Source organism: Rhinoderma darwinii, chromosome 10 (assembly GCF_050947455.1).
Source record: "Rhinoderma darwinii isolate aRhiDar2 chromosome 10, aRhiDar2.hap1, whole genome shotgun sequence".
Lineage (NCBI taxonomy): Eukaryota > Metazoa > Chordata > Amphibia > Anura > Rhinodermatidae > Rhinoderma > Rhinoderma darwinii.
The window spans coordinates 31,173,066-31,245,154 of NC_134696.1; the positions used below are offsets into that span (position 1 = coordinate 31,173,066).

The 72,089-nt window shown below is 43.0% G+C and overlaps 2 protein-coding genes across 3 annotated transcripts; one reads left to right on the forward strand and one right to left on the reverse strand.

Moving 5' to 3' along the window:
- The first annotated feature begins 7,596 nt into the window (after positions 1–7,596).
- LOC142661944 (solute carrier family 2, facilitated glucose transporter member 5-like) lies at positions 7,597–23,495 on the forward strand. Of its 2 annotated transcripts, XM_075839688.1 has the most exons (12): positions 7,597–7,697; positions 8,504–8,602; positions 11,476–11,636; positions 14,146–14,270; positions 15,977–16,129; positions 16,383–16,508; positions 17,774–17,961; positions 19,890–20,000; positions 20,185–20,286; positions 20,477–20,552; positions 22,487–22,614; positions 22,735–23,495. In XM_075839688.1, exons 1-12 carry the CDS (start codon positions 7,644–7,646, stop codon positions 22,972–22,974), a joined length of 1,563 nt encoding a protein of 520 aa, XP_075695803.1. In that variant the 5' UTR covers positions 7,597–7,643; the 3' UTR covers positions 22,975–23,495. The 2 variants fall into 2 exon arrangements, with proteins under 2 accessions (XP_075695803.1, XP_075695804.1); XM_075839689.1 differs by lacking the exon at positions 20,185–20,286.
- A 1,098-nt stretch (positions 23,496–24,593) lies between these two features.
- Positions 24,594–46,805, reverse strand: CA6 (carbonic anhydrase 6). The gene is made up of 9 exons (XM_075839687.1): positions 46,634–46,805; positions 46,241–46,423; positions 41,259–41,407; positions 41,082–41,177; positions 40,031–40,097; positions 37,548–37,705; positions 31,724–31,847; positions 27,977–28,078; positions 24,594–25,412 (listed from the first exon to the last, which is right to left on the reverse strand). Exons 1-9 carry the CDS (start codon positions 46,722–46,724, stop codon positions 24,799–24,801), a joined length of 1,584 nt encoding a protein of 527 aa, XP_075695802.1. The 5' UTR covers positions 46,725–46,805; the 3' UTR covers positions 24,594–24,798.
- Between the last annotated feature and the right edge of the window lie 25,284 nt (positions 46,806–72,089).

Consider the following 72,089-nt stretch of genomic DNA (forward strand, 5'->3'; position numbering starts at 1 on the left):
AGCATTTTGACCCCACAAGTTTTTTATAGAATTTAGTGTGCACCGGAAACAACCCAGTAACTATACGTCCTCGTGTGGGAAGTAACCTCCCGCGACGACGTATAGTTACTGACTCATGCGGATAGGGGTTAATGCCCCCTGAATATCGTTATCTACATTTTAATTTTTTAATTTACCATTAGTCTCTTTTATTTACATTGAGAGGTTTGTTTACCTCTGTGTGTTTGTTGTCTTGCTTTTCCGGTCATACAGTTGCACCGGCAGCAGGGACTCATCACACCTACTACACCCATCTATAAACACTCTCCGTTGCCATTTTACTGCTCTCATTGGATCAGTGAGAGCTAACGATAAACCTGCAACATATCAGTGCTGTACCAAACAACACTCTCTTATATAATGGTAAAAAAGAACCTCATTTGACCCCAGAGCCGGAGTCCCAGAGCAGAGCGCTAGTATAGGCTAATATAGGCTCTGCTCCGGGACTCTGTGGAATCCCCTGACTTGACTTGCCATATATGGACAGTGTGTGGAATCCCCTGATATCACTGTCCATATATGGGCAGTGTTGTCAGGGTCTTCCCCAGAGCCGGAGTCCCAGAGCAGAGCGCTAGTATAGGCTAATATAGGCTCTGCTCCGGGACTCTGTGGAATCCCCTGACATGACTTGCCATATATGGACAGTGTGTGGAATCCCCTGACATCACTGTCCATATATGGGCAGTGTTGTCAGGGTCTTCCCCAGAGCGGAGTCCCGGGCAGTGCGCTAGTATAGGCTCTGCTCCGGGACTCTGTGGAATCCCCTGCCATCACTGTCCATATATGGGCAGTGTTGTCGGGGTCTTCCCCAGAGCGGAGTCCCGGGCAGTGCGCTAGTATAGGCTTTGCTCCGGGACTCTGTGGAATCCCCTGCCATCACTGTCCATATATGGACAGTATGTGGAATCCTCTGACATCACTGTCCATATATGGGCAGTGTTGTCAGGGTCTTCCCCAGAGCTGAGTGGGCCTGCTAGTGTAGAAACGACGCATGCTCAGAAACTTGTAGTGTTTATATCCCCTAGCAGCAGCCCGGAAACTATCAGAAGAAAGGGAGTATCTGGTCCACCACTTCCCTCAGTGTACAGTGACGTCAGGAATGACGTACCCGTACATTGAGCCAGCCGGAAAACGGAACACAGATCATGGACGGGCTAGTGCCGGAAGTAAGGATTTTGCTACTGGAGACGAATCACGTGACCAGCGCAGGAATCGGGTGTTAGAAGATGAAATCAAAACATAAGTATATTACAAATTACATTATTTTTATATGTGCAGTGAAATAGAAATTAGTTAATTGCTTCCGGAAAACCCCTTTAATGGAAAGTACATCACAAGTAAATCAAATTGAATAACAAATCAATTAGAAAATACATGAAACGTAAATCGGGAGGATTTATATGTTCATCTCATTAGTAAATTAAAAAGAAATCACACATAGGTGGCGCATAGGTGGCCCTTTGGGAAAGGGGGAGCTGCCCAGGGTCACCAGGAGGGTTAGAACCCACATTGTACAGAAGTGATTCCTGCACTCAACTCGGATCACACAAGCTGTGAGCTAGCTGCGCGGCAGCTTTAAAAGGATGCATTTTTCACCTTTTTTAAAAACGGGTAATCGGACCTTCAACAAGAAAAACCTCAGATGACATTGGGACATGACAGTATCGTGGCGTGGGGGTAGCTTTTAAGGCTGGAGATCCTGGAGATAGAATTCACATGGTCCTCACACCTCTAATTTATTTGCAGAGATCTTTACCAGTGCGCTACCTCTGCTTTCAACTGTTGGCAGCAAATTCTGCTGGAAGTGACGTTTACATTTGGTCTTATGACGACAGCTCAAAGCTCAGAGATCAGCCTAAGCTGGCGGTCTGGTGATTAAGCAGTGTCTGCTGGGTGGACCCTGGTTCAAATCCTGAAGTGTGGCCTTGTCTGAGAGGATACTTCGCTAGGTGGTGTAGTGGGGAGGAGGTTGCTGCATAAGAAAGTTACTTATGCGGCTGAACCAGTTCTCTTTTACAGAACATTATTGCAGATTTCAGCAATATACTTATCACTCAATCAAGTATCACGTTCCGTCACCCCGTAGGTGTTGCTCTATGGGGAAGGGGGAAAGCTGAATGTTGAGCACATAAGCTGTGAGCTCGCTGCTCCACCGGAACACATTTTCACCTCATAAACCATTTTCACCTCGCTGTGTGCTGTGACTGGGGGGCTTAGGGCCAGGGCCGGTTTTAGACAGAGTGTGTTGGCTGCTGGGATTTGTGTGCCAGGGCTGCTTTTTTGTCTCAGTCCGAGCCTGCTGGGTACTATCACATGCGTGAGGCAGTAGGAGGTTGTATGCCCCTCATATGTAGTTCACTAAGGAACGGCATGATTGCCCAAGTGCACAGTCGGCCCCTGTTCTAAATCAGTGACTTCTCATGACGAAAACCCCTTCCATAGGCACTATTAGTGCCTATGGATGTCAAAGAGGGGGCTATGGATCTCCCAAATTACTTTGTAAACGCTGCTTACCAGATAAACTGGTGCTTCATTTAAATATCATTTGTTGTTTCGTATGAATGCTTTTAAAGTGTAAACAAAGGGACGGGCTTCTGTTTTAACCTATCTGTAATTGATTCCAATAGTCAAAGAACAGGGGGGGGGAGTATAAAACTAGGGTTCAAGTGGCAAATATTTATATAAGACCAGGTAAGTTCGTTTTCGGAGACATTTTTTATAAATAAATAAATAAAAATAACAGTCTAAAGTATTCTCAGAGGACACACGCTTCCACAGCCTATATGTAATAGACAATCCACAGTCCCGATTATCTATTACATACAGGCTGTGGAAGTGTGTGTCCTGGAGAATACTTTGGACTGTTTCTTTAGCACCGTTTGAGTGGTAAAGTCTATATGTTTTGTATATTTTTCGGGTGTTAAAGGGAATGTGTTGCCAGAAAAACATGTTTTTTTTTAAAAAATTAAACATTTAGTGTGTGGGTGATTAAACATTGTTCAAATTTTTTTTATTTTTTTCACGAGTCAGGAAATAGTCAGGAAATATTATAAATTAATTCTAATTTATAATACTACCCATTTTTGGTCACTAGATGGAGCTATTCCCAAAATTGCAGCATTGCAACATTGGGTTAAAAGCCCTCGCTCTAGTGAGCTCTCAGCATCCCCCCCTCCTTTATCCTGGCTAGTGCCGGGATAAACGAGGGGTTTGAACGGTGTAACCTCCTACACTGTGTGTCGCCATTTTTTGAGCTAACACACAGTGTAGTAGGTTTACATACAGTAGTAAACACACACAAACACGAACATACATTGAAATCTCTTACCTGCTCCTGCCGCCGCGGCTCCCTCCGGCCCGTCCGCTCCGTCTGCTGCCGCTGGTCCAAGTGCACAAATCCGGAAGCCGCGACCGGAAGTAGTAATATTACTGTCCGGCCGCGACTTCCGGTCCACAGGAAAATGGCGCCGGAAGGCGCCAATTTCGAATTGGACTGTGTGGGAGCGGCGCATGCGCAGTTCCCACACAGACGCCGTACACTGAAGTCAATGGGACGGGAGCCGTTCGCAGTCCCTATGGGACTGTGGCTGCCGTATTCCATGTCTGTATGTGTCGTTAATCGACACAGACAGAAATGGAACAAAAAATGGCAGCCCCCATAGGGAAGAAAAAGTGTAAAAATAAGAAAAAGTAAAACACAAACACACAAATAAATATAAACGTTTTTAATAAAGCACTAACATCTTGAACATATGAAAAATTTTTTGAGTGATGACACTGTTCCTTTAAGTATTTCACCCTTTCTTTGTACCTGCTCCAGTCTAAAACAAATAGAGTGAAAGAGCCAAGAAGTTCTAATATATATATATTAAAGCAAAATAATGGAATCACATTTCCACATCATAGAGGTAGACCATGTGGCTGCTCTGGTGTCCTTGGAGACAGGAGACCGAGCCCTGGATGGTCCCATCCCCTTTGTTACTGGGTGGCAAGAATCAGTGCACAGCTCTTCTCTCCAGAAGATCTGCTCTGTTAGCACGCAAGGGGGTAAGGAATTGCCCCAAGGATCATGGAAAGTGCGGGGAGAGGGAAACAAACACCAGATCCTATTATTCTGGGATGCAAAACCCGGCTTAATAATGTCGGGTCATATTGATTTTTGCTATGGGGCCCTTTCTCTTCTATGTACGCCATTGACACCCATGTAGAAATAACCATGGTATCTGGTACACAAAATTAGGATATGCAGCCTTGTCATGGAAACCATGTGTGGATTAATATTACTGTCTATCCCAATGTCCACATATAAACTTACATATTTGAAACTATTGAAGCCAGGTAGCATGGAAATATTGATCTAAATGGTGATTTCAATCCATAAAATGTCTCCACTACAACACTGCACCCGAAAAAAAATCAGAGTTGGGCATTCAGTTATGAGAATTTCTCAGTAGTGCAGCCTTAGGCTTTGGGCCTGTAACTTCAAGGAATCCTATTAGAGTAGGGTAGAGCCTTTAGGCTGGGTTCACACAGAGTTTTTTGGAGGCGGAAATTTTTTTGGGAAGTTTGAGCCAGATTTTCCTTTCCCTGCACACCAATTTTCGCGGCATTTTTCGCCCGTGGCCATTGAGCGCCGCGGGCATAAAACTCTGCGAAATACGCTTTCTCTGCCTCCCATTGATGTCAATAGGAGGTCAGGGGTGTAAATGCCCGAAGATAGGGCATGTCACTCGCGGGAAAACTGTCACGTAGTGTTCACTAGAGGGCGCACGCGTGCTGGTTCCCGGCCTCAGAACACCTTGAACTATAAAAAGGGTCCTGCCCTTTCGATCCTTGCCTGAGCGTTGTTTGTAATTCCCATGTTAGTCTTGCAAACGATCCCTTAGTGTTACCCTGTCCCCAGTGTTCCCGTGCCCTGCCACCTTTATCCTGTGCTGTGTTATTGCTCCAGAGACTGTTTATTGATTGGATTTGTGTCCTGCTGCTCCTGCTGACGTGTGGCACAACCTGCTGCACCTGCTGTTATCCGCCACATCTGGCACTACCTGCTGCACCTACTGTCATCCGCCACGTCTGGCGCAACCTGCTGCACCTGCTGTCATCTGTCACGTCTGGCGCAACGTGCCACATCCAACTCCATCTGTGCTAAAGCCCCTGCCAATTGTCTGGACTATCTCAGGTACTTTCATGCTACATACTTCTTGTATAGACTTGTGCATTGACTGTGACTTGGCCAGCTGCCTCTCCGCTACGGCGGAACGGCCTAGTGGGTCCACATACCCCTAGATGGTGACAGATTAGTTGATGAAAGTTTTACATAACAGTCATAAGTGTAAATGTTGTAAGGATCTTATCAGAGCTGAACATATTCAAGATTGTAATCATAAATTCAACATGTGCCAAACTCAGATTAAATAACACTGCCATTGAGAAAAAGTAATACAGTCACTTTTGCGGTTATAGTGTGAAGATCATGGGCATGCAACTTACTTTCTATACAGTTGTAGCAGTGTGGCTACAAAAGGCCGGATTTGGGCCCAGAATGTTATAATCAAAAGGAAAGTTACAAGAAAAAGTGTCCTTTCTCCTTATTTATTAGGCAAGAAACCTGGAAAAAGGTCTGGGTTGCTGGAGTGGAAGAGAATAGTAAAAGTTCCACTTCGTCGTCAGCACAGTCCAGGGTTTGGGCTGCCTTAGGAGTCTAATTAGCATTAGTATGTCTCTGGTTATCTGGTTATTTAAGGGCAGGTAATGTCTCACTTTATCACTAAGGCTAGACAATATGTGCCAACCAATACTGGTAACGTAAAAACCAGCGTAGATAGTGCCATACTCTGTGCCCCTTGTAGATGGTGCTCCACACTGCCCCCAGTAGATATTGCCACGTACTGCTCCCTGTAGATATTGCCACGCACCGCTCCCTGTAGATATTGCCACACACTGCTCCCTGTAGATGTTGTTACGCACTGCTCCCTTTAGATATTGCCACGCACTGCTCACTGTAGATATTGCCACACACTGCTCCCTGTAGCTGATGTCACACACTTCTCCCTGTAGATATTGCCACACACTGCTCTCTGTAGATGATGCTCCACACTGCCCCCAGTAGATATTGCCACACACTGCTCCCTGTAGATATTGCCACACACTGCTTCCTGTGGATAGTTCCACATGGCCCCCTGTAGATAGTGCCACAGTGCCCTCTGACGATAATACCACAATGTCCTCTGTAGATAATACCACAATGCCCTCTGTAGATAATACCACAATGCCCTCTGTAGATAGTGCCACACCTCCCTGTAGATAATGCCACACACAACTCCTGTAGATGATGCCACATAGCCCTGTAGATGATGCCACACAGACCCCCCTGTAGATGATGCCACACAGACCCCCTGTAGATGATGCCACACAGACACCCTGTTTATGATTCCACACCCCCCTGTAGATGATGCCACACACCCCATGTAGATGATGCCACACAGACTCCCTGTAGATGATGCCACACTGAACCCCTGTAGATGATGCTACACAGACCCCCTGTAGATGATCCCACACACAGCCCCCCTGTAGATAGTGCCACACACAGCCCCCTGTAGATGATCCCACACACAGCCCCCCTGTAGATAGTGCCACACACAGCCCCCTGTAGATAGTGCCACATACTCCCCCTGTATATAGAGCCAAATACTTCCCCTGTAGATAGTGCTACACACTTCCCCTGTAGATAGTGCCACATACTCCCCCTGTATATAGTGCTACATACTCTCCCTGTAGATAGTGCCACATACTCCCACTGTAGATAGCCTCAACCCCCCCCCTCTATAAGCGGAATTCCCGGCGAGGCGTCGGCAATGCCTTGGCCGGGGATTCCGCTGCAGGAGGAGCCCCTGACTTCATTGTCCTTATAAGGACAGTGACGCAGTGACGTCATCAGTGGCTCCTCTATGAGCGGAATCCCCGGCCTGGTGTCGGCAATGCTCTGATGCCGCTGTCGGAGGTGCCCCTGACGTCACAGCCCTTATATGAACAGCGAAGTCATGGGCTACTCTTGGAGCGCCAGAATCCACTCCGAGAGGAGAGAATGGCAGAGTAGGAAACGGATAGTTTTCTGCTCTGCCATAGTATTCAATTGTATCTGCGTTCTGAGGAAGCAGATACAATTGAATGTAGCAGTTGCCGGGACAAGTCCCGGGACAGTAATTTGCCGAGACTGTCTCTGTAAATTCGTGACAGTCCCGGCAAATTCGGGACAGTTGGCAAGTATGAATTTGATGTGCCAGCAGTTGTACTTCAACAAGATTGTTCTTGTAGCGCTTCCGCTAATTAAGGAGTAATAGGTAATTGCACCTTACACTTTAATCTGTTAAAAGACACAAATGACCCTAAATATAACAATATAAAATATTATTACACCGCAGGATCTATTTATATTGTAGCTGTTACTGTTTACTATAGTGAGTTTTGGCAGCATCCCCAGTGAGAAAAAAAAGCCTATAAAACAGATTTGATAACATGACCAAAGGTTCAGAACAAAGTCTCTTTCCATTTCTACAGTATTGGACCGAGGAGTGCAAGGCAAGTGTTCAGGGGCAGCAGCACTGATGGCAGAGGAATCAGAATATGAGGATTCTGTGGAGCCCGTGGAGAGGAAAGGGGTAAGTGATGATACATAATATTATTCAGACGAACGTTATATACGTCCGTGCAACGCGCGTGATTTTCACGCGCGTCGCACGGACCTATATTAGTCTATGGGGCCGTGCAGACAGTTGCGTGATTTTTACGCACCGTGAGTCCGCTGCGAAAAAGTCACGACATGTCCGTTCTTTGTGCATATTTCGCGCATCACGCACCCATTGCAGTCGCACCACACGGAAGCCCTTCCATGGGACGAGCGTGATTCGCGCAACAGCTGTCAAACTTTTCTGTTTACAATCATCCAAACGGAGTGTCATAATGATGGCGGCTGCGCGAAAATCATGCAGCCGCGCATCATACGGGGCTGACACACGGAGCTGTTAAGTGCCTTTTGCGCACGCAAAACGCCGCGTTTTTTGCGTGCGAAAAACGCACACACTCGTGTGAATCCGGCCTAAGATTGTGTTTAGGAGATTGTCTCAATATGACACCTCCTATTTAGATTGAAGCCGGCCCAGCGATCAGCTGTTCTCGCCAAGGGAAGCTGCGGCTGGCCATACAGGGTAAAATCTAGTATTACATGATGGACATTCAAATAAATGGCCGACCATGTAATACATAGACAGGTTGGGTCCACGAGAGCTTCTCCCTGTTAGCGGATGTGCTACCTGACTAATACAGAGAAGTCTTTGGCGGGGTGCACCCCTCTATGACATCCCAGTAATAACCCCTTTAAATGGGCCAGTAGTTTTTTTAAGTTTATGTTTGATCAGTGACTACTCTCTATATTATTGTAACATTCTGCTTTCTATTTGGTTGACAGAAGCTGACATCAACACTTCTTCTTGTGACCCTGGTGTCCACCATTGGATCCTCTTTCCAGTATGGATATAATGTGGCTTCAGTAAACTCTCCTGCTCCTGTGAGTGCCATCGATGTCTTTATCTGGAATACTCTTTAAATATAGCAGCATAACTATAGCTGGTGCATAAATAGGCCCTGTTCGCATGGTGTGTTTTTGACGCGCATTTTGGTATGTTTTACACGCCGAAATACACGTTAAAAAGGGCTTGATTTAAGCTTCCCATTGCCATCAATGGGAAAGCGTGCCGTTATTGCATACAACGCACTTTATTTAAGCGAACGTATTTTAAGTATGTATCGTGTAAAAAAAAAAGCATCATGTAAATTCTTGCCACTTAAAAAAGCGCCGAAAACGCTCCAAATGATCCCATAAATTCAATGGGAGTACTAATTACGCTCCAAAAAACATGCAAAAAGTGAACACAAAAAGCATCAAAAGGTTGTGTTTTTTTTAAAAAAGCGCTTCACAAAAACGCTAGCATATTTGATAAGTTTACACATTGGGTTTTTTTCGGCGCCATGTAGACATGCCGAGTAGGTAATCTCATTCATAAATATAAGTAAAACGTACGCAGAAGAAACAATAGGGCTTATAGCAAAGCTCAGAATGGACACCGCTAAGAGGTCTGCCAAAAGTACTAAGTCTTTATTACACTCAATGTCCACTATTCTATTTTAAGCTCCAAAATTCTGTGCCGAACAATTTCAGAATTTGCAGTTAGGTCCAGAATTATTTGGACAGTCACACAAGTTTAGGCATTTTAGCTGTTTACCAAAACATATTGAATATACAGTTATATAATCAATATGGGCTTAAAGTGCAGACTCTCAGCTTTAATTTGAGGGTATTCACATCCTAATTTGAGGAGGGGTGTAGCTGCCTCTTTTTCAAAGGACCAAAGGTAATTGGACAATTATCTCAAAAGCTATTTAATGGGCTGCATGGGCTATTCCCTTGTTAATCCATCATCAATTAAGCAGGTAAAAGGTCTGGAGTTGACTCCAGGTGTGGCATTTGCATTTGGAAGCTGTTGATGTACCCACAACATGAAGTCAAAGGAGCTCTCAATGCAAGTGAAACAGACCATCGTTAGGCTGAAAAAAATTAAGAACTCCATCAGAGAGAGAGCACAAATGTTAGGAGTGGCCAAATCAACAGTTTGGTACATTCTTGAAAAAAAAAAAAAGAGCGCACTGGTGATCTCGTGAACCACAAAAAGGCCTGGACGTCCACAGAAGACAACAGTGGTGGATGATCGCAGAATCCTTTCCATGGTGAAGAAAAACCCCTTCACAACATCTACCCAAATGAAGAACACTCTCCTGGAAGTAGGTGTATCAGTATGTAAGTCTACCATAAAGAGAAGACTTCATGAGAGCAAATACAGAGGGTTCACCACAAGGTGCAAACCATTAATCAGCCTCAAAAATAGAAAGGCCAGATTAGACTTTGCCAAACAACATGTAAAGAAGCCGCCCAGTTCTGGAACAGCATGAAACTAAGATCAACCTGTACCAGAATGATGGGAGGAAGAAAGTATGGAGAAGGCTTGGAACGGCTCAGGATCCAAAGCACACCACATCCTCTGTAAAACATGGTGGGGGCAGGGTGATGGCATGGTGGAGGCAGTGTGATGGCATGGGCATGCATTGCTGCCAAGGGCACTGGGTGACTAGTGTTTATTGATGATGTGACTGAAGACAGAAGCAGCTGGATGAATTCTGAAGTGTTCAGGGATTTACTTTATGCTCAGATTCAACCAAATGCCGTAAGGTTGATTGGACGTCGCTTCACAGTACGGAGGGACAATGACCCAAAACATACTGCGAGAGCAACCCAGGAGTTTTTAAGGCAAAGAAGTAGAATATTCTGCAATGGCCAAGTCAATCCCCAGATCTCAACCCGATGGAGCTGCATTTCACTTGCTTAAGACAAAACAAATGAAGACGGCGGCAGTAAAGGCCGGGCAAACATCACAAAGGAGGAAACCCAGCGTGTGGTGATGTCCACGGGTTCCAGACTTCAGGCCGTCATTGCCTGCAAAGGATTCTCTACAAAGTATTTAAAAAAAAACATTTTATTTGTGGTAATGTTAATTTGTTCAATTACTTTTGAGCCCCTGAAATGAGGCGGCTGTGCAGAAAAATGGTGGCAATTCCTAAATGTTTCACAGGAAATTTTTGTTCAACCCCTTGAATTAAACCTGAAAGTCTAGACTTTCATTTCAAAGCCAATGTGGTGGCGTGCAGAGCCCAAATCATGAAGATTGTGTCACTGTCCAAATAATTCCTGGACCGAACTGTATTTGTATTTCTGACTTGATAAATTATATCAATCTTACTCCCTGCAGCCACCACTAGGGGGAGCTAAAAGCATGTGGATTTATACAGCAAGTTTCAAACTCAATGGGAGCAGTATAAATCTGTATGCATTGCACTCCCCCCTGATCTGCCTCTTTGGTGGGTCTCTACTGGCATCAGGAGCTTATTAGAGCTTAGAATATCAGCGGTTATATGGCATCCCCTCTACAGTATATAGAATGGATATTATTTTGGGGAATAAAATACACCCACCGTCCTCTTTATTTATCTGTTAAAATTCTCTGATCTTGCATGCAATGCTCTCAATACCATTCTCAATCAGCATAGAAACTGTAAATAGTCCAAACAAATTGTCAAATCTCCCTGTGGTACAGAACGTCTCGGTAACTCTCCATCAAGTTATGTAATTATCAGAAAGCTCATCGCAACAGGCCAAATATTGAACCACGTGGATATAATATTGTATATCTGACATTTACAAGTTGACCTACTGTCTGTATGTCCCCGGTGTTATATAAACTGCAGAGCATGAGCACCCTCTAGTGGATATTTTGAAAATAATCTTTTATGTGTATGTATCACAACTTTTCTATTTTTTCCTTTTCTTAGTTTATGCAAAACTTCTATAATCAAACTTACCTCGAACGTTATGATTCCCCACTCAGTAAAGACTTAGACACTATACTGTGGTCTCTTACTGTCTCTTTATATCCACTGGGTGGATTCTTTGGATCTTTATTGGTGGGGCCTTTGGTCACCAAGATTGGCAGGTAAGCGGATAATGAATGCAATAAGTAACCTGTTGAGAAAATTTGCATTGAACATCAGGTCATTTTTGGTCCACCCAACTTTTAGAGATGGTCAAGAGGGACAGTTATATGTGGCATGCTGTGTATACAATTACAATCAAATACCACACTGCCACTATAACATTGTCAGGCACAGTGTCCCATAATAGAGCCAGCCACAATACACCTGTAACAGTGACAGAGTATGGGAAAGCTGGGTGACACCCCCTGAGGGATTTATATATATATATACAGTGGAGGAAATAAGTATTTGATCCCTTGCTGATTTTGTAAGTTTGCCCACTGTCAAAGTCATGAACAGTCTAGAATTTTTAGGCTAGGTTAATTTTACCAGTGAGAGATAGATTATATATAAAAAAAAAAGAAAAGAAAATCACATTGTCAAAATTATATATATTTATTTGCATTGTGCACAGAGAAATAAGTATTTGATCCCCTACCAACCATTAAGAGTTCAGCCTCCTCCAGACCAGTTACACGCTCCAAATCAACTTGGTGCCTGCATTAAAGACAGCTGTCTTACATGGTCACCTGTATAAAAGACTCCTGTCCACAGACTCAATTAATCAGTCTGACTCTAACCTCTACAACATGGGCAAGATCAAAGAGCTTTCTAATGATGTCAGGGACAAGATCATAGACCTGCACAAGGCTGGAATGGGCTACAAAACCATAAGTAAGACGCTGGGTGAGAAGGAGACAACTGTTGGTGCAATAGTAAGAAAATGGAAGACATACAAAATGACTGTCAATCGACATCGATCTGGGGCTCCATGCAAAATCTCACCTCGTGGGGTATCCTTGATCCTGAGGAAGGTGAGAGCTCAGCTGAAAACTACACGGGGGAACTTGTTAATGATCTCAAGGCAGCTGGGACCACAGTCACCAAGAAAACCATTGGTAACACATTACGCCGTAATGGATTAAAATCCTGCAGTGCCCGCAAGGTCCCCCTGCTCAAGAAGGCACATGTACAGGCCCGTCTAAAGTTTGCAAATGAACATCTGGATGATTCTGAGAGTGATTGGGAGAAGGTGCTGTGGTCAGATGAGACTAAAATTGAGCTCTTTGGCATTAACTTAACTCGCCGTGTTTGGAGGAAGAGAAATGCTGCCTATGACCCAAAGAACACCGTCCCCACTGTCAAGCATGGAGGTGGAAACATTATGTTTTGGTGGTGTTTCTCTGCTAAGGGCACAGGACTACTTCACCGCATCAATGGGAGAATGGATGAAGCCATGTACCGTCAAATCCTGAGTGACAACCTCCTTCCCTCCACCAGGACATTAAAAATGGCTCGTGGCTGGGTCTTCCAGCACGACAATGACCCGAAACATACAGCCAAGGCAACAAAGGAGTGGCTCAAAAAGAAGCACATTAAGGTCATGGAGTGGCCTAGCCAGTCTCCAGACCTTAATCCCATCGAAAACTTATGGAGGGAGCTGAAGATCCGAGTTGCCAAGCGACAGCCTCCAAATCTTAATGATTTACAGATGATCTGCAAAGAGGAGTGGGCCAAAATTCCATCTAACATGTGTGCAAACCTCATCATCAACTACAAAAAACGTCTGACTGCTGTGCTTGCCAACAAGGGTTTTGCCACCAAGTATTAAGTCTTGTTTGCCAAAGGGATCAAATACTTATTTCTCTGTGCACAATGCAAATAAATATATATAATTTTGACAAAGTGTTTTTTGTTTTTTTTTATATATAATCTATCTCTCACTGGTAAAATTAACCTACCCTAAAAATTCTAGACTGTTCATGTCTTTGACAGTGGGCAAACTTACAAAATCAGCAAGGGATCAAATACTTATTTCCTTCACTGTATATATATATATATATATATATATATATATATATGTATGTGTGTGTATATATATATATATATACATATATATATATATATATATATATATATATATATATATATATAAATAAATAAAAGTTGTTACCTAGCTTTCAATGGAATTCTTTATAAATTGAGAGAATAAGGCTTATATTTACCTTATATTTTCTTAATAGAAAGACGATTTTAATGCTTTGTGGTGAGTCATACGTGACATATTAATGCTTCTGACTATTCTAAAATTAGATAACTTAAATGGATTGTCTGAGATTAGAGAAAAAAGGGTCTGTTTTTTTCCCCCAAAAACAGTGCCACTTTTGTCTATGGGCTGTGCCTGGTATTGCAGCTCAGCTCTATTCTATGGCTAAGCTGCAATTTGAATCTGTATACAAAATATTAGATATCAGGGCAACCATAGGATCAGTTAGATGAGGACAACAACTTAATTAGTTAATTGTCAGACCCCAATAGTAGTAACTCATTAAAGAATGGGAATACTTTTTATGTATGTTTAAAATAACACATGTGTGTGTTCATACATGAGGAACCATGGATCTGCCATGTCTAAAGTTGGGATCTTTAATGTAGATATCTCATGAATATATTGTCTGTCTTCTTCAGAAAAGGCACTCTACTTGTGAACAACATCTTTTCCATTGTCCCAGCTATTTTAATGGGAACCAGTGTCCTGGCCAAGTCCTTTGAAGTCATCATTGCCAGCCGGTTGGTAATTGGCATCTGTGCTGGTAAGAAATTGATGACAAATAAAGATATAAGACTGTACTGTGGTAATTCGGTTGTCTTAACATGACAATCCCTTTCATCGGGGGAAGCTCCACCTGGTCACACATTTCAGGGAAATGTAGCATTACATGGCTGCCAATCATATGAATGGGCGTCTATGTAGTACATGAACGGGCTGAGTCAGCCGGCTCTCTGATCTGGCTAATAGAGGGGGTCCTGAGCAGGGAACCCCCCTTGTATGATGTCCACATGGCCTTATAGGTCATATGGACAACGGTTGTCCTAAGTATGAGATCATCTGTGCTGAACCTACATTTACTGTATTTAAGGGAATTGCACAAACAATAATTCCATAATATATGCCTATATGTTAAAAGGGTTGCCAGGCATGGGGCGGTTTTTCATACTGATGATCGTTGGGGGCCCGACACCCAGACCCCGTGCCGATCAGCTGTTCCAGCTGCCTCCGTGCGCCAGAAGCTAGACAGGGTTGGTGCCGGAAGCAGATGGGTCCGACCACTACATGGCTGAGTTCACACGGGGCGGATACGCTGCGTAATAGCACGCAGCGTATCCGCCCTATGTGCCGCAGGGAGTTCCAGGCAAAAAAGCGCACCAAACTGTGGTGCATTTTTTCGCCCGGAATGACCGCTGCGGAAAACTGCAGCACTTAGCTGGCCTGGTAGCAGGCCTGCCTCCTGGGATGATATTTCATCCCAGTAGACCGCTGCAGCCTGTGATTGGCTGCAGCGGTGGTCACATGGGGTGAAGTGTGATCCCAGGAGGCTGGCCCTCTGACGTCATCCAGGCCGGCCTCCTGGGATGATGTTTCATCCCATGTGACCGCCGCTACCGCCTGTGATTGGCTGCAGCGGTCACATGGGATGAAACGTCATCCCAGGAGGCCGCGCTGGAGGGAGTAACTCAGACTTCTGGGTAAGTATGAGTTTTTGTTTATTTCTGAGTTGGGTTTTTTGCGGCAGGATCGCTGCGAACCAGCCACAAAAAAACGCAACAACTGCTATTTGTTGCGGGATTTACCTCCCCATTGAATTCAATAGGGAAATCCCGCAACAAATAAGCAGCGTTTACGCAAATACAATTGACATGCTGCGGAATGAAATTCCGCACCACAGGTCAACTTCTGAGTGTTTTTTCTGCTCAGTATTTACGCAGCATGTGGATGAGATTTGTTTTATCTCAACCACTTTGCTGCTACTGTATTTGCTGTGGATTTGCTGCAACGAATTTCATTGCGGAAAAAACGCAGTATTTACGCAACGTGTGAAATTACCCTATAAGTGAATAGGAGCAGAGCTGCAGCACGACCACTATACAGTGTACAGAGCCTTCTTCTTCCACCACAGACCACTGCATAACATCCGGTGCTTGGAGGCAGCTGGGACAGCTGATCAGTGCAGGGTCCGGGTGTTGGACCCCTACGATCATATACTGATTACCTATTCTGTGGATAGGTCATCAGCATGAAAAACCGCCCCGTGCCCGGACAACCCCTTTAATTAATTTCTTTCCAAGTGGAATAGATCCAATAATAAGGAGAAGCCACAAAGAGTCTTACAAGTCGTCAGTTATTCCAGGTCCTACTAATATTTCTATATTTATATTTGTCCTTTTAAATACAGCTCTTCATATCTGTCCCTCATATCGCAATACGTTTATAAGATCTAAATTACTTCTTATTCCACAGGTCTATCCTCCAATGTTGTCCCAATGTACCTTGGAGAGATGTCCCCCAAAAATCTCAGAGGAGGTATTGGTGTGATGCCCCAACTGTTGATCACAATTGGTATTGTTATGGCACAGATCTTTGGAATCCGCATCATCCTTGGAAATCCAGATGGTGAGAACTGCTAGAATTAAGAAACTTTCACTGCTGTGTTTCACGTTGCTGGGACGTGTTACTCTATAAGGTCCTCCTGTAACATGGGGGATCGGATTTTAGAGGGTACTCCAGTTTTAATTTTTTCAAGACATAATCTGCTTTGGATGGTGATCCTGCTGCATTACCCCATTGTGCTTGACCTTCAGGTAACTGACTAATAACTGGACATTGTAATGTCATTCTTCATTACTCTTCTACTGTTCTGCGGCAGGTTGGCCCATACTGCTAGCACTGACGGGAATCCCTGCTGTGGTGCAACTGATTTTTCTGCCCTTCTTTCCTGAAAGCCCAAGATACACCTTGCTGCAGAAAGGAAAAGAGGAGAAGGCCAAGAAGGGTAAGTATTATTTAAAGCATACAGACATCCAAATTGCAGTGAGCAGTAACTTGGCGTCTGCCACTTGTATGATGAATATTTTTGGTAAATGTGGCACACATTGTTTGACCTTCGAGTCAGGCTCCCTTTTTCAGACATTTGCAAGAGTCAGAAGAAGTGGTCAGGTGTGGGGGTTGCTTCAGAAATATGTAGATCAGCTTGAATAGCAATTATTTCAATTCAATTATGCCAGTAAAATGGCACAATTGCATAAATATGCCACTTTAGGTGGTGTTATACAATAAAAAACAACTAAAAACTGTACAATATAGCAACATAACTGCCCTCTGCTGTCTGTAAGTGGTATTACAACACCTGCTTTTCCAACGGTCATTGTAGATTATAGCATGTTACAAATTGAGTTTTGGGCAACCCTATGATCCTGCCAATGGGTTTTAGGGGTTCCCCAAGAATAACAATGATATTGCCAAACGGGGAAGGTGGTGTCTGTGTCATCTTCACAATAGTGTCGCGTGTCCCCATGGAAGGCTTCTGTGTAAAATTCTCGGGAGAAGAACTGCGACACGCACCCTGACACTATGCACCAAGCTGAACAGGGTGCACACTTTGCAATAATCAAGTTGTTGTGACCAAATCTTTAAGAGCATAATCTGAGCGACATATTTTGTCCTGCTACTTCTACAACCAAAGATGCATGTCTTCTCTTTATACAGAATTGCTGTCTTTTGGTCACCTCGTCTCCCACAAAAAATGGAATAGAAAGTGATCAAAAAGTCGTATGTACCTCAAAATAGTATCAATAAAAACTACAGCTCACACTTAAAAAAAATAAGCCTGCAGACCGCTCAATCGACAGGAAAAATAATAATAATAGCTCGCTCAGCCCCTTGAGCCCACCCCATAATTCCCCTTAATGGCTGTCACGTACTAGTACGTGACATGTCGTTAAGGGGTTAAAGAAACACTCCGGCAAAACTGATACACTGTGTTATGATTAGTGCAGGACCTGAGGGGGCGGAGCATGACACAGGGATTCATAGAACACCAGTCATACACAATCCGTTAAAGTGTTTGTATAACTTTAAACAGAAAGCGAAAAAAGAAAATGGTTCCAAAATAAGGTCTGTAGTTTATTTAGGACACCACGCACTTTTTATAGTTTGAGATCCACTACTGTAAAGCAATAGTTGAGGGGTGAAAAGGTTTAGAAGACACTTCCATTCATCAGGGATCTTTAAAGCTGATGATTGTTTTCTTCCTCCAAGCACTGCAGCGTTTGAGAGGTTGGGATGATGTGGATGGCGAAATAAAGGAAATATACCAAGAAGACCAATCAGAGAAGGCAGAAGGACGCCTGTCAGTCGGGAACCTGTGCACTTTTCGTCCACTTCGCTGGCAGCTTATCTCCATTATTGTCATGAACATGGGACAACAGTTGTCAGGGATAAACGCGGTGAGCTGAAGTGCAATTATGTTTTAGCCTTTTATAGAATTCGGTATAACTAAGTAATGACTATTGCTACGCAGTCATTGCCTATTATTATTATTATTATTATTATTATTATTATATTATTATAATATTATTATTGGGATCAATCCAATACTATTAGTTTGTCCAGGCTACGAGCAATCCTGACAGGAAATCTGATATACTAAATAAGGAACAAACAAGGACAGAAATCCATCTTTTTCAGCTTCTATCAGTACAATATTGCAGAAAGTTTGGCTCTGTTGCCAAACTATAATAATAAGTTTATTATATAATTGTATTTATTTTATTTTATATTACATGTCAATGGAAATGTCATGTCTGTAAATAATATATGTATAAACATCACATTCTAATGTCAGAACTGCCGATTTTACAGAGATGAGTGCATAGTTGCCAACATTTGAATTTTATTTCCAGGGACACTTAGGGTGTGGTGTCTTTGATGGGTGTGTCTCATGGGGGCGTGTCTTGTCTGGTTGGTGTGGCGACTGGGACACACCCAATTTCTGTATAAAAAAAAATCAGTATAAAAAACAAAATTTCTGCACTAGTTTGGTTGACAACTACTATGGTGGCCGGTATGTCTCTGGTTATCTGGTTGTTTACAGTCAGGTGATGTCTCACTTTATCACTAAGGCTAGGCAATATGTGCCGACCACTACTGGTAGCATAGATAGTGCCACACTCAGTGCCCCTTGTATATTGTGCTCCACACTGCCCCTAGTAGATATTGCCACACACTGCTCCCTGTAGATATTGCCACACACTGCTTCCTGTAAATATTGCCACACACTGCTCCCTGTAGATGATTCCGCATGCGCCCCTGTAGATAGTTCCACATGCCCCCTGTAGATAGTGCCACACAGTCCCCCTGAGATGCCATACAGACCCTCTGTAGATGATGCCAAACACACCCCCTGTAGATTATGCCACACACCCCCTGTAGATGATGCCACACACCCCCTGTAGATGATGCCACACAGCCACCCTGTAGATGATGCCACACACAGCCCCCCTGTAGATGGTGCTGCCACACACCTCCCTGTAGATAGGGCCACATACTCCCTCTGTAGATAGTGCCACATACTCCCCTTGTAGATAATGCCACTCCCCCTGTAGAGAGAGCCATTGTGGCTCCCTATATGAGTGGAATCCCTGGCCAGGTGTTGGCAATGCTCTGGCCTGGGATTCTGCTGCAGGAGGTGCCCCTGACGTCACTGCCCTTATATGGACAGTGAAGTCATGGGCTCACTCTATGAGAGGAATCCCCGGCAAGGCGTCGGCAGCGCTTTGGCCGTGGATACCGGCACTCACTGTCCATATAAGGGCAGTGACGTCAGTGGCACCTCCTGCAGCGGAATCCCCGGCCAGGGTGTCGGCAATGCTTTGGCCAGGGATTTCGCTCCAGGAGGAGTGAATGGCAGAGCAGGAAGCGGATAGTTTCCTGCTCTGCCATAGTATTAAATTCTATTTGCATCCTGAGGTCGCAGATACAATTGAATGTAGCAGTTGCCGGGACAAGTCCCAAGACAGTAATTTGCCAGGACTGTCTCTGTAAATTTAGGATGGTCCCGGCAAATTCGGGACAGTTGGCAAGTACGTGAGTGGTTCTACATAGGTATCGCCAGGACCTGTTGGAGGAGATCCTGTCTCAGCCTGATCTCACAAGTTCACGCTGTGCTGTGAAACAAGCTGCACATGAATGAAGAGAAGTGTATGATGTGGATTGGTCAGCATCATACACTTTTCTTTACAACGCCCACGTGGTGAAAAGAAAAAAAACGCCCAGTTTGGGATTTAGAACAAATTAGCATAAAACTAAAAATGATCAACTGTTTTTATCTACATTAGTCCTTGTTTGAATGTGTATGGTCTTCCATCTTGTACAGGTCTATTACTATGCAGATACTATATACTCACAAGCTGGAGTTGAAGATGAAATAGTTCAGTATGTAACAGTGGCCACAGGATCTGTCAATGTTGTGATGACTTTGGCTGCGGTGAGTCCAATTCATTACTGGTCAGAGGCTAGCCCAAGACAAGGTCAAGTATTTGAGAATTAGCCATCCCTGCTATATAACATGCTCCATTCTTTTATTGCTATTGTTTTTCTCAATACATTTTAATAGTCATATACATACTAATATCCCATATATTTTTCAAGTTTTTCTCACCTTTCTTCAGATTTTTATTGTTGACTCTTGGGGGAGAAGATTACTACTGCTCCTAGGCTTTGGGATATGCTGCACTGCTTGTGTTGTTTTGACTATTGCACTTGTGTTTCAGGTAGGGAAGTTGTGTCTTTTTTTATGAGAATCCCTTTGATATTTGCAAAATTTAGATATCGCTTTGATTTAGTTGTATCTATAGGTTACAGATTTTTATTGGTTACTGTAAAGTGTGCCTTACGGCTTTGTCTATATCATCAAAATTGGCTGTATTTGTAATATGTAGACTAATATCTCTTTTTTTTCAGACCACCGTGTCCTGGATGCCTTACCTAAGCATTGCCTGTATCTTCATCTATGTTATAGGTCATGCCATAGGACCAAGTGAGTAGATGGAATTTTGATTGGAATCCATGAATACAGTTTAAGCATTAAAGTGATAAAAAAAACTAAGGTAACCCTTAAAAAATTATAAATACATTAGAATATACATGGTGGTCTAACACTTAATCTGGAGCATGAGGGTGATGGTTTGTCCATCTAGCCATTTTTTCAGACTGATACATGTTAGGTTATTACAAGTTTTTTCCAGTAGGTCTGCAAGACATACAGATGGTAAAGCCTTAGGTAGGTATCATTACTTCTTAATGATACCTACCAAAGGCTACCCCAAATTATAAATAGTTCTATGTTCAGAATGTGAAATTACTGGACCATTTTGTAATATCATGCTTCTTTGGCATTGATACTATTTTTGTTGGATTATAAAGAATTCTATTCCCAGTGCCTTATAGGCTGCAGGACGCCGAAACAAATGAATGTGGCTGTTGCTAGCAACGGGGCCCCCTCCAGTGCTAGTGACTCCACCGGGGACGAGGGGACCCGTGCTGCCCGGCCAATAAATGTTATGGGGCGGACGGCCACGGGGCCCCTGGGAGCCTTGGGCCCCAGGCGGCCGCCGAACCACCCTAACAATGATCCGCCACTGGGTCACGAGATTCTCTTCTACTAACCAATGAGTGAGCAGAGAATCTTGTGAAGGCGCACACAGACTGATCTGTCCGGCTGGGTATGATGAGATATGTAGGCGATGAGGTCACGTGTTAACAGCGGCGGCACCATGATACTTGATCAGGAGAGCACATCGCTGTTGGAGCTGTTGGAGAGAAAATCAAGCTAAGAAGGAATAGAAGAACAGTCACACATGTTGGATTAGAGAGGTTACAGGTGAATAATAAGTTATTTGCGTCTTTTGGAAAAAGAGCCGGTAACCAGAATAGCCCGTCATTCTACAGTAGAAGGCACAGCTGCTCGTACGAGATGAGCCCCTGTGCCTATGTAAACAATCAAGGAGACATGGCCCTTGTAGTATAGGCCATCAATGTCATGTCCTGGAGAACTTTTCTAATATTTGCATCTTACATTTTCCAAAGGACCTCTGATAAATGAGAGGTGGAACCTGGTTGTTTGCTATGACCAACTGTTCCGCATATCCGTTGCGCTAGTTTGTCTTAATATTAATGGGGTTGACCAGTTTGGAAAACCTATTTCCATATAACCTATTAGCCATTGATTTGAATGGACACTGTGTAATGTTTCATATCCCCTGTGGTGGCGCTGCAGGGACATTGATCACTTATTGCTAAGTTCCTCACAGATAACAGGTGATTGCTGCGGGTCCCAGCAGCAGGACACTTTGCGATCTGCTTATTGTCAAGGGACCCTTGTAACAAGTAGGGATTTTCCAAATTGGAGAACCCCCCTTAAAGGGAACCTGTCACCAGCATTTCACCTATTGAACTTTACTAATCCCTCACTGGCCGCTGCTATCAAAAGTTCATTGCCGTTATCCCCTCTCCTAAACTCCTCTTCCGACTGTAAATAATGGTCTGCAAACATTTTGCGCCTTTTATCGTAATAATCCGGTGTCCCTTTGTGCGCATACACCAGAAGAGGACATCAATGCACAAGCGTGGGATACTGTGTGCTGGGGGAAGGCGAGGAGCTGTCAATGAAAAGTAGGGAGGCTGTGAAAACTCGGAAAGACTTGAGGAATGAAGATTTGACTATTTCAAACGAAGATTTGACTCTTTTCAAATGAAGATGACTCTTTTCTGCTCATTAGCATACGGTGTGGGAACACTAAAAAGCTAAATACTAAAGCTACAGAGCCGACTAAGAAGATAATTATAGGTTATATAGAAATGATTTTTCACCCACTTCCACCAGGTAATGCTGGATTAATAGGTGAAATGCTGGTGACAGGTTCCCTTTAATAATGTCACAGATTTATATATGTATTTTTTGTCTGCCTTCAGGTTCCATTCCCTATGTTATCACCACTGAGATGTTTCGCCAAGCCTCGCGCCCTGCAGCCTTTATGGTAGCTGGCAGCGTACACTGGTTATGTAACTTCATTGTTGGACTCATTTTTGAGTATCTAAGGGTAAGAGTTCTGCTTAGCAACAATTATTAAAAAGTATAAAATCCCTCTAGTGGAATTTTTACTTCATTGATAGCTTATGTAAAAATCACTCTTCACCTGTCATTTTATGTTTTTTTGCAGAAAGGATTAGGCTCCTACTGTTTCGTTCTTTTTGCTGCCATCTGTCTAGCGACTTTCCTCTTCATATTTTTTGTGGTTCCTGAAACTAAGGGTAAAACATTCCTGGAGATCAGTCAGTTAATGGCAAAGAGAAATGGACTTGAGGAGACAACTGACTCCAAGGAATTCCAGGATCTTAACACATCAATGAAGGACACCAAACTGGATAAACCAGACAATGTCATTATCACACCACTGTGATCCTCTGCTCTTCCATGTATGGCATTTTTTATGCCCCTTGGATTAATACATTGATATAAAAAATAGTAACCAACCTTTTTATAAATAGTTTTAAACATAGTAGAATGTTGTTTGCTTTATTTCTATATGACCAGTAAAAAAAACAGATGTGAGAAATTGTCAGTGTTGATTTAGTAAGGCTCTTTTCACATCAAGTCAGAACCCTATGTCGGAGATATGCGTCAAGAGAGTTTTCTGACATATACCTTCGACAGAAGGCTGCGACGTATACCAGTGGGATACGTCGCCCATGATACCCCATTTTAGAAATCGTATAGCATGCGGTATACATTTTTTTACTGTATACCTTTTTATGGAATAGTGTAGTCTACTACAAAAATCCATTCTGCAAAAACACAATGGGGGCCTGTGGATACATTCTGCATATGCTCCGGGATGTGATGTCAACAGAGCCTAAGTTTTTTACCACTTGTAGAATTCTGATATAGTAATAAAATATGTTTTTGATTTGTGTTTTTTAAGCCATTTGCGCTAGTTCTTGCTTCACAACCAAAACAGCTCTATGAAACCAATGCAACACAGTAGTGAAACAGTACAAGCCTCAGATCTCATGCCCACGACCGTGCTTTATCCGCAAAAATGCGGATAAATGGCGGACCCATTATTTTCTATGGCCCAATGCACACGACTGTAGTTTACATAGATCGGTGTGGGGGATGTAAATCCGGACCGCAATAACTCAGGACATGTAATTCTACAGTCCAGATTTGAGGATTTACCAATACTGGTGCATTGTTGTGGAGCCGTGAGACCTGATGACACACGGATGCACAACAAGGGCTTTTTGCTGATTGATGGACTCCAGCAGACCTATGGACCACAACAGATCCGTGGTTTTGCAGACCACAAAACCAATGCGGTCATGTGCATGAGGCCTTAGACTTATACAACGCAATTTTTTTATCAGATTTGTTGTCTCAACAGGGTCGTAATCATGGAGTAAAGGGGTTGTGGAGATCTCTCTGCCCCCATATGAGGAGACCACAGCTAGTGATCGTTGGGTAACAGATTTTTCATTGGAACCCAGCAGCTTCAAGTTTACTCCTCTGTGTCTTAAGGGTATGTTCACACTACAGCGTCCAAAACGGCCGAAATTACGGGGCTGTTTTCAGGAGAAAACAGCCCCGTCATTTCAGCCGTAACGGCATGTGCAGGCGCTTGAACGCCGCGTCCATTACGGACGTAATTGGCGCTGCTTTTCATTGGAGTCAATGAATAACGGCTCCAATTACGCCCCAAGAAGTGACAGGTCACTTCTTTGACGCGGGCGTCTATTTACGCGCCGTCTTTTGACAGCGGCGCGTAAATATATGCCTTGTGTGAACAGACAAACGTCAGCCCATTGCTTTCAATGGGCAGATGTTTGTCAACGCATTCAAGCCGTAATTTCGGACATAATTCGGAGGTTAATACGCCCGAATTACGTCCGTAATTAGTGTGTGTGAACATACCCTAACAATTACCATATTACAACAAAATTAACTTTTATATTAAGAATCAATCCTAAATTAACTACAGTAAATAATTGGAAGTGAGAAGTAAGATTAGTGAAACAAATATTATCCCATGTGATATACAATTTATTATCCAAACTAATGATAAGCGAAGTGGAACAATGTAATCTTTTAATAGATCCCTGCCTGTTGGAAAATCAGTGGATACATAAGTGGCACTAGGTGTAAGATAGACACCCAAAATAGGGTGCAATTAAGTAACAATTCTTCTGTAGAGATAGGAAGTAATAGCATTTAATATTGAAATAATTTAACAGCTATCATCTGGCTCAAGAATGACACCACCAGAGACAGTCATGGAGGTGCCTCCCCAAGATATTATGTCTCCCTTTAGTCCTGTCACTAAACATTTGCTTAATGACGAAATCTCTTGAGAACTTAGTAGGTGACTCCAGAGGTGAAGTTGACTTAACCTTCCAAAGAAGCTGTTATTAAAGAGTCCCAAGAGATCAAAACGGTCTTTTGCAAGAAGAACTATACCTCCAGGTTTAATTTCATATCCTTTCTGGACAACTTTCTCTTTTCCATGAAGCCCACTCACCCAGAGTTCACTGCGCCCAGAGGAAGACTCCCATCGTACACAGTAATGAACCCAATCCTCTGACGTGTGATGTATGTGGAACTCAACAGATACCCCTCCAATCCATAGATATATGTCAGAACCTACACTCAAGACAAGTTCATTATCACTGTTTGTGGTCGAGTAAGAAAAGACTTTCTGATTGCCTTCATGCTTGGTTCTCACCCACAAACACAGGGTAAATTGAGTCAACTGTAAAGGTTGAAGAAGATGAACTTCCACGTGAGCAGCTGGGTAATTGTCGGAGAAATAGAACAAGGGATAATGTGGAAATGTAGGAGTACCTATTTGAGAAAGAACGCATGGAGATGTAGTCATTTTTTACAACAAGCATCTTAGCATTAAATCTAAAAAGAAGAAACCAATTGCTAAATGTAGAAAAAGGAGAAAACCCGCTAAACAGCTCGCCAAATAAACTTTCTATGTTATGTGGCTATGTTCACATTTTTTTTTTTTAGCCAAAACTAAGCTTTCGATTATGCATATACTTACCCTCTTGCCTTTTGTTAGGCCTCATGCACACAAACGTATTTTTTCCCTCCCGTAAATACTGGCGTAAATACGGGTCTGATGTCACACGTATTCGACCCGTTTTGAACCAGTATTTACGGACCCATGCCCGTAAATACGGTTCCGGTGTCACCAGTATTCCACCCGTATTTACTGGCATGTTTTCGATGCAAAATTGCACTGCACTAATCGGCAGCCCCTTCTCTCTATCAGTGCAGGATAGAGAGAAGGGGCAGCCGTTTCCGAGGTAAAAGTAAAAGAAATTCATACTTACCCGTCCGTTGCCTTGGTGACGTGTCCCTCTCTTGACATCCAGCCCGACATCCCTGGATGACGCGGCAGTCCATGTGACCGCTGCAGCATGTGATTGACCTGTGATTGGCTGCAGCGGTCACATGGGCTGAAACGTCATCCAGGGATATCGGGCCGGATGTCAAGAGGGACGCGTCACCAAGGCAACGGCCGGGAGACCGGACTGGAAGAAGCAGGAAGTTCTCGGTAAGTATGAACGTCTTTTTTTTTTTTACAGGTTGATCTATATTCTGATTGGAATTCACTGTCCAGGGTGCTGAAAGAGTTACTGCCAATCAGTTAACTCTTTCAGCACCCTGGACAGTGACTATTTACTGACGTCGCCTAGCAACGCTGCCGTAATGACGGGTGCACACATGTAGCCACCCGTCATTACGGGAGCTCCATAGACTAATATGGGCTGCCCGTGCCGTTATTACGGCCTGAAATAGGACATGTTCAATCTTTTAAGAAAACGGGAAGGTACCCGTGTCCAATAGAAGTCTATGAGCCCGTTATTACGGGTCGTAATTACGACCCGTAATAACGGGAGTTTTTACGGTCGTGTGCATGAGGCCTTAGTGTGAACGTAGCCTATGACAAATAGGAAACCAGTGAGTGCAGGACAGAACCGGCGGTGTGTTTATAGCTATAGTTTTGCGTACTGCTGGAATATTGTAAAATTCTAAATACCGATGTCGATAAAGCAAGTCCTCACATACAAAAGTCAGATAGAGCTGCTGGGATCTTGTGAAGCACTTCTGTTGAGGGCAGACGCTTCTTCAGGGTCCTCACACAGTGTACAGTAAAAATTTAATTGAGCCGTCCTCACATGGTGTACAAAGGAGTGGCTCGTCCTGGCACAGATAGAGAGCACATCGTTGGTATCTCTCTAGGGTACCGTACAGTACCACTTGTCCTCTTCTATACCTCATAAAGATGACAATGAGCTATTTTACAGGCATTTTACTAGTGAAATGCTCAAAATGATTGGGTGTATCTTCCCTTCAATCATATATGCCACAGATCGGCAAGGCCTATGGCATTGTAGGTTGAATGTGGGTTCAAGTTACGATGGTCCACGAAAGACCACTGTCAGGGTCATTTTCAGCTACACTGCCCGTAGTGAGCACCGCTCGTTACCTTCATTTTCACGTAGCAATGATCAAGAGGCACTTTGTACAGCCCCTCGTGTAAACATTTTTAAGACCGCATAAAATAAAAAATCAGCGATGAACAAGCGTTTGAACGGCAAGCACATTTACACAGGGCAATGATAGGGAACGAACGTTCATACGAATGATTGAATGACTGATACATCACCGTGTAAAAGAGGGCTTCAGTTGGAAACATTGTAATCTGAGGCCATTGTTGCTTAAGGGACCACTGTAGTTAAATTATCATAGAATCATTTTTTAAAGGGAATTTGCCTTAATAATGCTAAACATGTTGGGTAAAATTGTACACTTCTAATCAAAAGTGTTATTTAGTAGCACAAAAAAAATAGTGCACCAAATATGCTAATGAGTATAATGGGTGGTCTTCGTCACCTCCATGAGTCCTATCCTCTATTCAGAAATGCTAAGTAGATTCATGTGGCATACTGTATGTTTCATGTCTACTTTGAACAAGAACATACGCAAAGGAGGTTCAGGAGTGTGGAAGCGTGGTCCTGTGCCTGACACATCGTTGGCTGCATATATATGTTCCTCTCTTTTTACCTGCCAAAATGTTGAGGTATGTGGAAATTAATTTTTTTATTATTGTATTGTGTGGCTATTCTGTGCTAGTTTTTGGCTAAATTTGGTTCATTTTATGTTCTTTATAAGAAAAATTGCATAACACTTTGCTAAAAACACATACGGTGCATACTCGAATTTCTCAAATGGGCAATTATTGTCAGCAATGAGAGCATTTCTTGAAGTCCTGGTATCCAAACTTTTCTTACACGTAATTTCTATATAATAAGGCCATTTTTTTTATGTATTCCACATTTATAAAAATGCTCTAAATCTGTCAGATCGTCGACGCATTGGATGTTACTTACCTGCACGACCTTTCGAGGGTTCAGTCACCACCTTCCTTTTAACATCTAGAAGTTCAGTCTCAATTTGGGTCAGTTTAGTGGTGATCTCTTGCTGGCAAGATTCTGGGTGGAAACATAATCAAATATCATCCTACAATGGCTGTTATCACATATCAGTCATGGGTAGTATTTTATAAGGGGTAACATAATTGGAATGTATAGCTATAAGTGTTCATATAATTTAGGAGCCGGTGTGCGCTGAACACTCCATGTAAGTCCAATCATCTACCTTGTAGGCTCTACTACTTCTATTATTTACAATCACAAAGAAGACGGCCAATGTAATGCAGATAGATAACAATACGTACACAGAAGAAGTTCTAGAAGAGTATCATACAGTGAGGCGAAATTCACACGAACGTGTGCGTTTTGCACGCGCAGAAAACTCTGCATTTTTTGCGCGTTGCAGTTCCGTGTGTCATAAGTGTTTGGTGCGTGGCTGCGTGATTTTCGCGCATATGCCATCCTTATGACCCGCGGTTTTGAGGTTTAGAAAAAGAAATGAAGGAGGTGGTTTTATTTTTCCCTTCATTTTTTGATCTACTGTTGCGCGAATCACGCGCAGCACACGGAAGTGCGTCCGTGGGCTGCGCGTGATTTTCACACACCCATTGACTTCAATGGGTGCATGATGCGCAAAAAACGCAGAAGTATAGGACATGTCGTGAGTTTCACGCAGCGGACACACGCTGCGTGAAAAACACTAAATGTCTGAATGTCCCCATTGCCTTATATAGGTCCGTGCGACGCGCGTGATTTTCACTCGCGTATCACGGACGTTAAACACGTTCGTGTAAATAAGGCCTAAAAGTGCCCAGGCTTGCTGCATTAGCACAGTCGGATATTCAATGAACATGGTCTCCAAATGCCTCCAATTCCTTTTGTGGAGGGAAAATAAATGATGGAAAATGTATCCTGAGAATGACCACCCATCATTCTATATATTTAGCTTCAATAGAGCTTGCTGCAATCCAGCCGAGCAGGATGAGGAACGAAGAAAAGGTCCTGTCTAATTTGTATGCTCAATCCAGCTTTAGGCTGGATTCACACACAGCGTTTTCTTGCATTTTTCTTGGAACTTTTATTGGTATTTTTCACTGTTTATTTTATTATTTTTTTTGGTCAAAAACGCTGCAGCCAGATGTCACTTTAAAGTCTATAGTAAATTATTGAAAAGGCTACATCCACAACATTATTATTTATGGTGTTTTTGTGGTATTATTTTAAAAAGGCAGTATGCTCTGGGTATGGCATTTTTTTGTGACGTTTTCCTCTTAGGCTTCTCTAATACAAATACACAAAATGACAAATACAAAGAGCCACCGATAAGCATGTAAAAATGCCATAAAAAATATATTTTACATTTGAAAATGTTTTTACATGCGTTTTTCTTGTAGTTTAAATTAACAGGAAAAAAAATCCTGTGTGAAGAAGGCATTAAAGGGGTTGTCCACTATTGACAATGCCTTTTTGATAGATGGTCCCCGCAAATTAGCTAATTATGCTGTCACCCCCAGCGATCGGCTGTGATTTGCAAGGGAACCTGGCAGAAAATGTTTATTTAAAGAGGCTCTGTCACCAGATTCTCAAATCCCTATCTCCTATTGCATGTGATCGGCGCTGCAATGTAGATAACAGTAATGTTTTTGTTTTTTTTTAAACTTTCATTTTTGGCCAAGTTATGAGCAATTTTATATATATGCAAATGAGCTTTGAAATGGACAACTGGGCATGTTTTTTTTCGTATCAGTGACCAATCAGCATCATGCACTCCTCTCCATTCATTTACACAGCACATAGTGTTCTTACTAGAACGATGTGCAGCCGCATACACAATTGTCCTGATAATGAATACACATGACCTCCAGCCTGGACGTCATGTGTAGTCAGAATCCTGACGCTTCTGAATCTTTTCTGTGAGATACCAGCAAGACACGTGTAATCTCGCGAGATTACGAGGTAAACGAGATTTCGTTTCCCTTGCTGGAAATCTCACAGAAAAGATTCAGAAGTGTCAGGATTCTGACTACACATGACGTCCAGGCTGGAGGTCATGTGTATTCATTATCAGGACACTTGTGTATGTGGCTCCACATCGTTCTAGTAAGAACACTATGTGCTGTGTAAATGAATGGAGAGGAGTGCATGATGCTGATTGGTCACTGATTCGTCAGCATCATACACCTCTATTCATAACGCCTAGTTAGTGAAACAAGTAAACACGCCCAGTTAAAAACACAATACACGCCCAGTTGTCCATTTAAAACCTAATTTGCATATATATAAAATAGCTCATAACTTGGCCAAAAATGAACGTTTTAAAAAAAACAAAACTTTACTGTTATCTACATTGCAGCGCCGATCACATGCAATAGGAGATAGGGAATTGAGAATCTGGTGACAGAGCCTCTTTAACCTGCAGCGTTACCACTGGAGAAATGAAACATTCCGCAGTTGCCATTGAATGAGACACCCCACTTTAAATGCCCTAATATGGTGTTTGAAAAAAGGTCTTCTAAACCAGACACACCTTTTAAGGCTGAGTTCACACGGGGTGGATGCGCTGCGTAAAAGCACGCAGCGTATTCGCCCTGTGCGCCGCAAACTTTGGTGCAATTTTTCACCCAGAATGTCCGCTGCGAAAAACTGCAGCACTTAGACGTCTCATCCCAGAAGACCGCTGCAGCCTGATCTGATGTCATCTAGGCCGGCCTCCTGGGATGATGTTTCATCCATGTGACATGACGGTGTCATGGGATGAATTCAATGGGAAAATCCCACAACAAATAAGCAGCGTTTACACAAATACAATTGACATGCTGCGAAGTAAAATTCCGCACTGAAGGTCAATTTCTGAGCGTTTTTTCGGCTCACTATTTACGCAGCGTGTGGATGAGATTTGTTTTATCTCCTCCACTTTGCTGCTACTGTATTAGCTGCAGATTTTTGGCAACGAATTCCGTTGAAAAAAATCTGCAGTATTTACGCAACGTGTGAACTGACCCTAAAAGTATTTTTGGACTATGAAATGCATCCTGGTGGTCAAAGCTAGTGGAGTGGTTAATGCTAGCTTTCCAGGTAATATAAGGTAAAGGAAGGGTTATTGTCACAGCCACAACGCTGGAGCCTGGAGAGGTGAGTATCCAACTGTACACCAGGTATAAAACATTAAAATCTTCTCTGCTGAGACAACCAAGGATGTTACATTATTCCTTTCACTACCCTAGACCACCAGGTATTTTACATTAACCACTTCACTACCCTAGACTACCAGGTATTTTACATTAACCCCTTCACTACCCTAGATCACCAGGTATGTGGACATTGTTATCTGAATGATCTTCGGCTGTGTAATTTTTGGACGCTAAACAGCAATATTTACATGGTGCTGATTCAGATCATTTAGAGGGTGTAGTACCCAGGTCCCTAACTGCTCCATTAATTAGTCACAGGGTAGAGTAAACATTGCTTGTATGATCCGATTCGCCCCTTCACATAATGACAGTCTATCTCACCTACATTCTTTTTCTAGAATAATGACGTTTGGATAGATCACTGGCTTACACAAATACACTTCGCTCTTGCAGTTGTGATCTTTTCATTTATCTAATCAAATAAAAACACAAATTCTTCATATACTAGAAGAAGGTGAACAGTCTGCAAATCCGAGACAGATAATATGGAGTATAAGCTACAAAGATCACTCACCTTTTGACAATTTTACTCGGAAAGAAGCCTGCACGATACGATCATTCAGTGGCTGTGCATGGCGGTAATCATTACGCAAAGTATTATTGTGCCAATCCAGCAGTGTCCCCTCCAGCAATTTGATCTACAATGAATATAAAGATCATAATGGAACAAAAGTGACAAATTTACAGACTTGACCAAAAAAAGCACTAGATATTAAAATACAACATATGTAAACTGTAAACTGTGATATGTAATGCTATAAACCTTCTACCCAGCATGCCTCATTGATTACATGCCCTATCCTGTAACTACCAACATCATCATAACAGAGAGAGGACTGTGAATCATATTACTACAACTAAAGGCAGATATTGGTCACAAATAATTTTTGGGAGATTTATTGAAGGTTTGCACTCGGTCTTGCTTTGCAACTAGTGACATGGAAACTCTGAAGTGCCAATCTAAGAGTATCCATAGACCTAAAATTCAGAATGTAGAAATATCTTTAAGGGCCTGTTCACATCACCGTTCGCTTTCTGTTCCGGAGTTCCGTCGGAGGTTTCCGTCAGGTGAACCCCACAACGGAAAGTCAATTTGAAACCACAGCTTCCGTTTCTGTCACTATTGGTATCAATGGTGACGGAACCATTGCTAATGGTTTCCATTCATCACCATTCCGGCAGGTTTCCGTTTTAACGACGGAATCAATAGCGGAGTCGACTGCGCTATTGATTCCGTCGGAATGTATGCCACTGGCCACCAGACGTCTCTTGTTAGCGACAACAATAGGAATTGCTGGATAAGCTTCCCGTCACCTTAAGCCTATGGATATTGCGTGAATTATAGGAATACTTTACAAAATTTTGATAGATTTGCAAACTTGGATCCATGTTTTTGCACTATATACTTATTTGGAAAAAAATGGGATACACTCCTATGAGTATAACGTAGTGCTTGTAGGGTTGGGATTGGTTCCCTGTAATATAGTCTCGAATTACCCCAGCACACACAAAAAAATGGAAGTAGATTTATTTCTTCAATGCAAAAGAGATTTATTGTTTCCTTTGTAGCTGTATTTCATATATTATTTCATATAGAAAAGATAATTTTTAATAAACATATGAAAGAGGCGACTGATTGACGTTTCGGCCAATCCACGGCCTTTGTCACTGTCGATGAGGATGAGGAGGAGTTGTATATGGGCGTCTGCCAGACATTCCAGTGTGACTATATACCACCTGTGAGCAGGGCTATATGTACCATACCGGCTAACTAGGCTTTCGGTAAGAGCAGTTTATAAGTCCAATGTATTGGACATTGTCAGACTGTGCAAGGACACCCCCTACTGACAAAGGCAATGGTAATAGCCTGTTGTCAATTTATTCATGCATTACCAAGAGGAATAACAGGGGAACGACACAATGCAGAGCTCTAAGAAAAGATGCTCCAGAATAGTTATTTTATGAGGAATGCAAGTATTTGCTACAACAGACATGTCAAGTTCTGTTTAAACCTTCCGCGTGAACTGCAGGTAGGCTTTCACATAAATTAAAGTCTGCCTGTCATGACCGGTTTGCTTTAGGGGTGATAACAGATGTTTATTGCACTTTAGAGCATAATCACTCCGGTTTGGCAGAGGGAGACATTTCCATATTCTCTCCCATCTGTCACCTACACAAAGTCTACCAGATAATATCTTCCTTGAATCTCTCTAAATGCTGCATTTATATAGGGATATGGTGTGGCATTGTAAGTTAACAATATGGCCACAGTCATGTGTTGTCCATTTGATGTCATTTCCTTACGGTCACATAAGAGCCCGTGGATGATGAGGTCATGTGACCACACAGACGTGACATCACATGGACAATATGTCACTACGGCCATGTTGTTTAAAATTCCCAATATACCAGTAAGGGTATGTTCACACGGCAGCGTCCGTAACGGCTGAAATTACGGGGATGTTTTCAGGATAAAACATCCCCGTAATTTCAGCCGTAACGGCATGTGCAGGCGCATGAACGCGCGTCCATTACGGACGTAATTGGCACTGCTTTTCATTGGAGTCAATGAATAACGGCTCCAATTACATCCCAAGAAGTGACAGGACACTTCTTTTGTGCGGGCGTCTATTTACGCGCCGTCTTTTGACAGCCTCGTGTGAACAGACAAACGTCAGCCCATTGCTTTGAATGGGCAGATGTTTGCCAACACTATTGAGGCGCATTTTCGGACATAATTCGAGGCGTAAAATGCCCGAATTACGTCCGTAAATAGGCCGTGTGAACATACCCTAAGTGGCTTAGACTTGTGTTAACTGACTATCTATTAAAAAAATAAATATTTTGGCGTTAAGAACGCTGAAAATATAAAAGGCTTTGGTAATGCATATGTAATAAAGAAAAACATAATAATACAAAAAAAAAAACGATGTCAAATGGAGTATGTATAGGATCTTTCATTTTTCAGCAGACAATCAGCAGTGATTTCAGTGGTCGCAGCTGCTGGGAGCACCATTGGTGTATATATATTCCTCCATATGGAGGGGTTACTGACATTCTCTATGTACATATAGTCCTCATCTATGGATGACCATATGTAGAAATACAGAGCGCCACCTCAATTCTACAAAATTATAGAGCCATGTAACAGATGCACACGTTTGTTTTTTTTATTAATGAAGCATGTGATATTGTGTTCCCAGGTCCAATGAGACTAAAGACCTGAACCTTTAAGCTGCACTCACACGTGACAGATTTACACGCGTAGATAAACCAGCGCAAATCTGTCCGTGTGCGTTGCGTTTTGCATCAGTGTGCTTTGCATGTGGCATGTGTTTTTCACGCACTTGCAAGCACTTTTTTTTTTTATGTAATTGATGCGAGAAACACGGACAGCACACGGATGTGTGTCCCTGTGCTGTCTATGGTTTTCACGCACGCATTGACTTCAATGGGCGGCTAGGTGCGTGAAAACGCACCAATATAGGACGTGCAGTGAGTTTAACGCAATGGACACTCGTAGCGTGAAAACTGACGCATGTGTGAATAGCCCCTTTGAAATCAATGGCTCCGTGTGCTGTGCGTTGTTTCAATGCACAGCACACGGACGAGATTCACACTCGTGTGAATGAGCCCTTAGGATAAGGACACACAGAGTAAACACTGAGGATTTTCCCCAATGGATTTAATGGTGTAAAATCCACAGCGTATTAGAGTAGCAGCAGAATGTATGAGATTTAAACAAATCCATACACTGTGGAAAAAAATCAGTTGAGAAACCATTCAGAAATTGACCTGCGGTGCGGTTTTTTAATCTGCAGCACGTCAATTTATGCGGCAGAATCGCTTCTCTTTTATTGCAGGTTTTCCCCATTGAATACAATGTAGAAGTAAATCCCGCAACAAACAGGCAAATGGTGCCATTTTTGCGGTGGAAAAGCTAAGATTCCGCTGCAAAAACCGCAAACAAAGAAAACACACAAAAAAAAACTCTAAAAAAATAATACAAATTTAATATATATCCCAGGGTGTTGTCATAGCAACGCATTCCTCTGTTCTGTGTGCAGCCCGGCCTACAGGAATGACAATTCATCCCATGTGACTGTTGCAGCCATTCAAAGGCTGCAGCGGTCACATGGACTACAGCGTCATCCCAGGAGGCCGGGCTGCACACAGAACAGAGGAATACAGTGCTATGACGGGAGAGAACGGGTTAAGTACTAACTTTTTTTCTGGCATTGTTTCTGCAGCGGAGAATCCACACGAAAATCTGCGGCTTCCAGGACAGATACGCTGTGTACTTTTAGGGCATGCTCAGACTGTCCGCATCAATGCCGCACAGAATCTGCGTTGCAGATTCTGTGGCGGCTTTGCCTAAAATGGGCATTAAATTGATGCGGACTAGCCGTTGCGTATTGAGGGGAAGAGGGCTTCCCTTCTCTCTATCAGTGCAGGATAGAGAGAAGGGTCAGCCCTTTCCCTAGTAAAAGTAACAGAAATTCATACTTACCCGGCCATTGTCTTGGTGACGCGTCCCTCTTTCGCCATCCAGCCCGACCTCCCTGGATGACGCGGCAGTCCATGTGACCGCTGCAGCCTGTGATTGGCCTGTGATTGGCTGCAGCCGTCACTTGGACTGAAACGTCATCCCGTGAGGCCGGACTGGAGGAAGAAGCAGGGAGTTCTCGGTAAGTAGGAACTTTTATTTTTTTTACCAGTTGATGTATATTCTGATCGGAAGTCACTGTCCAGGGTGCTGAAACAGTTACTGCCGATCGCTTAACTTATTCAGCACCCTGGACAGTGACTATTTACTGACGTCGCCTAGCAACGCTCCCGTAATTATGGGTGCACACACACCTAGTCACCAGTAATTATGGGTGCACACACGTAGTCAGCCGTAATTATGGGTGCACACACGTAGTCACCCGTAATTATGGGTGCACACACGTAGTCACCCGTAATTATGGGTGCACACACCTAGTCACCCGTAATTATGGGTGCACACACGTAGTCACCCGTAATTATGGGTGCACACACCTAGTCACCCGTAATTATGGGTGCACACACGTAGTCACCCGTAATTACGGGAGCCCCATTGACTTCCTCAGTCTGGCTGTAGACCTAGAAATACATAGGTCCAGCCAGAATGAAGAAATGTCAGGTTAGTAAAACCAATACGCTCCGCAGCACACATAACATCTACATAACATCTGCGGACTTCATTGCGGAATTTTGAATCTCCATTGAAGTCAATGGAGAAATTACGCAATGAGTCCGCAACAAGTCCGCAACAACCATTGTATGCTGCGGACACCAAATTCCGCGCTGCAGCCTATGCTACGCAGCGGAATTGTCCGCAACGTGTAAACGAACACAACTAAAAAGCTGTGGAAGGCAATGGAGAAACGTGTACGCTGCGGATTTCCGCTGCGAACTGTCCGCAGCGGAATTCCAGAGCAATTCCGGTACGTGTGGTCATGCCCTTATGCAGCGTCTTTGCCCTGTGTGTCCTTACTCCTAGTGTGCAATCACACGTGGCAGATTTTGTTGCAGAAATTTCGGCGACTAAAAAATCAGTTCCATTCATCTGAATGGGTTGTTCCTGCAGCAGGTGTACGGATTACTGCAAGTACCATTCAGATGAATGGAACTGACTTTCTGTCGCATACATTTCTGCAACAAAATGTGCCGCATGTGACTGCACCCATAGGCTATGTTCACACAGGGTAAAAGCACACAGCGTATCCACCGTGGGTGCCGGAGTGAATTTCCGGCTGAAAAACCGCACCAAATTGTGGTGCAGTTTTTCGTCCGGAATGTCCGCTGAAGAAAGATGCATGTATAAAAATAAAAAGAAGCCCATACTTACCCTCTGACGTCCTACAGACCGGCCTCCTGGGATGACGTATTATCCCATGTGACCGCTGCAGCCTGTGATTGGCTGCAGCGGTCACATGGGACGATATGTCATCCCAGGAGGCTTACATGGACAAAGAAGCACAGAATTCTGGGTATAAGATTTATTTTATTTTTTTTCACTTATTATTTACGCAGCGTGTGGATGAGATTTATTCAAATCTCATCCACTTTGCTGCTACTGTATTATGCTGCGGATTTTCCACAACTAAATCCATTGCGGAAAATGCGCAGTATTTACGCTACATGTGAACTTAGCCTTACAAGGGAGTCAGAAAAGTAGAAACATTTAAATGAAGTACTCCATTGATAATTGCCTTAGACTTAAAAAGTCACAACAATGCATCAGTTTACAGATTGTGTTTCTTATATTTGACACCTACACAGTGATAATGTCCGGTACCAGCGTGATGTTTTACCTGATTATGAGAGAGGATGATATGAGAGTCAAATACAGTCCACAGCACATTCTCTGTACACGGGGGGGTGGTGAGGGAGCCCTGGTATCGATAATACCTGTCCAGGTCTTCAGGCAACATAGCCAAAGGGTTAATTGTCCTAATTTCTGTCTCTTGCCCTGAAATGAGAAAAGTCAGCGAGATGTTTGTCAAAGAAAACACAAAAGAGATTTGTTTATTGAAGTGACTTTTCTGTTTTATGTAACTAAAGTATAATCATCATATAATTCTAATATACTTAGTATACTTAGGGTATGTTCACACGGCAGCGTCCGTTACGGCTGAAATTACGGGGCTGTTTTCAGGAGAAAACAGCTCCATAATTTCAGCCGTCATGGCATGTTGAGGCGCTTTTTCGCTGCGTCAATTACGGACGTAAATGGAGCTGTTTTTCCATGGAGTCAATGGAAAACAGCTCCATTTAACGTCTGAAGAAGTGACAGGCACTTCTTTGACGCGGGCGTCTATTTACTCCTTTTGACAGCGGGGCGTAAAAAAAATGACTGTCGGAACAGAACATCGTAAGACCCATTCAAATGAATGGGCAGATCTTTGCCGACGCTATCAAGCCGCATTTTCGGACGTACATCGAGGCGGAAAAAGCCTGAATTACGTCCGGAAATAAGCCATGTGAACATACCCTTAGTATATAGTAATTCTAATATATTCCATTCCTCACCATTTTCAATATCTCTGTTTGCTGTGAATGAGAATAAACTCAGAGGCGTAAAACCCATAGAGACCAAATCTTGCGCACAGCTTGCCTAAACTGAAGGCTGATACAATACCCATAATACGCTACCGCACAGAGCACTATACAGAGTGCCCCCAGCTCCCTAGTACGGAGCCACTGGGGACTTTGTTTCCTGGATTCCCGCGTACAGCTTTGCCGTATGGCTTATGTTTGGAATGATTTTCTGTTTCTGGATGTAAATAAGGAAAGTTCTGATTCACTGATTGCAAATAGAGATATAGAAAATGATGCTCTCAGTTAAACAAACCAATTTGCGTTGAGATATAAGTTTTTTTCCCTAAAAAGTATGCTTAACTATATTCAAAGAAAGTATACAAGTTGCACACATCCGCCATTGACTTTCATCCTCACCCCTAAATGTACATATGATACAAAGAGATATGTGGGCAAATTTAACGAACTTACTATTATGTGTAAGGCCTCATTAACATATTGCAGATTTGATTAGTATTTTGCGTCCATATTTTTTAAGCCAAAACCAGAAGTGGATCCAACACATAGAGAAATATAGGAGGGAGTGTGCGACATTTACATTTACCCAGTGGTCGGCATCAGGGGATCATTATGCTAAATGAACTGTAAGGCTGGATTCACACAAGCATGTTCGGTCCGTAAAGGACGGAACGTATTTCGGCTGCAAGTCCCGGACCGAACACACTGCAGGAGCCGTGCTCCTAGCATCATTCTTATGTACGACGCTAGGAGTCCCTGCCTCGCTGCAGGACAACTGTCCCGTACTGTAATCATGTTTTCAGTATGGGACAGTAGTTCCACGGAGAGGCAGGGACTCCTAGCATCGTACATAAGTATGATGCTAGGAGCCCGGCTCCCTGCAGTGTGTTCGGCCCGGGATTTGCGGCCGAAATACGTTCCGTCCTTTACGGACCGAACATGCTCGTGTGAATCCAGCCTAATGCCTCATGCAAACGACCGTTGTGCCACTCGGGCCGTTTTTGACAGCATCCGGGTGGCACCTGATAGTCTTCACGGACCCATTCACTTTAGCGGGTGAATCGGACCGTGAAAAATGGTCGGACGGCACACATGGTCGTGTGCATGAGGTGTAAGGTCTCGTCCACACGTAGCGGAATTGCTAATGGAAAATATGCAGCAGAATACAGTAGCAGCAAATCTCATCCACACGCTGCGTACAATTTCCGACAAGAAATTGACCTGCGGTGCGTATTTTCCGTATCGCAGCAGGAATTCATGACAATTCCTGCTGCGGAAAGTGGACTGAATTGCTGCATTTTTCAGAGGAGATGTCACCATCTCCCAGCATTAATAAAAAAAGCCGCAAAATCCACACATTTTCTGCAGTAAAAAACGCAGGAAATTGTGCGGTTTTTCCGCAGTGGAAATCCTTCTAGTTCCTGCAGCAATTCCGTTATGTGTGGACAAGCCCTAATACAAACTTATACACTATAGAAAGTTCTGCTGGATCTTAGGTTTTTGCTTAGGAAGGAGGTCCACTATAAATCCAATGCACAAATTTCTCTGTACTTTCTATAAACTCTTGAACTCACTATATAACCATATTATAAAGAGCAAAACATGAGCATTCAGAGACTTTGTATATGTACGAGTTTATACAATTACACCCAGATCACAATAGGAAGTAGATATTTTGTAAAAAGGAGAAAAAAAACTTGTATCTTCTGTATTGACTTGGTGCACAGGACATTAGTACCTGCATAACGGATCTTGGCTAGCTTGGAAATCACTTCACTATAATAGGTGTTTTCAAAATTGCCATCCTAAAAATAATAAAGAAAAATACAAATGAAAACTGGGGAAGGATGAATATTAATGTAAAACAGGAGCAATGATTATGAGTTGGAGTACTATAAACAATATTTATGTTACCAGGCCATCAATATACAGTATATCCTTGGAAAGGGGTATTCCCAGAATCGACAATTATCACCTATTAATAGGATAGGTTATAATAGTCTGATCGCTGGGGTCCCCACGACTGGGAAGTCAAACAATTTCGAGAATGGGGGTCCCAAACCTCCTGTTTATCCTTATTGCTTGACCACTTGGAGAAGGACATTAAACGGAGCGGCAATCAAGCATGCGAAAAATATGGGAATGACAGAAACAGCCGACTACAAAGCTTGGGTATTTCCATCAGACATTGAATGGAGGGGCGGGCACATGTTCAACTGCTGCTTCATTCAAGCTCCTCCTCACTGTAGTGGTTCAGTGAGGAGGAACGGGAGATTCAGGAGCCCCCTTGTCGCGATAGAAGGGGGGTCCCAGCGATCAGACAATTATCACCTTTCCTGTGGTTAGATGACAACTGTTAATTATGGGAAACTCCTTTAACTGTACTTTTAAAGTTCTTCAGAAATTAGCATTAGTAAGGTCCGCAATCTCTACCAGTTTCAAGGCGGAAGAGGCTGTGGTGGTCTTCTGAGTATTGTGCCACTACGGCTTATCTTATAGATTTTTATAGAACCCTTTAAAGGGTTAGTCCCATCTCATTAAGTGATGACGTATCGCTAGGTTTTTCCTGACACGGGGAAAACTACAGCAGTGCTACTGCACATTCATTCTCAGGATCCGTGAGGGTCCTGACAGTCTGACCCCTACCAAATCAGAAAGTGATGGCATATCTTAGGAATATACCATCACTTTATGAGATGGGACAATCCATTTAAAGTATATACTATTAACTATGTATCTTGCGATTGCAAAATCCAGAACAGAATATGTCATTTTATTATATTACTTACCACATACAGAAAAGCAAGTACTGCTAGACCATTTGGCTTGTCTTTGGCCTCATCAAAGCTCTTGTATAATTCTGAGTTATAGTGCACAATATGCAACTGTAAAGACAATTCATGCGATTTTAGCTTCAAGAACAAGTTATCTGTTGTCTTATAGGCATATACAATACAAGTACTCACCTCTGCCATGTATCTCATACCATCAACCGTGTGCTCAGAGCCACTTGTTTCCAGATCAAGTCCACCCCAGTGCAGGTGCATTTGTATTGCAGTGTAGATGTTGGGCAGTCCTTTTGCAATTTTCATGGTAGATGGAAGTTCTATTTGCACTTGACATTTCAAAAACACAAGACAGAGAAGAAGCATTAAAGGGAGTCTGTCACCAGAATGTCCGTATTAAACTAGTAACAGGGTATTGTAGAGGAGACTAACTTCTTCTAACGTTTATTTTCATTTTCTGGTTACTGCCTCCTTTATAGAGAAGTACGTTTTATTAAGTTTATGCTAATGAGCATTTAGGTGCAATGAGGGCTTTACCATTGCACCTAAATGCTCTTTCTTCACTCCCCAGTTCAACCCCCCTCCCTCCCTTTTTGCATTGATTGACAGGGGCCAGGAAGCGTAATCGGCGCGTTCATGCTATCTGTAACGTGCGCGCGTACAGAGCGGTACAATCTTTCTGCTCGACGTTCTAATCGGTAGTACTGCGCATACACAGCGACCCTGCTCTTTATTCAGCGAATGCGCAGTAGTGACGATTAGAACGGAGAGCAGAAAGATCGTACTGCGCATGCGCCGGGAAAAGAACAGATTTTCAGACTTCGTATACTCCTACAGTTTTTGTAGAGTTAATTCCAATTGTAAAGAGAGCAAATCCAATATTAATATTATTAATAAAATGACTTTAGGGTGGAGGCTAATTTTTAGTAACAGGCCTCAAATTCCCTTATTGATAAAAAAAAATCTGCAAATAAAAGGAAAGTATAAAATAAAAATATTTGAGAGACATTTAGACATCATTACTTATATCTGCAAGTAACATTCCCTTTAAACAAATAGCAGGCTGAAGTTTTCAATAGAAGGTTCTTATTGTTGCAGTATACACACATTTACATACTTTTTCTGTATATATATATATATATATATATATATATATATATATATATATATATATACATATTGAATATACAGTTATATAATCAATATGCGCTTAAAGTGCAGACTCTCAGCTTTAATTTGAGGGTATCTACATCCTAATTTGAGGAAGGGTTTAGGAATTACACCTCTTTAATATGTAGCTGACGCTTTTTCAAGGGACCAAAGGTAATTATCTCAAAAGCTATTTAGTGGGCTGCATGGGCTATTCCCTCGTTAATCCATCATCAATTAAGCAGGTAAAAGGTCTGGAGTTGGTTCCAGGTGTGGCATTTGCATTTGGAAGCTGTTGCTGTGAACCCACAACATGAGGTCAAAGAAGCTCTCATTGCAAGTGAAACACCATCATTAGGCTGAAAAAATGAAGAAATCCATCAGAGACATAGCACAAATGTTAGGAGTGGTCAAATCAACAGTTTGGTTCATTCTTGGGAAAAAAATGAGCGCACTGGTGAAATCATGAACTCCAAAAGGCCTGGACATCCACGGAAGACAACGGTGGTGGATGATCGCAGAACCCTTTCCATGGTGAACAAAAACCCCTTCACAATATCTACCCAAGTGAATAACCCTCTCCTGGAAGTAGGTGTTTCACTATCTAAGTCTACCATAAGGAGAAGACTTCATGAGAGCAAATACAGAGGGTTCACCACAAGGTGCAAACCATTAATCAGCCTCAAATATAGAAAGGCCAGATTAGACTCTACCAAACAACATGTAAAGAAGCCGCCCAGTTCTGGAACAGCATGAAACTAAGATCAACCTGTACCAGAATGATGGGAGGAAGAAAGTATGGAGAAGGCTTGGAACGGCTCATGATTCAAAGCACACCACATCCTCTGTAAAACATGGTGGCGGCAGTGTGATGGCATGGTGGAGGCAATGTGATGGCATGGTGGAGGCAGTGTGATGGCATGGTGGAGGCAGTGTGATGGCATGGGCATGTATGGCTGCCAAAGGCACTGGGTCGCTAGTGTTTATTGATGATGTGACTGAAGACAGAAGCAGCCGGATGAATTCTGAAGTGTTCAGGGATTCACTTTCTGCTCAGATTCAACCAAATGCAGCAAGGTTGATTGGGCGTCGCTTCACAGTACAGAGGGACAATGACCCAGAACATACTGAGAAAGCAACCCAGGAGTTTATTAGGGCAAAGAAGTGGAATATTCTGCAATGGCCAAGTCAATCACCAGATCTCAACCCGATCGAGCTGCATTTCACTTGCTTAAGACAAAACTTAAGGCAGAAAGACCCACAAACAAGCAACCACTGAAGACGGCTGCAGTAAAGGCCTGGCAAAGCATCACAAAGGAGGAAACCCAGCGTGTGGTGATGTCCATGGGTTCCAGACTTCAGGCAGTCATTGCCTGCAAAGGATTCTCTACAAAGTATTAAAAAAAAACATTTTATTTATAGTAATGTTAATTTGTCCAATTACTTTTGAGCCCCTGAAATGAGGAGGCTGTGTAGAAAAATGGTGGCAATTCCTAAACGTTTCACAGGATATTTTTGTTCAACCCCTTGAATTAAACCTGAAAGTCTACACTTCAATTACATTTCAGTTGTTTCATTTCAAATCCGATGTGGTGGCATGCAGAGCCCAAATCATGAAGATTGTGTCACTGTCCAAATAATTCTGGACCTAACTGTGTATATATATATTGACACAATCTCCATGATTTGGGCTCTGGATGCCCCCACATTGGATTTGAAATGAAACAACTGAGATGCAATTGAAATTTTGACTTTCAGGTTTAATTCAATGGATTATGCAAAACAAATTCACTCCTTCTTGTGGCGCTCCTGTTTTTATTGTATGCGGTTCTTGGTTTCCCTTCTGTTTGGTAAAGAATGATCCACGATCTTTCCGTTTTAGTAAAGTTTAAAATTTATTACATTACAGAGTAAAAATAAGTAAAACAATGCTAGCATGCAACATGTTTCATCCTAGAACCTAGGTCTTCATCAGGCATAAAAAAAATGAAGGTGTTCCTGCAGTATTTATATCCTCATAGTCTCATTTAATCAAGACCGGGTCAGGGTCTATCGGTCCAAGTTCAGCTGGGAGTGGTTTCGTTTTATAATACGTATATTCATAGTATCCCTCAAGGGACTAACAAGTTGATAATCCTAGTTGTTATAGTATACAAGCAACTTTTCTTTATTATTCAATTTATAATCGGACCTCCGACTTTCTGAAAGTGTCCGCTCTAGGTCTGGTGGATGACTGCAGTGAGATAGATGCGGCGGCCGTAGAGAGATTAAATCAAAAGGCCTGATCGGAGTAGAAAGTAGTAACAGGAACTCAATATTTGATTGTTCATGTCTCTAGTTTGGTCAGAATCTGCATCTAACCTCTATCGATCTTATGGCCTTATCTAAAATACAGTCCATAATTCTCCTTTTACATTCTTAGGTTATCCTGGGTTTAACTGTACAGATATTTTATCTTTTAATCAGGCGTTCTTAGGGGCTGAAAATGAAATAAATAAAACAAAAAAGCAATACTTACCTCTCCTTGGCAATCCAGCGCTGTCGCTCCGGCGGATGTCCCGGTGCTTGTTTATATCCATGTAGCATGTAACCGCTGCAGCCAATTAGAGGGTCTCAGCGGTCATATGTTGTATTTCTGGCATTACGACAGAAATACGATTTGTCACAAGAGCCTCACTGAGCCCTCTGATTGGCTGCAGCGGTCATATGCTACGTGTATGTAAACATCCACCGGTAGCGCCGACGGAGCGACAGCGCTGGATCGCCGGGGCAAGGATAGGTAAGTATTGCTTTTTTGTTTTATTTATTTCACTTGCAGTCCCTAAAGAAAAAAAATCTCACTTTCCAGATAACCCCTTTATTCAGATATGTACTAGTACAAAATTATAAGACAAGCCTTTCAAACTAGCATATCCTGATGTTGTTAATATTTAAGTATTTTCTTCTGCAAAGCAACAATTATCTGTAGGGCTCATGCACAACCTCCAAGTTGTACAGAGCCATAATAGGGCACCCATATACTGTACTTCTATATGCCTCTGAGCTCATACAAAGGCATGCTGAGGTTTTTCTGTCAGGCACCGTAAAACCCAAAAAATCACGACATGTTCCATTGGGCCCCGTAATACGAATATCTCCAACATTCTACAACAGTGGAGTGCGGAGAACCATACAGTGGCAAACGGAGTGCCAAAGGTACTCTGTGTGCCACCATACAACTTCCTGCACACTGCTTCCTATGATATTGGTCCTAACTTGACATTAAAACCCCAATACTCGCCTCATGAGTGATGTGTTTACTTTTCCTGAACTAACATTTGCATACAAAGTACAACCACATACTGAATACTCTCAATTACACTTCACTCTGAACATTGATCTGATTGTTAAGAGGCCATACACTTCTCCAAACATGGGCTGGAGTGACCAGTTAGTAAATAACTCTACCCTGCCCCATAAACAGGGGCAGACAAAAACACCTAGAAATATACTCCCCAGTAAATAAATGATCTAAAATATATATTTGATTTTGGATCGTTCTTCTAAAAACTCTGCACATGCAGGAGAATTGATGCTATTGGAACAATTTTGGCTTCCGATCCTTTCTTCCAATGCAAAGATTACAACTCAACCGCAAAATTACAGTCAGATCTATAAAATTATCTTTGCCTGCATGGTCACACCATGAACACAACTGTATTCGAGTTCCATATCCGACCATTCTTTGGACTCTACTGTACCGAGGAGGTAATGATGTTAGGAGGTAACGATATTAATTTTATGATATTAATTTTAAAACAATATATAATATAATAGGTTTAATAAGGAATAGTATAATCAATTCATCATGATCGTAAATGTATTTTTACCGAGTTTAGGTCTCTAGAGCAGGGCTTTTTCTACTGGGAAAATACCAACTAAAACATGGTGATGCAGGTACCCAACCAATGGTCGTAATTAATACTAAAAAAAAAACAAAACATTAAAAAAAACACAAAAAATTATCGGATTACCTGAATGGCCATTGTTGGAAATCCGGAATTTTCCATGTAGCTGTCCATCATAGCCTTCTAAATCCAGCGGAGTAAGATCAGGGTTATGTACAACTTTTTTCCTTTGAATATCAATAGGGGACTGATGTTTTGCTGCACACAAGGGGTATTTTTTACCCCAGTTTGCCTCATCAACTTCTCCCTCTGTGAACAATGAATAGTACATTAATTCAAGCAGATCACGCAACAGTGATGAATATGTGTATTTCATATAGAGAGGCCTAAAAAACTTTTTAAATAATAAGTATTATTTTCAAAAATATTATTTAAAGTATTATTTCATATAAAAATTATAAATTAAAAAAAAATGCAACATAAGCCTAAAATCACTGACTAATCTGGTACTTGTCTTACCTTGGTAAGTCCACTCCACCACATGTGAACTACATATTACGACAAATCCAGACAAAATCAAATACAGGTTGAGGTGCGCAGTTTTCCCCATGGCTGGTTCTGTATGTGTGTGTGTGTGTCTGAGAGGATTTGCTGTCTGCCTTTTAATCTTCAGCTCAGAATGTGTAAATAATAATTTCAAAAAGTCTATGAAATGCGTTTATCCCTCCCACTCCACAAACATGTTCATCTCCCCACCCACTCGGCTTTTATCTTTCACTAGAGGAAACAGAGTCCAGATAAACCACAGAGCTGCCCTGAGAGGTTTTTATTGATTGACACACAAGCTTGTCAGCTTTTATCAGCCCGCTTTGAAGGGTTGGTGCCATCATCCTGGTCTGTGTTATTAATCTACCCAGTAAATACTGATCTATTGGACGCTTCCCTACCCCAGCTGCTCCAAGGTTCCTAACACAATACAAACATACTACAACATAAGGACATTCAGGGTATGTTCACACGGCCTATTTACGGACGTAATTCGGGTGTTTTTGCCCCGAATTACGTCTGAAAATAGCGCCTCAATAACGCTGACAAACATCTGCCCATTGAAAGCAATGGGCAGACGTTTGTCTGTTCACACGAGGCGTAATTTACGCGCCGCTGTCAAATGACGGCGCGTAAATAGACGCCCGCGTCAAAGAAGTGACCTGTCACTTCTTTGGCCGTAATTGGAGCCGTTATTCATTGACTTCAATGAATAGCAGCGCCAATTACGTCTGGAATTGACGCGGCGTTCAAGCGCCTGCACATGCCGTTACGGCTGAAATTACGGGGATGTTTTCAGGCTGAAACATCCCCGTAATTTCAGCCGTTACGGACGCCCTCATGTGAACATACCCTTATAGAAGCACAGAGATGAAAACAGCTACAAAATGCACTTTGGACTGTATTTTGTGAGGACATTTGTTTTTTTGGGACGAAGTGTAATGCAATTCTTGGCATTACGTCAAGCAAATTGTGATGCCAAGTGACACAGATTGTGTGAATAGAATAGGCAACGAAAATGGCAATGTATACATGCTATAAAACTTTATGATGCGGAAGCATATAAATCTATAGCCAGGGCAAGTCAAACCAAGTAAAAGCATGCTGATTCCAGAAACTCCAGCATAACTTTTTTTTTTTTTTTAATGTGCAAGGCATTACACACTATAGCGTTGCTAGCACCTGGCACCAAGGGCTTTTGGCCATTGACCTGGGTCTCTTGGCACCAGTGATCATGCCTCTCAATTGTATCTGCCTCCTCGCTCTCCAACCGTGCCCCGTGGTGCCCCAGGTATTTTCAATTCACCCACATCTAACAGAACTCCTGATCACCCAAATCAAATAGACACAGCATATACTGAGGAGTGGTCCCTACAACAATATCAAGAAGTACTCCTCTTCACCTCCTGATACCATACCAGCCAGGCCATTTGTGCATCTTAGCCAGGTGCCTACACTTCATCCATATGTATACCCGCTACAAGCAGAAAATATTTTCATCTAAAGACTTTCCGAGCGTGCATGTGTTCTCAATGGGGAGAGGGGAAGAAGTTGCTGCCTAACACCTCTGGTGGCAGCTTATCTCTCTTGAGAACAAAGGATCGGCATGCCCAGTCAATTTTTAAACCGACATCTGCCAGCTGTACGTAGGACAAACATCTAATACACATAAGATGGTCGCCTGTTCCTGGGTTTGGATGCCGTAAGTCTAATGTGTATGGACATCTGAAGACCTATCAATCACTAATTCCTATGTGACTAAAAACATTTAATAAGATAGTTATCTTGGCTTGCAATGTCCTATGGCTGTAAAATTTAGATATATTGTTTCTTTCACCTTTCCTAAAAGGTGTTAGAAAAACTTTACATTTCTGTACTCAACTGTTTTGAGGATGTACCCTAACCATAAGCAAGGATAGTAGAAGGATTAAAGGGGTTTTCCCATAATCAATATTTATCACCTATCCACAGGATAGGTGATTAATTTCTGATTGGTGGGGGTCTGACCAGCTGGGACCCCCATGATCCCCCTTCTCGTGATCAGTGGGGGTCCTAGCGGTCGGATCCCTGTGGATAGGTGCTAAATAATGATTTTGGGAAAACCCCTATAGGCAAAAAAGTATCCACTGAGCCATCTGAAACTGGAATGAGTATACGTTTGGCATTATTGTAGCTGAGATTTGTGCCATCATAGATGAGCCTCTTGGTTCTTACTAAGAATCAATGCCAATCATTTGTTCCCATGTGTGGGAAGAATAAAGCAGGTTGAAAGTCCACGTATAACCCCATTCAGTCATGTATTTATTCACGCTATCGGTGCCAATGTTTGTAGAGATTTGTAGTGGTTTGGCTGATCCAACAAAGTTAGAACCTCTGTGCCTTTTGAGGCCTCGGATAGCATTTCTAGAACTTGAAGTGTCCAAAAGACTCATTGACCTGTGTGGTGTGTTATGTGATAACAGATTGAGAGACATCAAGGTCTATGTTGGTAAAAGGAGGTTCTGTGCTGCACGTAAGTAAGTTTGGACATCTTTTGTATATACCACAAACTTTGCAGCAAATTATGCATCTAAAATTAACACTGCTTATAAATCTTTTTGCTCCAATGATTTACAAACCAGCAAGTTGCACATGAATCTTCTGTTAATAGTCATCCCGGGAATCTGATTTTGTCACAGTAGTGTTGCACTTTTACAGAAGTATTGTAGTGAATGATTATGGGTTGTCTGGTTTGGATAAGACCTCTAGATTTGAATGGTTTCCCTATAAGTTTATCCTGGGATGTTCCTCTGCTGGGAAATATGCGATCAAATGTTGTTGGTGTGGGAAGTGGTTGGCAAGTCTTAAAACTGGCACGTTTTTAGGATCAGTAGTTCCCCCATTGGTGTTTAATGACAGGTTATTTAGGAGTATTCTGATCTGTTTACAAAAAAAGCAGATCCCATTACCCACAGAGTATTTTTGAGGTGACTTACATGGTCTGAGGGTTAACCCCTTCCTGCACTGCGCCATATATTTAAAAAAATTATCATGTTATATACATCGTGAAAACATGAAGATTGTTAAAAAAAAAACATACAATGGCAGAATTCGGTTTTTTCTCACCCCCCCCCCCTTCCAAAGAAAAGATAATCAATAAATTATAGTATATGTACCCCAAAAAGGAATTATAAAATACAGCTTGTCCCACAAAAAACAAGCCCACATACAGCTATATAGAAAGGAAATTAAAAAAGTTATGGGGGCCTAACTCCTATATGGGTCATAAACAGGGCCTAACGTCTATATGAGGGCACAAAGTGATGTTTTCTGCCATTTTACTGCCGTCGCGAGTTCCCCCGCAAAGGGGCCTACTAAGTCTGTGTCGCACAAGGGCCCACATAAACCTGGGGCCGGCCCTGCTTGGATGTGATCGTTAACAGCTTGATCCGCTGACACTGAACAAACTCGTCAGTCCCGCTGACCTCACAGATACAGGTGTCAGCGTTAGATACAGCTGCTCTGTGTACAGGATACAAAGCAGCAGTATCTCAAAAAGTAAATAAATAAAGTATTTAGAAAGTTGCACCAAACACACTTTATTTAAAAAAAACAAACGGTGTACATAGCCTTTATTTTTTTTCTGGTTTCTTTTAGTGGTATACACCTTTTATCAACATTTTTTAAGGTTGCATGACTCTTCTAAAATCTTGTTTTTCTAGGAAGAATAAAATGACATGATTGCTCATCTCTGGCTTTCTTGGAAAACTGCATGTGCTGGATGAGAAACATACGACACGCCTGGGAGCCTTAAAGAGGAGTGCTACCCAATTGATTGTCTTGACTAGTCCTTGCTTTATTATTTCCAAGACAACTTATAGTGTCACCTTATTATCTTTCTTTGTTCTTTTACTTTGTGATGTAGGTCAATGTCAAAGGCATGGTTATTATGAGAAATGTCCATAAAGCAACAAGGCAGAAAGTATTTTCTATCAGCTCTTGAAAAAGCCATTGTAAAAAGAATGAAAAGGTTTCCAAAGACTGCAAAGAGTCATCATGTTGTTGGGGTTCACGTGTACACATCCTAAACAGAAATTTTTGATAATAAACCAACGCAAGTCTAGTCCCAGGTCAAAGGATCAAGGAGCACTTGCAAAATATCTCTCCCGAAGAGTAGGATTAGAAGACAGAGAATCAGTAGGTTCTGGTATTAGAATAACCCTAATCCTTTTAGAATGTTCACAGATATATTTTCACGCCATCTCCCTTAGGGCTCTTGCACACGACTGTGTGTGCCGCTCAAGTCCCGTCTGTGATCTGTGAAAAGATAAGGCATGTTCTATTTTTCCACGGATCAGAGAGTCGGGTCCGTTTCCACAGACCCGATTCACCCACTGAAGTAAATTGGTCCATGAAAACTATCGGGTGCCCGATCATTACCATTGTGTGAATGGGATTTTATGAAAATCACACAGAAGCAACATGTGACCGCTGTGGTGAAAAACTGCTGTAGCCAAGACACCCCAAGAACTACATATATGTAGACCAAAGCTTCACATTTGCTGAGGTCACACCACAAGTCAACCACAGGATTTATTGCATGTTTTGACAGTAGTTGAAATGACATTTTGCCCTCACTTCTGTCATTTCTGGAGCTTTACATTGTTCTGTCCACTTTAGCGTACATATTTCCATGCCCAATCCATGCACACCTCAGCCAGTGCTCAACGAATGCCACAAAGCATTGCTCAGAGACATTAGGTTCCAATCCATGGGTGCCTTGTTGTAAAGATATCCCTCATTTTCTTTATGTTTCATCAACAAAGTACCAATTCTATTCCTAAATGTTTGGATAGAGACATTCAATGTATGAATTTACCCTTAAATATCTGTCTTAGGCCTAATGCACACAACTGTTTTTATGTCCATGTGCTATTACAATTTTGCGGATAGCACACGGACCCATTCATTTATATGGCCCCATGCACACGACTTTGATGTCCACGGATCCGTGTGGGGGTTGCAAGTCCGGCCAGCAAAAACCCTGGACATGACATTTGTTCGTATTCGCGGATCCTGTGACCTACTCAGGGGGTTGGACTAAACTTGTGACATCAATTCCAGCCTTCCTTTTTTTTTTTTTTTTTGCTGTTCCGTGAATACTGATATCACGTGGATGCACTAGGAAAAGTTTTTTGCCTACAAATGGACTAAATACAGGCAACAGATCTGTGGTTTTGCCGGTCGCAAAATAACCAAGGTTGTGTGAATTATGCCTGACTATGAATTATATGAATGGGAAAACCGGCCTGAGTGGCACCAGGTCATGTGCAAGAGGCTTAAGAGAACTATCTCTTCAGTGCATGACAATTTTAAAGCTGGCCATGCACATTAGATTAATGTCGGCCGATTGTGTCAATTTTGGCTGGATCTCTGAACAGCGTAATATGGGCAAGTATAGCCTAACAGACAATATCAGGGGAAACAAGAACTAGCACCGGAACAAGAGAAACTAATTGTTTATTTTGTTTTTCCTCTTTGTTTTTATGGGGGGGGGGGGGGGTTGTATTTTGGAAGGATTGTATTTTTTATTTTTTTTATGTTCTAGAAGGATTGTATTTTAAAGAGGATGATCTCCACTTAAATTTTTTTCCTATAATACCTCTTAATAATAAGAGTTGATATAAGAACATTCTGCTTAGGCTGGGTTCACACAGAGTTTTTTGACGAGTTTTTTGGCACGGAAACTGCTCTGCAAAACTCGCCAAAAAACGTACGAAAATGCCTCCCATTGATTATAATGGGAGGCGGGGGCGGTTTTCTCCCGCAAGCGATAAAACCGGCTCGCGGGAGAAAGAAAGAACATGCCCTATCTTCGTGCGATTACGCCTCTGACCTCCCATTGACATCAATGGGAGGCAGAGAAAGCATATTTCGCGGCATTTTATGCCCGCCGCACTCAATGGCCGCGGGAGAAAAACGCAGTGAAAATCGGCGTGCAGGCAGAGGAAAATCTGCCTCAAACTTCCAAACGGAATTTTGAGGGAGATTTTCCACCTGCAAAAAACAAAGTGTGAACCCAGCCTTAGGCATCATTTACATGACCGTGATATACGTCCGTGCGATGCGCGTGCTTTTCACGCGGGTCGCGCGGACCTATACAAGTCTATGGGCCAGTGCAGACAGTTCGTGAGTTTTGCGCAGCGTGAGTCCGCTGCGTAAAACTCACGACATGTTCTATATTTCCCCGTTTTTCGCGCATCACGCACCCATTGAAGTCAATGGGTGCGTGAAAACCATGCAGTTCGCACGGAAGCACTTCCTTGCGAACTTCGTGGTTCGCGCAACAGCTGTCATTCTCTGAATGTAAACAGAAAAGCACCACGTGCTTTTCTGTTTACAAACATCCAAACGGAGTGTCAAACTGATGGCGGCTGCGAGAAAATCACGCAGCCGCGCATCATACACTGATGACACACGGAGCTGTTAAGTGCCTTTTGCGCACTTATATTTTATGCTTGACATGATAAGTACAAAGTCATTTTAGCATTTACACCGAAGAGCAGGTAAATTGAGTAGGACAAAAGTAAGCAGCAGTAAGGCAGATATTTAAATCTAAGGTATTAAAGGACTGAGAAAGGACTTGTAAATCTTTTTTTCTGATGTTAGCTTCTTTTATACATACATTTTTCTATCTATTCCACCCAGATTCTATTATTTGTGGACAATAAAGGTTAGGGCTACACTGCCTCCTAGGTGTGCATTCACACAGCCATTATGTGTCACAGTGTTGGTAGCCATATATTTAGTTTGAATGGGATAGCATCTTGTTGTGAAATCATTTGAAAGCTTTTCCCCCAAGAAAACCTTTGGAAAGCTGTTCCTGCTGTCACATGATGAGATCCAATCCAGATTTTGGCACTAAACATGGCTCCCATACATAGCTGTCTGAGGTGTGAATAAGGGTATGTTCACACCCAAAACGAAAACCAGCTGTAAAATACGGAGCTGTTTTCAAGGGATTTTTAAAGCATCAAGCGTTTTGTGATGCGTTTTTTTACAGACGTTTTTGGAGTTGTTTTTCTATTGAGACAATGAAAAACATCTCAAGAAGTGACATGCACTTCTTTTTACTGGCAGGTTTTTTTTTTCAAACTGGCGCGTAAAAACAGCCCCGTCAGAACGAAACGCCGTTTTTCCCATTGTAATCAATGGGCAGATGTTTGGAGGCGTTCAGCTTCCGTTTTTTTAGCCGTTTTTCGAAGCATTTACGCCCAGAAAAACGTATAAAAATAAGCCGTGTGAACATACCCTAAGCCTTTACTTGTTACCTGCAGTAAGTTTACAGTATATTGAACTCTATTCAAATCTGGTGATGCTCTAGGCTGAATACATCCTCCTTTTAAAGTTCCAAATAACACAAATTATAAAAGAAAAAAAGGATTACTGAAATAGGAATAAATTAAAAATCTAGCAGTGGTTTATCTCCAAGGGGGAACAAAGAACCCACCGTGTTTGATCCTGACCTCGAACTTGTTCCTGGATTATTCTCCTGTCTCGCCTTTTGGATTTGTTCCTTGTTTCCTGTGGCTCTATCCTGGTATCGACTCCTAGCCTAACTCCTGGCTACGGTTCTGTCACACCACATGTCAACCAGAGGATTTATTGCATATTTTGACAGTAGTTGCGATGACATTTTGCCTTCACGGTTGTCATTTCTGGAGCTTTACATTGTTTTGTCCACTTTAGCGTACATATTCCCATGCCCAATCCATGCATACCTCTGTTAGTGCCCAATAGATGACACCAAGCATTGCTCAGAGACAGGGGTGTAGCTAAAGGCTCATGGGCCCCGATGCAAAAATTCTTACTGGGCCCGTCCCCCCGCAAACTTCTCATGGCCGACGGTCCGCAGCTTTCAGCTGCATCGCTGGGTCTCCTAAGTGACCCAACAATGCAGCACTAGCAGCCGGGGGCGTCACTAAGGCTGGGTTCATACACCCTATTTACGGACGTAATTCGGGCGTTTTAGCATTTAATTACGTCCGAAAATGCGGCTCAAAACATCTGCCCATTCATTTGAATGGGTCTTACGATGTTCTGTGTCGACGGTCATTTTTTTTTACAAGCCGCTGTCAAAAGGCGGCGCGTAAAAAAGACGCCCGCATCGAAAAAGTGGCTGTCACTTCTTCAGACGTAAATGGAGCCGTTTTCCATGGACTCCATAGAAAAACAGCTCCAATTACGTCCGTAATGGACGAAGCGAAAGACGCCTGCACATGCCATTACGGCTGAAATGACGGTGCTGTTTTCTCCTGAAAACAGCACCGTAATTTCAGCCGTAACAGACGCTGTGAACATACCCTCAGGGCTTAGAATGTCAGGGAAATAGCCCCAATACATATGTGTCCGCCCAAAAAAAAGTGTGTATATGAGACAGCATAGCATATCTATAGCACTACGACCCTATAAACTATGGATAGGATTAGATACAGTGGCTCAGCAGACAGTATCACACATGATAGGATTAGATACAGTGGCTCAGCAGACAGTACCACACCTGATAGGATTAGATACAGTGGCTCAGCAGACAGTATCACACATGATAGGATTAGATATAGGGCCCAGCAGACAGTATCACACAAGATACGATTAGATACAGGGCCCAGCAGACAGTATCACACATGATTGGATTAGATACACAGCTCAGCAGACAGTATCACACATGATTGGATTAGATACAGGGCCCAGCTCGCTGACATTGCGTCTCCAGCGCTGGACCCAGGATAGGTAAGAATAATAATTTTGCTTCTTTATGTGTTACTGATTATTTTTGTGTGTTTGTGTTTTTTTTACAGGTTCGGTTGTTGGACTTCGGATTCGAGGACTTCAATGATGCCGTTTTTTTTATTCTCAATAAAATGGTTAATGAGGGTTGTGTTTTTTTATTTCAATAAAATATTTTTTCTATGTGCTTGTATCTTTTTCAACTTTATTATCACCGCCTTAGTAATGGCCGCTGGCTGATTGACAACCTCCATTACTAAGGCGAGGCTTAATGTTAGCCGGTGCAGAGGCTACACTAACCCCCATTATTACCCCGGTACCCACCGCCACCAGGAGTACTGGGAAGAGCCGGGTACGAACCAGTACCCGACCATCTGTAGTGACGGGCAGGCACCAGGGTGGCCGCAGGCTGGTAGTATTAGGCTGGGGAAGGCCAAAAACAGTGGCCCTTCCCACCCTTGTAATGCTGCCTGCTGCTGCTGTGTTGTATCTGGCTGGTTATCAAAATTGGGGGGGACCCCACATCGTTCTTTCCAATTATTATTTTTTTTTAAATGACGTGGGGTCCCCCCCATTTTTCATAACCAGCCAGATACAATAAAGCAGCAGTAGCCTAGCATCACCAGGGTAGGAAGGGCCACTGTTTTTGGCCTTTCCCCTCCTGATAATACCAGCCTGCGGCACCCCAGTGGCCAACCATCACTACAGATGGTCAGGTACTGGATCGTACCCGGCTATTCCCAGCACCCCTGGTGGTGGTGGGTACCGGGGTAATAAAGGGGGTTAGTGTTAGCCTCTGCATCAGCTAACACTAAACCCCGCCTTAGCAATGGATGCTGTCAATCAGCCGGCGGCTATTACTAAGGCGGTAGTAATATAGTTGAAAAAAAACCACAAAGGCATAGAAAAAACCCACACAGCCCTCATTAACCATTTTATTGATAATTAAAAAAAGCTGTCATCGAAGTAGTCCTGGAATCCGCCGTAGTCCAACGACCAAACCTGTAAGAAAACACACAAAAAATGATTAGTAACATGTGTGTTAGGCTTAGATACAGGGCCCATGTGTGATACTGTCTGTGGGACCCTGTATCTAAGCCTACCACAACGTAGGCTTAGATACAGGGTCCAGCAGACAGTAATCTTATACAGTGTGGTAGGCTTATATACAGGGCCCATCAGACAGGATCACACATGGGCCATGTATCTAAGCCTACCATGTGATTGGCTTAGATACAGGGCCCAGCAGACAGGATCACGCATGGGCCATGTATCTAAGCCTACCATGTGATTGGCTTAGATACAGGGCCCAGCAGACAGGATCACGCATGGGCCATGTATCTAAGCCTACCATGTGATTGGCTTAGATACAGGGCCCAGCAGACAGGATCACGCAATCTGTGATCCTGTCTCATGGGCCCCCTAAGCCTGCTACATCGTAGGCTTAGGGGTTGTACAGTCCCTAAACATTGATGGCCTATCCTCAGGATAGGCCATCAATAGCTGATGTGTCTCTCGGGACCCGCAAATCAGCTGTTTTGAAGGGGCCGCAGCACTCGTACGAGAGCTGCTTCCCTTCATTTCACTACTCGCCCACACTGTGAATCGCCGACACGGATTCACAGTGTGACCGGAATGAAGTGACAGGAATGAAGGGGAGCATCTCTCGTACGAGTGCTGCGGCCCCTTCAAAACAGCTGATTGGCGGGTCCCGGGAGTCGGACCCCGCCAGTCAGGGCTAACCTTACCTTCCTCTTCGGCCGCGGCGGGAGTTCTGTCGTCTCGATGCTGTGCGCGGCGCATAGCGCTGTGACGTCATGCGCTGCGCACAGCGCTTGACGTCAGGACCTCCGCTGCGATCCGGAACAAGGAAGGTAAGTAAAGTATGTTACTATAGTAACAGGGGCCCGCGACCCGAGTTACTATAGTAACTTTTTATTGATGTGGTGCGGGGGGCCGTGGGTCCCCTGGCTTCGGGGCCCGGTCGCAATTGCGACCGCTGCAACCCCTATAGCTACGCCAGTGCTCAGAGACATTAGGCTCCAGTCCATGGGCGCCTTATTGTTAATATATCCCTCATTTTCTTTGTTTCATCAAGAAACTACCCATCATAGTTACATAGTTACAAAGTTAGTACGGATGAAAAAAGACACATGTCCATCCAGTTCAACCAAGGGACAGAAAAATTTCTACACATAGGAGCTAATACTTTTTTATTCTAGGAAATTATCTAAGCCTTTTTTAAAGCCATCTACTGTCCCTGCTGTGACTGCTCCTGCGGTAGGCTATTCCATAGATTCACAGTTCTCACTGTAAAGAAGGCTTGTCGCCTCTGCAGGTTGAACCTTTTTTTCTCCAGATGGAGGGAGTGCCCCCTTGTTTTTTGAGGGGGTTTTACATGGAACAGGATTTCACCATATTTTTTGTATGTGCCATTAATATATTTATATAAATTAATCATGTCCCCCCTTAGTCGTCTTTTTTCAAGGCTAAATAGGTTTAATTCTTTTAATCTTTCCTCATAACTTAGATTCTCCATGCCCCTTATTAGCTTCGTTGCTCTTTGTATTTTTTCCAACTCCAGGGCATCCTTTCTATGAACTGGAGCCCAGAACTGAACTGCATATTCTAGATGAGGCCTCACTAATACTTTGTAAAGTGGTAATATTACATCCCTGTCCCGCGAGTCCATTCCTCTTTTAATACACGACAATATCTTGCTGGCCTTTGAAGCAGCTGATTGACACTGCATGCTGTTATTTAGTTTATGATTTATAAGTACACCCAGATCCTTCTCAACAAGTGACTCCCCCAGTATAGCTCCCTCTAGGACATATGATGCATGCAGGTTGTTGGTACCCAGATGCATAACTTTACATTTATCTACATTAAACTTCATTTCCAACTGGATGCCCAAACACTTAGTTTATTTAAATCCGTTTGCAATTCATGAACATCTTCCATAGACTGAACTATATTACATAGCTTGGTGTCATCTGCAAAAATAGAAATAGTGCTATTAATCCCATCTATATCATTAATAAATAAGTTGAATAATAGTGGTCCCAGCACTGAACCCTGGGGTACACCAATTATAACCGGGGACCATTCAGAGTAGGAATCATTGACCACAACTCTCTGGATACGGTCCTTGAGCCAATTCTCAATCCAATTACAAACTATATTTTCTAAACCTATAGTCCTTAATTTACCCATTAGACGTCTATGAGGGACAGTGTCAAATGCCTTTGCAAAGTCCAAAAACACTATATCCACAGCGGCCCCTCTGTCTAGATCCTTCTTTCATTTATGCAAACACTAAAGAGATGGACCCCAATAGTTGGTGGGCACATTAGAAGTCAATACAAAGGAATGCCTACCGGCAACAAAAGCCCTGTTTTCCAACTATCACTATTTTAAAATAACAAAATTTTATTATGCAATTGTAGCAAGGAACAGACTACATAGAAATTAAAAAGTTCAAGTCCGTAGCTGACAACGACCAGCATAGTGCAATGTGTGACGACTCTATTGTGGGGATAATGAGTGTTAGCAGCTGCAGAACGCTGCACTCAAGTCCACAGTTAAATTCTAAAGAGTCAGCAGGAGCATGTATTAAAATTTCAGGAAAAGCCCCCCCGACATGTTTTGCTACAGATCTAGCGTCGTTACGCCCAGCTAGACAGAGCGCCAGATGTGTTGGTTCTACATGTAGGGGGTAATGACCTGGGAGCACATCCTTTTAGAGAATTGATCAGGGATATCATGTATGACCTGATCATGTTTTGCTGGGGTGCTGGTGGTTTAGTCTGAGATTGTCCCTCGCATGGCCTGGAGGCATGCTGGTTCCGTGGAGCGCCTTAACAAGGCTTGCGTCAAAGTCAATCGGGCAGTCTCAAGTTTTGTATTCAGGAGTGGGGGCGTTTTTGTCCGTCACTACGATTTTGAAGTTGGCCAGGGGAATTTTTGGTTAGGCGATGGGGTCCATCTTAATGCAGTCGGCATTGGCCTTTGGGCCTTACGGATCCAGGAGGGGATAGAGTGAACTTTGTTGACTGGTGCGGGCTCTCATACTTAAAGAGGCTCTGTCACCAGATTTTAAAACCCCTATGTCGTATTGCAGCAGATCAGCGCTGCAATTTAGATTACAGTAACGTTTTTTTTTTTCAAAAAGGAGCATTTTTGGCCAAGTTATGAGCATTTTTATATTTATGCAAATGAGCCTTTCTTAAGTACAACTGGGCGTGTTTAAAGTTAAGTCCAAGTGGGCGTGTATTGTGTGTGTACATCTGGGCGTTTTGTCTTGTTTTACTAGCTGGGCGTTGTGAATAGAAGTGTATGATGCTGACGAATCACCAGGCGACAGAGGCTACAGTTGATTCTGCAGCAGCATCGGCGTTTGCAGGTAAGTCGATGTAGCCTCTGTCGCCTGGTGCCGATGTGTCCTCGCTCGTCCGACACGATGCAGGACCTGGGGCAGGAAGTGACGTCACAGCGTGATCTCTCGAGAACACGCTGTGTGTCTGTGCACTGCCAGAAGCTGGGTGTTAACGAAGAGAAGTGGATGATGTTGATTCACAACGCCCAGCTAGTAAAACAAGTAAAAACGCCCAGATGCACACACATAATACACGCCCACTTGGACTTAACTTTAAACACGCCCGGTTGTACTTAAGAAAGGCTCATTTGCATAAATATAAAAATGCTCATAACTTGGCCAAAAATGCTCGTTTTTGAAGAAAAAAAAAACGTTACTGTAATCTACATTGCAGCGCCGATCTGCTGCAATACGAGATAGGGGTTTGAAAATCTGGTGACAGAGCCTCTTTAAAGGTGTTCTAAGTATGTTCGTGTGGCAGATTGGGGGTCCTTAGAGTTGGTGGTAAATTGGTGTGGGGGAACTCATCGTAGGTATGGTCCCTCCCAAATTTATACAATTGCTCTGTGGTCTGGCTTATTTTGGGCTCCTGCTGGGTAGTGTCCCAGGGAGTGACAAGCCAACTGCGGTTTATAACGGTGCCCCTGAGCCTGTGGGGAGACGGCTGGGGGTAAAAATTATATAGGTGGGCAGTTTAGCCCCAGTATTGTAGCTCCAAGGACTCTCCTTCCTCGTTATATTTTTATCTATACAAATGTTGTTTATTTTATGTACATATGTTAATAAAATGGCTGCTGTGGCCGAATTTATCCAACTCAATAACTTGGTGTGTTCATTAGATGGGTAAGTTGGGTTCAAAGGGGGTCATTTTAGCAGTTAGCGAAATGTTAGGGATACTGACAGAACGAACTCTGTAATCCCATGGTCATGAATTGTACATTATGACAAATCTCCTTTGGGCAGTCTTCAGTGTTTTATGATATCCATATGTAATTTTTCTGTATGCTAACCTTTTTTGGTATAGTACTATGGAGGATGTCAAAGCTATATAACACAAAAATAAAGATAGTTAGGCACTTCACCCCTTCGGGACGAAGCCATTCTTTTGTTTTTCACTCCCCTTTTCTGTCAAAAGAGTGGTGCTAGGGCTTATTTTTTGCGGGTGGAGTTGTAGTTTCTATTGGTAGAATTTAAAGTACCATATAATGTAGTATGAATTCGTGCAACTTGATAGATTCGTTTTCGTTCTGTTAAATTATAAATTTACTGCCTGGAATAAAAATAAATTTTAATTAGTATCATTAAAATGGGCTCTTAAAGCCAAATATAGCAGGCTCAATTATGAGGTCAGCAGCAGAGACATGGCCTATATGGCAATAGGTAGCATTCACCCCTAGACCCGTCTCTCCTCTTATTTTATACTCGCTGAACCAACTTAATTGAATGATAGTTGCGCTGTACCACGCTACACCATGCGCTGCACCGCGCTAGTCCGGCTCTTTAAGCCAAATATAGCAGGCTTAGTTATGTGGTCAGCAACAGAGACAGAGCCTCTACTACACATCCCATGCACCACACGCCACACCCCTTAAGACTAGTGGGAGTGTTTATTATTATTTAAAGGGAACCTGTCACCAGCATTTTAGCTATAAAGCCAGCAATACCTGGTGAAAGTGGGTGAAAAATCATTGTCATCTAAGCTATAAATATGTTGTAAGTAAGCTCTGTACCTTTAGTATTCGGTTTTTCAGTGGTCCCACGCCATATGCAAATGACCAGAAAAGAGTCAAATCTTCATCTGAAAAGAGTCAGATTTTCATTCCTCCAGCATCTCAGAGTGGACTCCACTCCTTCTTTTTGATTGACAGCTCCTTAGCCAGTCAGGGCCGGACAAGTGCCGGCGGTGGGCGGGGTTAAGAAGCTGAGTCCCAGAGGGAAAACTAATTACCATAAAAGGCGGGAAGAGTTTAAACGACTACATTTACTGACAGAGGAGGACTTCAGGAAAGAAGAGAACAGGAACGCACTCTGGACAGCTGCGGCCATTGAGGGGTCAGGCGAGTTTGACAGGTAAGATGTTGATGACAGGATCCCTTTAAAGCACCTGTTCACTCCCCTTCATCAGCGGTTCTGACCTGTCTGTGTCCATTTGTAAGTATGGCCTTTTTTCGGTGTTTTTGTGTTATATGTCCCCTTGTTTTTATCTATTTGCACATAGGAGGTAACAGCTTTTTCTTGGATCACGTTTCTTCTCCACATTACACGTAAAATATAGTGTTAGTGCTAGAAGGTAGCAGAAGACTAAATTAGCATAGAACCGACATATGTATGGTCAGCATTAATATGGCCAGGCTGGATTTTTCACGTGAATATTAAAAGGCTGGATTCACAAATTACGTATTTGGTGCAGATTTTGATGCAGATTTTTGAGCCAAAGCCAGAAGTGTTCAAAAGCATAAAGGAAATACTTTTATACTTCTGGATCCACTTCTGGCTTTAATTAAAACAACTGCATTAAAATCTGCAACAAAACTTGGAACAAATACACGATGTGTGAATCCAGCCAAATTGTTCCGCTTGCTAAGGGTCAGTGCTTGATTTTCACCACGAGTGTAGCAACAAACCAAATCCAGTGAGGTTTGAGGTTTTCTTTTTCCCATCTTATGTCTGTAGTGATTGTCCACAAATACACACCCAAGTTAAATAATTGCACACGTACACACCTCTCTGTTCCCAGATATTTTAAGGCAGTGCCGGTGAAGCAATAGAGGAGGCAGTGGTTTTGTATGCAACCGGGCCACTGTGCACGGTTAGCTGCAGTCCTCCATGTCACATAATCATACTTGCCAACTCTCCCGGAATGCCTGAGAGGCTCCCGGAAAAAGGAGAGACCTTCCAGTCTCCCGCAAGAACGGCAACTCTCCCAGGCACCGCTCTCCTGACTAAATATTAACCTCTCCTTGTTCCTGCAATCCTCTTTCCTCCTGGGTGCCGCCACAGGAAGAAGGGGAGGTGAGTATCTGCGCAGTCTGGTCTGGGGTCCATATTTATTTAACGGATCTGATCTGATTCTGCATCATTCTGCGCGGCCCTCTACATCTACATTACTTCTATTGGAGTTACGGAAACAGCCGAGCATCCTGCTTGGCTGTTTCTGTACTTTACATAGATCAGAATGGAGAGAGCCACACATGCTGGGACCTGCAACTATCAAACATTTATGGCATACCCGGTGGATAAGTCATAAATGTCTGTGATGGGAATACCCTTATATTTATATTATATACACTTATATTACATATCTTATATTGTCATGCATTCTGCATAAAGGCAGCTCTTTTCACACTGCATTCAGAGCTTATGTTTGGCGTGCGAGTTTGAAATGCGCCACTGAACATATGCCCAAACTAATGCAACTCTATGCCCATACAGTTGCATATGCCTGGCATGGACTCCCATTGTGAAAAATTCTTGCAGGATCTCCTCATATTGAAAAGCGTAGATAAAAAAAATGATTCTGACATATAGCAGCCAAATGTATGCCAAAAGCACACTCTTTTGCAATACATTTGTGTAATAATAGTCCATGGACACATTACTATTCATTAGAAAGAACGGAGTGGAGTGCAGCATATGACGAGGTTTAGCAGGAAAATGTAGGCAAGTAGTTATGGTAAGGTTAGAAACAGATAGGGTAGGGGGACCATCGGGGGACCATTGGGGGTATGGTTCCCACAGGTAAAGAGCTTATGGATAGTAATAGAGCGGTGGTGTTCACATAGGGTTTGATCCCAGGGGAACTTGTTGATTGAAGTACAATTCGGTGCAGTGCCGCTGGGGGTACTGCAAAATATGTGCCCTGTCAAACCTCTCTGGTGTTCAGTTGATGCTACTATATTTATGTACTTTTACTTGTATATAAGGTTTGTAATTATTATCAAAGTTGGAGAATTTTGTATTTTCAGCAGTTGGAGTCAGGGCCGGCGTCAGCACCCTTTGGGGGCCCACTCGGCCGCTGGGTGCTGACGCTGCTGTCATGGCTCTTCCAGGAGTGGAATCCCCAGCCAGAGCATTGCCGAGATTCTTGCTGGGGATTCTGCTTCTAGAAGGAGCCCCTGTTTAGGAGGCGGCATAACTACCGCTGTAGCAGCCATAGCGGCTTGTAAGGGGCCGGTGGCATGAGGGGGGCAGTACCGCCTGTCGTCATGGCCCCCTCATGACCGGTGGCACCGCCAGCAGCCGCTAAGGCTGCTACAGCGGTAGTGACGCCACATTCAATAGTATCTGGACGCAGATACTATTGAACTCTATGGCAGAGCGGGGAGATATATCCCTACTCTGCCATTTACTAGGCTACAGGCGACGTTCGTCCTGCAGCCTATCATGGTCAGGGATGGGATCCCTGCGCAGGCCGGCGTGTTGACGTCACTGGATCACGCCAGCCTATGCAAGGATGCGTTGATTCGCTCCGTTCGTCGCGGGAAATGGCCAAGGTGAGTATAACGTTTTTTTGTTTTATTTGTTTGGGGGTTGCTATATGGTGATATATACAGGGGGAGGGGTCGCTATATGGCGCTATCTACAAGAGGGGGGTGTCACTATATGGCACTATCTATAGGGGGGTCGCTATATGGCGCTATCTACAGGAGGGAGCGCAATATGGTGTTATCTACAGGATGGGGGCTGTATGGCCCTATCTACAGGGGTCTGTATGGCGCTATCGATAGCGGGAGCTGTATGGCGCTATCTACAGGGGGCTGTATGGCACTATCTAGAGGGGGGCTGTGTGGCACTACCTGGGAGGGGGCTGTGTGGCACTATCTACGGAATGCACTACATTTCTGAGGGTACAAACTGGGGGCCTAACCTCTATATGGGGGCATGAACAGGGCCTAACTTCTATGTGGGGGCACAAAGTGACATTTTCTGCCATTTTACTGCCGCAATGAGTTCCCCGCAAATGGGCCCACTAAGGCCCCATGCACATGACCGCAAAACCGCAGACCGTAACACGGTCCGCGGTTTTACGGACCCAATCAGTTCTATTGGCCGCGGACACCTTTCCGTATCGCTAAGGATGGGTGTCCGTGCCGTAGAGCTGTGCCGGAAGTTATGGAGCATGTCCGTTTTTTCATGTTTTACGTGCCGTGCTCCCATACTCGAAATTGCGGGCGGCCGTCAGCAGTTACGGGCACGGTCGTGTGCATGGGGCCTGAATCTGTCAGTCACATAAATCTGGAGCTGGTCCTGGTTGGTAGTGGTTTTAGCCGGGGTAAACTCTGCAATACCCCTTAATAGTGATCCCTGGTATCACAGATGTGACTTGAATACAGCCCAAGAGCACCTGTAAGATGCTCTTACTAAAACATATATAAGTGGGTTAATTACATCGACATGTTTTAGTAATATATGTGTGTAAAGAGAAAGAGAGAGAAAGAGAGAGAAAGAGAGAGAGAGAGAGAGAGAGAGAGAGAGACACCGTTGCTCATAACAACCAATCACATTACCTGTTTCATTTGATAACTGGCACTTGAAAAATTGAGGCTGGAGTCTGATTGGTCTAATTGCACCAGTTGTCATATAGGAGGAAGATGTGATTCATATATCAAGTAACTGACTGTCTCCCCTCCCTGCCTCTCATGCTATTGGCTGCAGCAAGTCCATGACAATTACCACTGAGGCTTCAAACACAGACCCAGTACACAGGGAAAACAAATCTATGGCATGACAGGATTTACACATGAGGCAAAAAAGGCAGATAAAGAGTGAGGGTGGTTATAGAGGGCAGCAAGATTAAAGAAGTCGCTATAGTAACATCCAAAAAGGATTCAGAATAAAATAAGAAATACATTGTTATCCTTGAGGGAGTGTCCCTGAGGTGAAAGATGAGGAAAGAGCGTTCAGTCATAGAGAAAACATGTTGTTGAGCAGATAATAAATAAAAATACATTTATGTGTGAATGAATTTCACATTCATGAGGGGATGGTAACAATTTAACTACTATTGTATAGGATTATTGTGTCACATTTACATTTGGTAGCAGTAGTGCGCACATGCGGTTTTTGCGGGGTTTTGAAAAATTTTCTGCAAGTGGTGGTGGTTGCAATTATTGAGCAGAAACAATTTTAGAGATTAAAGTCAATGTGGGAAAAACATTATAAGGCTGGATTCACACACAGCGTTTTGCTTTGTTTTCATGATGTTTTTAATGGCGTTTTTTTAATGCGTTTTTTAGTATGGCCAGATGTTACCTTGAAGTCTATAGTAAAATATAAAATTCCCTACATACAACTGCGCTTTGGTTTGTGCCATTTTTGAAGCAATGTGCTCAGTGGTGTTTTCTTCTATATGCAGCATGCTCTGTGTATGGCAGGTTTTTTTTCTCCATAGGCTTCTCTATAGAACTTCAAAAATGCTAGAAATAAAGCATGTACAAAATTACACCAAATGAAAAACGCCAACAAAAATACCATTAAAAACGCCTTAAAGGGGTTTTTCACTTTCTGAAAACTGCTAACCTATCCACTTTTTAAGTCATAAGTATATGATCGGTGCGTGTCCAACATCCGGACCCTGCACCGATCCGCAACTCCGACTGCCTCCGTGCATCGGATGTTTGGAACGGGATGCAGTAGTTGGAGTCAGGAGCAGATGGCTCCGACCACTGCATAGTGGCCGTTCGGCGGAACTGCAGCTCTGTTCCTATTCACTTGAATAGGAGCAGAGCTGCAATACCGCTGAATGGCCGCTATTCTTTGACAGGAGCCATCTGCTTCCGGCAACATCATCAGGAGGCAGTCGGAGTGCCAGATCGGTGCGGAGTCCAGGTGTCGGACATGCATCGATCATATACTGATGACCTATCCAGTGGATAGGTCATCAGTTTTCAGAAAGGGAACTACCCCTTTAATAAATACATGTGACATTTTAAGAAGATGTATTTAAAGGCGTTTTTTGATGCAGTTTAAATTGGCAGAAAAAATCTGTGTGAAGGACAGGATCACACATGCAGTTTTCGTAACGCAGCTTCTGCAGTCCTCCTAGAAAATGGTCGCTTAGGAGTAGAGCCCTATCAGAATCTGGTTCTCATCCAATCATTGTTGACAAACACGGCAACACTAATTTATCATATTTATCACATTCACGCATATATATATATGCGTCAAAGGACGCGGACACAATTGAGTCCAGGGGCCTTCAGTTTTGCCACGGTTTTTGGCGCTTTTTCAGGCAAAAACGTGACAAAACTGTGATGTGGTCTTTGGGCAGCCATGGGCCCCCCAGGAGCCTCAGACCCTGGGTGGCCGTCCACAACAGACCTATGGGGATCTGCCTCTGCATATGCTTTATGTAACTTTAACAGAACAAGAAACCGGACGTGTGCACTATTTTTATAATGGGCCTAATGTAAATGCTATATGGAGATTAAGTAATAAAAGTGCAATATCCCAGATGTTCAATGTGTCGGGTGTTACCTGAATATAAATGACAAATACAGTAATATTGTGTGATAAGTAGGGTGTAGTTTGTCTCTGCAAATATGCTTCAAATATATCTGAATTGAGCAAAGCATATATGACTGACCGTGGATTCCAGTCAGTGTTAGGGTATGTTCACAAACAGTTTGTTTTTTAACGCTGATCTTGATGTGTTTTCTGTGTTAGAATCAGCGTAAATAAATGCTCCAAATCTGCCTCCCATTAATTTCAATAAGAAAGAGAAACCTTTTTTTTAGGACAGATTTTTTCTGTTTGCTTAACAAAAAATGTTCTTGCTGAAAAATAAAGTGTCAGGAAAATAGGGGGCCCGGAATGGTCCAGCTGTGTAAAGGAGGCAGTTTACCTGCATAGAACAAGTGGCCAGAGGATGCAGTTATCAGTAAAGATTTTTTTTTTGTCCCCATCCATTCCAAAGAAATAAAAAATTGCTGAGCTAGTGTTTGGAAAGAAAGTGTCATGATTGTAGTTTGATCGTTTATTGTATATTGGCTATAGACATACCGGTGATACTTTGCTTCTTACTGTTTACACTTTTATGTATTTTCTATGTCTTATATTTTCTTACCCACAGATCTTACAACTTGAACGGACCTTGCATAATATAGTGGAGCGTCTTTGAAGTCACCAAATCAGACCAACTAGATCATTCCAATGTGTAAACTGTGTACTGGCATTCCTGGTAAACGTAATAAATAATTGTACAAAGTCCTGCAGACAATAAAATCTGTGGCCTGCCATCATGCATCAAATTAAAATAGGTCGTATGTCTGGTGGATATTTTCTACCAGTAGTCAACTATAATCTGAAGTTTATGCCCACAGGATGGGCTTTTTCTTTTCACTTTACTGCATTGGAAATTTTCGCTCAGTGCATGCTTGAAAATGTTTGTAACACTATTGGCCAAAAGTACAGAAGGAAGAAAACTGTCTCTCTATTCCGACTCTCCACCAGAAGGCAGAAAACTGGTTCTCTCAATTGCCACTTTAAAGTGTAGCTAAACGTTTGACAAACTTCTGACATGTCATAGTGACAGAAGTTTGGATTGGTGGGGGTCCGAGCACTGAGACCTCACTAATCACTAGAACGAAGCAGCTGAACTGCTCGTGTGAGCGCTCAGCTGATTCGTGTCTGTTCGACTTTTTCCGGAAAGCCGATGTAGCGGTGTACGGGCTCAAACTTTCTATTGAGTCCGTACACGATACATTTATTTCCGGAAAAAGCCGAACAGACACAAAGCGGCTGAGCGCTCACACGAGGGCTTCAGCTGCTTCGTTCTAGCGATTGGTGGGGGTCTCAGTGCTCGGACCCCCACCAATCCAAACTTCTGACATGTCTCTATGACATGTCAGAAGTTTGTCAAACGTTTAGCTACACTTTAAAGTGGCAATTGAGAGAACCAGTTTTCTGCCTTCTGGTGGAGAAGTCGGAATAGAGAGACAGTTTTCTTCCTTCTGGTGGAAAGTCGGAATAGAGAGACAGTTTTCTTCGTTCTGGTGGAGAGCTATTTTGCATCCAATGAAATGAGCCGTTAGGCCACCTGCACACGGCCGTGCCCGTAATCACGGCCGGTGATTACGTGCACGGTCGGCTGCGGACAGTCATCCGCATTTGCAAGCTATGCTCCCATTACAAAGTATGGGAGCACGGTCCGTAAAATCAAAAAATAGGACATGTCATATCTTTTGCGTGTCATTTCTACTACCCAGAAACCTTCCCGTATGGGAAGGTGTCTGTAAGCAATACAAATGAATGGGTTCGTACTTTCATCCGCAATTACGGTCCGTAATTGCTGATCAAAATTAAGGCCATGTGCATGGGGCCTTAACCAATCATATGCTGAAATATTTTTGAGAAGTTTTAACTACCTTTGTACTATTGGCTTCTACTCCAGTATGTACTCACTAAGTCAGGGTCAGTCCGCTTCTGTTCAAACAGCATCTTACATAACATGTGCATGAGAGAGTGTGCGCATTGGGTTATATTTTATCTTGCACACAATAACATCTACAAATATCAACTATTGTTTGTATCACAACATTCTTTTTTCCCCAGTATATCCTGTCTTTAATGGTAAGGCAGTAACTTGTAACAAGACATTATCACCTATTCATTGGATAGGTGATAACTGTTAGATTCGTGGGTGTCTAACCGCTGGGACCCCCACTGATCAGCATTTAAACGGGTGCTATGTCCTTGCTTGAATATTATTTTTTTTCCATCTAAATAGTTAAAAAATTCTGTGGCGGTTGGAGCTCTGTCTGCAATCAACACTAGTGGGAGCTTAGAATCTTACTGTACACGCTTTATACATTAAACTCAATTATAAAACAGTGCCGTAAGCTCCCCCTAGTGGCAGCTGCAGGCAACCAACGTTTTACCATTTAACTCTATGGGGAAGATTTATTAAGAGTGGCATTTCATACACCAGTCTTAATATAAAGAGAACTGAATTTGTACACAAATTGCTTATTTTCTACATTAGCAAACTGCCATAGAGTGCTTGATATATTCCCACTTAGTCTATGCAGGGGATTTAGCTCTGATGACTATAAAGACTTATTAAGAAATTAATCAGCACAAATTGTTAGACCTAAAAATAACATGGTGGTCACTGCAAAAATGAATGTTACTAAAGGGGCTAAAAAAATAAAATTATTTTGTTTTAATAAATAAACCTGTTTAGTCATGAAATAAGAGAAGTGACATTGTAATATAAATCTTATTTCGTTCCTAGTGAACCCAGCAATGTACACAATGGAAAACAATGCACAGTAGCAATATTGTTTAATTTGTGTATATTACAATAGTTATTCTTTTTATTGAATGCTTTAAAAAGCTAGATAAAGTTCAGAATATTTTGAAAGCAACTTTACACGAAAGGATTAGTAGTCAATCAACTATTACCCCATTGATACTGAGCACTGCTTCCCTTTTGCTTCAATTGGAGATTTCCAAGTGATGCTGTGCACGACTGACCTCTAGTGGTGACATCAATACTGTGAATAAAGAGCAGTAGTTCACAACCTGGGTGCCACGACACTCCGCTCAGCCACTGCAAAAAAAAAACAACAAAACTTTTGCTGGTAGCAGACGTGACACACGCATGTCTGCTACAAGCTCCGCCCCTGACGCTTACTTCAACTATCCTTGTAGCAGACATGACGCACGCACGTCTGCTACAAGTGCCGCCCACCACTTCCCACTAGAAGAGACTGACGGAGGGAGAGGAGCCAACGCTGCTGACCTGCGCAGGGAAAGTATTTCTTATATAGTTTTTCAGCAATTGTGTGAGAACTGGAGCCATGGGAATGCTGGGAGTTGTAGTTCTCTCCTCTAATACTCCTTCCTGTAATGTCCTCTGATATCACATAACAACAGTCTGGACATGCAGGGAGTTGTAGTCCTCTCCTATTATACCTCCTTATTTATTCATTCCCCAGGAGTAAGGACACTTTCTGTCTGTGACAGTCACTTTACAAGAGGGGGGACTGATGGTTATTTTACTGTGAGTGGCGGGCTGATGGTCATTTTACTGTGAGTTGGGGCTGATGGTCATTTTACTGTGAGTGGGGGGCTGATGGTCTTTGAGTGGTCTCTGCCTCTGACCTCCCATTGAAATTAATTGAAGGCAGAAAAAACCTGCGGTGCTCGTATACAGAGCTTTATTGCCTGCGGTTTTTGCATCAACTTCAACGGTTTATCAAAAATGTGGGCAAAAAACACCGCAAAAAAACGCAAAGAAAAAGCGTTAAACAATGCTGTCATTTCAAAACCTGCCTCAAAATTCCCAAAAGAATTGTGAACATAACCCTAAGGGCAGATACAGACGGACGTTGCGTTTTTGCGCGCGCAAACAACGCAGCGTTTTGCGCGCGCAAAAACCATTTGACAGCTGCATGTGTCATCCGTGTATGATGCGCGGCTGCGTGATTTTCGCGCAGCCGCCATCATAGAGATGAGGCTAGTCGACGCCCGTCACTGTCCAAGGTGCTGAAAGAGCTAACTCTTTCAGCACCCTCGCCAGTGAATGCCGAACACAATATTGAAAAACCTGTTGAAAAAAAAGAAAAAGTTCGTACTTACCGAGAACTTCCCGGCCGTTGCCTTGGTGACGCGTCCTTGGTGACGCGTCCTTGGTGACGCGCCTCTCGACATCGGGCCCCACCTCCCTGGATGACGCGCCAGTCCATGTGACCGCTGCAGCCTGTGCTTGGCCTGTGATTGGCTGGAGCTGTCACTTGGACTGAATTGTCATCCCGGGAAGTCAGACTGGAGGAAGAAGCCGGGAGTTATCGGTAAGTCAGAACTTCGGTTTTTTTTCTACAGGTTCTTGTATATTGGGATCGGAAGTCACTGTCCATGGTGCTGAAACAGTTTAACTCTTTCAGCACCATGGACAGTGACTATCTCCTGACGTCGCGTACCGATAATTTTTTTGCCGGTTTCGGCCAAATCGAGTTCGGCCGAACCCGGTGAAGTTCGGTTCGCTTGTCCGGCTTCGCTCATCGCAAAGACACTCCGTTTGGATCTTCGGAAACAGAAAAGCACGTGGTGCTTTTCTGTTTACATTCATCCTTTTGACAGCTGGTGCGCTGTTTCAGTCGGTTCGCACGGAAGTGCTTCCGTGCAACCTGCGTGGTTTTCACGCACCCATTGACTTCAATGGGTGCGTGATGCGCAAAATACGCAGAGTTATTGAACCTGTCGCACTTTTTGCGCAGCAGACAAACGCTGCGCAAAAAGCACGGACTGTCTGTATTGCCCCATAGACTTGTATTGGTCCAT

Excerpts from the sequence above, each read along its gene's own strand:
- LOC142661944 (XM_075839688.1), top strand. The coding sequence starts at position 7,644 with ATGGCAGAGGAATCAGAATATGAGGATTCTGTGGAGCCCGTGGAGAGG. Across the intron at positions 7,698-8,503 it reads AGCCCGTGGAGAGGAAAGGG|AAGCTGACATCAACACTTCT; the intron begins GTAAGTGATGAT and ends TTTGGTTGACAG. Across the intron at positions 11,637-14,145 it reads TTGGTCACCAAGATTGGCAG|AAAAGGCACTCTACTTGTGA; the intron begins GTAAGCGGATAA and ends TGTCTTCTTCAG.
- CA6 (XM_075839687.1), bottom strand. The coding sequence starts at position 46,724 with ATGGGGAAAACTGCGCACCTCAACCTGTATTTGATTTTGTCTGGATTT. Across the intron at positions 41,408-46,240 it reads TTCCAACAATGGCCATTCAG|TGCAAATAGAACTTCCATCT; the intron begins GTAATCCGATAA and ends TGAAATGTCAAG. Across the intron at positions 41,178-41,258 it reads GTATGAGATACATGGCAGAG|TTGCATATTGTGCACTATAA; the intron begins GTGAGTACTTGT and ends TTGTCTTTACAG.